Source organism: Octopus bimaculoides, chromosome 9 (assembly GCF_046866305.1).
Source record: "Octopus bimaculoides isolate indiv1 chromosome 9, ASM4686630v1, whole genome shotgun sequence".
In the NCBI taxonomy this organism is placed as follows: domain Eukaryota; kingdom Metazoa; phylum Mollusca; class Cephalopoda; order Octopoda; family Octopodidae; genus Octopus; species Octopus bimaculoides.
The window spans coordinates 35626667-35686068 of NC_142936.1; the positions used below are offsets into that span (position 1 = coordinate 35626667).

Genomic DNA, 59402 nt, shown 5'->3' on the forward strand with positions numbered 1-59402 from the left:
TCTGTCTTCCATGCTGGTATGGGCCGCATGGTTTGACAGAATCCGATGCAGTGGAGAACTGCATTGAGCTCCAATATCTGCTTTGGCATAGTTTCTATGGTTGGATGCCCTTATTAACACCAACCACTTTACAGAATGTACGGAATGCATTTTTGATGGCACTGGGATTAATGAGGTCATTGAATAACTTGCAAGGTAAAAGAAAAAAAAAAAACCTTCGCTGAGTAGGGGTGTAGCAGAGGGAGAGGTAACTTTATGCTATGTGTTAAGAGCCTAAAGTAAGACAGAAGAACAGGGACAAGTGGCTTACTGTAGAGGAGATAGATATAACTAAAAAAAAGAATACAAAATTTAAAAAAATAAATTTATTAAATTCGTATTTCATAACTTTATAACTTTTTGAGACTGTGTAGATAGAAAAGACAACCATAATAGGTATTTTGAAAATAGATTTGAACAATTATTAAAAATTTATTCCAAGAATTTCAAAGAATAATTATACATAAGATGTGTGCATGTCTGGTTGTTTGTGTGTGTGTGTGTGTGTGTGTGTGTGTATACACATACACACATATATATGCATACATACATATACATATATATATGTATACATACATACGTATACATACATGCATACATACATGTATACTTTCATACATACACACACACACACATACATATATGCATAAACACACAGACACACTAAATGTGACATAGTTTGTACATGTATATCGTTCAGGAATTTATAATTAATCAGCAATCATAGTAAACAGTTTATCAGTTTACAATTATAGCTGAGGATTTCAGTTTTCATTGATAGCTTTTTTTGATTTGTAATAAATATATCATCATATATAAACCAAGCACAAAAATTTCAGATTATTAAGTAATTAGCTTAATAAGATTTAGGAAATTCTAGACTTCTTTCAACACAACAATAAACTCAGTTGCAGAAATACTTCTAGGAATTCAAACTTCAAATTTTCTTGTTGTTTATTCTCCTATGTATTTTGGTGGCCGTTTTTCTCGGAATGCTTTCAAACCTTCTAGTCTGTCTTTTGTTGGAATTACCTGAAAGACAAAACAGAGAATATTAGCTTCACTTTCTCTTCTTTTCCTTCATTAAGGTAGTGCATTGGCCACTTTTCTTGTAGTTTTATGTATCAGATGGATGTTGTTATTAATACCAGGCCAGGTCTGATTGAGCATAGCCACTATGATCAAAGCCACTCCTGCTGTGACATTACTAACTTTCTTTGCCACAACATTGAACAATGCATTCTTTTTTTTATTTTTAAACACGGTAAGATGGAATTTGAGACAGATTTGGTGACTATTTCTAGCAGATTGAGCACCTGCATAAAGTCTCCCTCACTGATTTATATTGTGGATGGTAATAGCACTAACCAACATTGTTCAAGTGTATCTATAGGAGGAAATGAACTGATGAAATGATGTAGTCAGAGTTTGAAGTAGTAGGCATTATGCCTTCACTGTAAGCATATTTAATTAGGCTGAAAATAGTGAAGATGTTGTAAGTAAAAAGTATCAATCCACTCGACATATTCAACATAAAAAAATTTGAGATTAGCAGTCTGTGTGTGTATATATATATATATATATATATATATATATATATACAGGGTGCAATGGGAAAATTGTCGCCACTTTATATTTTTAATTTTGCGCATGCGCATTGTTTGTTTTTAATTTTGCTGACTACATGGTATAGTAGGGTTAGTTGGGCATCGACTGTAAGAAAAACAACACCACGATGCAATTCACTCTGCAGAAATTTGGAAACGACATGCTGTACTGCTTGGCATTCACACCAGAAGCTCCAATACGAACATTTCAGAGTGTTTGGGTGTCAATTTGAGGACAGTGCAATCTGAGGACATGTACCGAGAGTGATATAAAAATCAAACATCCAGTCAACATCATGGTGTTTGGAGTGATCACTAGTGATGGCGATGTTATGCCTCCATTCATCTTCGCACATGGCCTCAGACTCAACACAAAAGCCTACCTACATCAAGTGCCTGGAGGAGGTAGTGCTGCCCTAGGTCAAGAGGGTGGCTGCTGGAAGACCCTATGTGTGGCAACAGGACTCTGGACCATGCCACACAAGCAGGAGAACCCAGTTATAGCTGTCAGACAATTTCTGCGACCACATCACCCCTAACATCTGGTCCCTAATTCTTCATCAGTTATCAACCAGATGGTATTACTCAGTTCTGCACCTTCAATGATAAGACTAAGAACTTCCCAGTCTGGCGGTGCCTGTGAAAGTTGCAGAGAATATAGGGCCGAGAGCAAACAAAACAATACAGAGTGGACACACAAAAGTGAATAAATGTAATTTAGGGCGATGGACAAAGACAAAACAAGGAAACTAGCAAACTATAGCCTTAGGGCCAAAAAGACAAGAATGGTGGGTAACACTCAGAAGGCATTCTAAAGGATCAGAAAACAAAAACAATAGCAGTGGAACACAGAGAATTCAGGACTGGTCAACTATGCAACTGGTGTGAAAAAGGGAGAGAAAGAAAAGGGGCTGGCCACGGGTCATGTGTCAGCAGCAGGCAGAGGAAAAAGAGAGCAAGGGAGAGGGAGAGTGACAGAGAGAAAACAAAGGAAGGGATGAAGGGGAAAAAATGAGAAAGGCTAGAAATAGAAGTAAGATGGCGAGTGAGAGAGAGAGAGATAGAAAAGAAGGAGAAAGAGTGAAGGCTAGAAATAGAGTGGCACAGATATATATATATAAAACTTACTGTTAGTAAAAGCTGGTGTGCATTGCGTTCTGTTACTTAATAAATGATAAAATGTATTGTAAATAAACAATGACAGGGTAAAAAATGTACAATGTATACTGATTGTACAACTGGATGGGAGACAGACACAGAAGGTCCTTAATTCTTCATCAATTATCAACCAGATGGTATTACTCAGTTTTGCACCTTCAATGATGAGACTGAGAACTTCCCATGCTAGCAGCGCCCACGAAAGTTGCCAAGAGCAAACAAAACAATACAGAGTGGACATATGAAAGTGAATAAATGTAATTTAAGATGACAAGGCTATATTTTGCTTGTTTCTTGTTTGTTTTGTTGTTGTACATTGTCTTAAATTACATTTATTCACTTTCATGTGTCCACTCTGTATTGGTTTGTTTGCTCTTGGTTCTATATTCTCTGCAACTTTCGCAGGCACTGCCAGCATGGAATGTTCTCAGCCTTATCATTGGAGGTGTGAAACTGAGTAATACCTTCTGGTTGCTAACTGAAGAATTAGGGACCTTCTGTCTCTGTCACCCATCTGGTTGTACACTCAGTACATGTACGTTTTTCATCCCGTCGTTGTTTATTTACAATGCATTTTTTCATTTATTAAGTAACAGAACGCAATGCACACCAGCTTTTATTAACAGTAAGTTTTATATATTCGTGCAGCTCTGTTTCTAGCCTTCACTCTTTCTCCTTCTTTTCTCTCTCTCTCACCCTCTTCTATTTCTAGCCTTTCTCTTTCTCCTTTTATCCCCTTTCATCCCTTCCCTTGTTTTCTCTCTGTCTGTCTCTCCCTCTCTCTTTTTCCTCTGCCTGCTGCTGACACATGACCAGTGGCCAGCCCTTCTTCTTTCTCTCCCTTTTTCACACCAGTTGCATAGTTGACCAGTCCTGAATTCTCTGTCCCACTGTCTTGCTATTTGTTGTTTTCTAATCCTTTAGAATGCCTTCTAAGCATTACCCAAAATTCTTGTCTTTTTGGCCCTAAGGCTATATTTTGCTAGTTTCTTGTTTGTTTTGTCTTTGTCCATTATCTTAAATTACATTTATTCACTTTTGCATGTCCACTCTGTATTGTTTTGTTTGCTCTCGGCCCTATATTCTCTGCAACTTTTGCGGGTACTACCAGCCTGGGAAGTTCTTAGTCTTATCATTGAAGGTACAAAACTGAGTAATACCATCTGGTTGATAACTGTGTCTGTCTCCCATCTGGTTGTACACTCAGTATACGTTGTATGTTTTTTACCTCGTTGTTTATTTTCATTTATTAAGTAATGAAATGCAACACACCCTGGCTTTTACTAACAGTAATTTTTATATATATATAATCTATCAATCACTGCTATACTGACCAGTGTATACAAGTATATGCACACACAAACATTCAATAGGTTCCATGCAGTTACTTTCAAACTTCAATCACAGGATTTGGGTCAATCCAGACCTATGGTAGAAGACACTTGTCCAATATGACATGCAGTGAGATGGAACTTTGAACCACATAGTTCCATAGTGAACTTCTTAATCTTGTGGTCATACCAATGTTGTCAAGTGAAATCTGTTTTCTACCTATTTATATACTTTGCTATCCTGACTTTTCAGTAATAATGAAGTACTCTGCTCAAGGACACAGCAAGCTGCCCAGTTGGGGAATTGAACCCACAAACTTATGACTATAAGCATGAGCTAAACATCCTATTTACAGTATTACTGCAAGTTGTAAACTTATTCTGTTTATAATTTGAGAACTTTATCTCAGCATATATCAATGAATGGAAACTCAAAAGTCTGGTTTTACCTGTGCATAGTATGCCTCTTCGAATTTGCAGCCAGAAGCCAAGTCAACCTAAAGAAAAATGTAACGAAATAAGGAACTTAATTGCATATCAGAAACTAAACTCTTTGAACTAACAAGTACACTTTAGAGGGCATGATTTTGTTTGAGTATACTCCTGGGAGATGTAAAAGTGAGTGGCCACATAGTGTTGTGTTTATGGCTGAAAATAATGACATTTCTACCAATTAGTAAGCCAAAAGGACAAAGGAGCACATTCAGCATATTTTGCTTGATGAGTTCAATAAAAGCAACAATGCAACGGAGAGTGCAAGAAATATTAATGCAGTACATGGGGATCGGACAATAAGTGTAAGCCAGTGTCAACAGTGGTTCCAGAAATTCTGAGCCGGAAACTACAGCCTAGAAGACAAGCCTTGTCCTGGAAGATCTGTAGAGCTTGATGAGGATGTGCTGCAAACTCTGGTGGAACAAAATCCCATTGTAACTGTTGAGGAACTAGCAGAGAAGCTTGGATTTAGTCATTCAAGCCATTCATCAATACCCGTGTGCCATTGGAAAAGTCAGCAAATTGGGTCAATGGGTTCCTCACAAACTTTCTGAGTCTAATCGCACGCAGAGAGTAAATGTGTGCTCTTCTTTGCTGTCACGTCTCACAAATGAACCTTTTTTTGACTGAATAGTGACTGGTGATGAGAAATGAGTTCTCTATAAAAATGTCAAGCACCGAAAACAGTGGGTAGGGAAAGGAAAAATACCGGCACCCCAAGCTAAAGAAGTCCTTCACCCATGTAAAGTGTTGTTATCTGTTTGGTGGGGTATGACAGGTTTAGTCCACTTTGAACTTTTAAACCCAAACTGAATGATAACAAAGGAAATCTTCTGCTAGCAGCTTGAGTGGCTGAAGTCAGCACTAGAAGGAAAACGACCATCTTTGGTTTGAAGATGAAAGGTGTTCTTCCATCAGGATAATGCTTAGCCACATACAGTGAAGATGACATTCCAAAGGCTGGAGCAGTTTCAATGGGAAACGATGACCCCTGGACATTGTCCCATCTGATTATCATTTATTCCGCAGTCTTCAAAGTCATTTGGACGGAAAAAATATGAATTCTGTAGACGAGATCAGAACAGTACTGGAGGAGTATTTTTTGTCACAGACAAGTTAGTTTTGGAAGAGGGGCCTTGTAAGTCTACCAGATAGATGGAAGAGCATTGTAGAAAATGAAGGGGAGTATAATTTAGATTTAAAAAAAACTTTCTTATCTTAATTTTGAAAAATAAGAGAAGTATAAAAAAACTGCATTATTTATGGGATGAACCAATAATTAACTATAGCTTAGCAAAATAGTTGCAGCAGCAGCACCACTAATGCTGGCAGCATTGAAATTTTTCGATCACTTTTAGAAACAAGCTTAATCTTACCTCAACGCCATTGTTTATAGCTAGTTTAGCCATTCTTAATGCAAATGGACCCTGTAAAGAGACAAGAATAGGTGAAAGCAGATACATCAGAAATCAACAGGTTTTTTTGATGATCATGAAAGTGATGGTAATCGTGATGACTGCAAAAAGAAATGATAGTGAAGACAACAAATAAAATACTTAATTCTATTCATCATCATCATCATTGGTCTTCCATTTTCATAATGTGTTAACCATAATGTAAGAGATGTTGTGAACTCAATACTGGCCAATACATATTTTAACTTCTAAAAGATTAATTCTAATTAGACATGGTTTGATCAAATATACAGCACTGGTCACTCTTTTGAATTACAAATATCAGAGCCATGTTGTATTGGAAGAGTTTTAAAATACCTCCTACCTACACTAACATAAAAATATAGAAGGAATATTCAGAAGTTACATCTAAGTAGACTTTCTTTCAGTTAATCCTTTTGCTATCAACTTGCCTAAAACTGCAAAATTCCATGCTGGCTTAAACACCATCTAAATAAGAACAAAGTTATTTCACTAAATTCTTCGTTATTTTCAAAATTAATTGAAGCAAATACCTTCACCTTCCATTTAAATATACAAATATGTAGAGAATCAAATGTATTCTTTTATACTTTTACTTGTTTCAGTCACTTGACTGCAGCCATGCTGGAGCACCACCTTTAGTTGAACAAATCGACACCAGGACTTATTCTTTGTAAGCCTGGTACTTATTCTATAGGTCTCCTTTGGTGAATCGCTAAGTTTCGAGGACGTAAACACACCAACATCGGTTGTTAAGCGATGGTTGGGGGACAAACACAGACACACAAACATATACATATATATGTGTGTGTGTGTGTATATATATATATAGACACACACACACACATAAATATAGATATATATATATATAATCTAGCAAATACCAACGTCTTAGTAAGTAGGGGAGCAGACAAATCACAAATCCCTTCAGTTAGATGGCTCTGCCTGATCTGTAGAAAAGGCATAGAAACTCCATAAGATGTATCCAGGTCTTTCCACTGATAGTACACAGGACTATTCCATCAAGTACTCCTCATCCATTCATTTGCATCCATTACCAGAACAATAAGGGAGTTTCTTACATCATATGACATTTTTTACTGCTCAGATTTTACTGATTTGGTTGCTCTGGTACCTTGTTACAACCATCATTATCTTTCTTCCAACTACACTCAGCCACCCTTATAAAATGTGGGTTTGCCATGTATCTCCTCTACGGTAAGACATATATGCTTGTCCCTCTATCATACTTTAGCCTTTCAACATCTGGCATAAATCCATCTCCTTCTACTCTCAAATACATTGCCCACTCAGTTGAGGGGGCCTTCTATTTTTCTTTTCTTGTTTGACAAGTAACTTGCCAACCTCAGTAATGCTTGTGGCATGAAAAAAGCAGTAAGAACACATTGTAAAGTGGTGGGCATCTAGCCATAGAAATCAAGCCAAATCTCATTTTGGAACTTGATGCAGTCTTGCAGCTCACTGGATCCTGTCAAACTATCCAGCTCATGCCAACATGGAAAATGGATATGATGACGATGATAAATTCCATAGGATATAGCGGCTGATAAAGCAGGTACTTAACACCATGTAGCGTAAGGCAGTTTCCACCATCTACAGTGCTTGGTAGCTTTCATATTCTTTAGTGGTAGGCAGTTTCTTCTTTTCCTAACTAAGGTCTTTCTAATTTCACACATTGTTCTAATCACAAAATCACTTAATTGGTTTTCAATGAGGATTACAGTCTCTTCACTAAAGATAATAAATTTCAAAGGAACAAGCTGAAATTTTATGCTTCAATGGAAATTGAACCAAATTTCTTCATTTTACATATTATCATCAGTTACACAGGTGTAAGTATAGCTGTGTAGTTGTGGTTTCAAGTTCAGTTGCATTGCATGGTACCTTGGACAGATGTCTTCTACTATAGTCCTGGAATGACCAATGCCTTGTGACTATATTTGATAGCCAGAAGCTGAAAGAAGTTGTTTGTGTGTGGGAATTTTTGCATCTCTTTGTTTTGACATTGTGCAACAGTTGTGAGTGTGACTGTCATACAAGCAGTGTTGTTTGTTTCAATATTTTACGAAAACATATCTGGTCATGGGGAAATGTTAACTTGATTGGAAACAGGTGAGGGTTGATGACAGGAAGGGCATTCAGTCAGAGAAATTCTGCCTCAATAAATTCTGACCAACCCATGGGAAACATTAAAACAAGAATGATGATGATGATTACAACTAAATTATCTTCATTGCTCACACTAAATTTATTTTCAAAGTTAGAACTAAAGAAATGTTAAAATGCTGGAATTAACAAAAAGGAAAATGATCAAATATTTTATAAGAAAACTGTACAAACCTGCATAGCAATTTCTCGAGCAAGTTCTTCAGCTCTCAGATAAGCAGCATCTCCGGCATCATTTTGTTCAACAACATGATTTACCAAACCAATTGCAGCAGCTTGATTGCCATCAAGAACACGAGATGAGAAAATCAATTCTTTAGCAAGTGATGGTCCAACAACTCGAGCCAACCTCTGAGTACCACCTGAAAAAATATATTTTAAGTAATAAGCATTTATTTATTTCATCATCATCATCACTATTTAATGTCCGTTTTCCATGCTAGCATGGGTTGGATAGTTTGATAGGAGCTGGTCAGCTGGAGAGCTGCCTGGCTCCATGTCTGTTTTGGCATAGTTTCTATAGTTGGATGCCCTTCCTAATGCCAACCACTTTACAGAGCGTACAGTTTACAGAATGCTGCTTTTATGCAGCACCCACAAGCCCGCAAGATTAGGAATGCTCAGCTGAAGAAGGGAGCAGGGGACATGCCTGTATGCAAGGACAACCATGTATTTACTTAGCTTGACGTGCCTGCTCAAGCACAGCAAACCATCAGACGTCTTGGTCCCCAGTCATCCCCTCTATGAGACCCATTTATTTATTTATTATTATTATTGTTATTAAGGCACCAAACTGGCAGAATCATTACTGTGTCAGACAAAATGCTTAATAGCATTTCTTCCAGTTTTATTTTATGGGTTCAAATGCTTCCAAGGTCAACTTTGCCTTTCATCCTTTTGGAATCAATAAAATCAGTACCAGTCAAGCACTGGGGTTGATGTTATCAACTATCTCCCTATCCTAAAATTCCAGGCCTTGTGCCTATAGTAGAAAGGACCACTGTTAATATTACTATCACTACTGTGGCCTATAAACAATACTGACTCTGAAAGAAGTGTAACAGTTTTATGATTGCATAGATTCAAAGGTTGTGATAATCTTATACATTTAAATGACACAGAACAATGATATAGAATTGCTCTTTCTCAGTTTTTAGTCTGAACTTGTTGAAACACAGGCACCGTAACATCTTTACTTTCTTTCACAATACTGTTGTCCATTAAGTGACTCCATATAAGGAACTGATATTTCAGTTTAGTCACTGATGTCTACATTCTATGTTAATTAAAAATGGTGTAACACACACACACACACACACACACACACACACACACAATGATTGTGTGTGAGTGAGTGTGAACAATGTTTCACATGTGCTCATTAACACCATTCTGAGCAAAATCAGTGTCTTTGTTCACAATCTTTAGTAAACAAAATCCCCCATACTTTTATACTTTTCATGTGGAATGGAAAAATTCTATATTTGGTAAACAGGTAAGGGTTGGTGACAGGGAGAACATCCAACTGTAAAAAAATCAGTTTCATCTCAATTTCAGCTAAGTTATGCCAGCCTGAGTAAACAAAAACGGTGTTAGAAAGGGCATCCTGCCATAGAAACCATACCAAAGTAAAGATTGGTGCTCAAGTGAATATAAGAGAGAGAACAAGGATAGAGGATTGGAAAGAGTGGGTGAATAGGTAAGAGTGTGAAAGGAGAGTGACAGATGGCTAGAGATAGGTATACAAGTGAATGTAGTGAATGAGGCACCTGGGTAGAAACATAGTCAATAGTGAATATCAGTTGAGGTGAGAGGGAGAAAAAATATAAATGGGTTGGGGTGTTTATCTATAACTCAGTTACTCTACATTGTCACAATTAACCATAATTTATGCAGGGCACAAAATATATGAACTGACATTAACCTAAACAAGGGCATCATTGATATCATTCTGACCATGTTCTTGCTATCACAAAGTCCCTGGATGGAGGAACACATTGGGCAAACAAAACAATCCAAACTGTCAGCATGAAGATGTAAAGATATTGCAACAGGTAACAAACTTAGAAGTAATAACTTAATTACTTCAAAGAGGACAGTATCAAAAGGTTTCTTCCTGCAACTGTAGAATAAGGTCTGTGACATGTACTATCTTTAAGCTTCATTCAATAAGTCGTATGACATATTTGACATTACATGCTGAAGTCCCCAAATTAATAGCTCTATTGTTGGTCATATAGCTTAAGGTTCCAAGTCTAAATGTTTTAAGCATACACACAAACACATATCCTCCTCCTCATCATCATCATTTTAACATCCATTATTCCATACTTGTATGGGTCAGATGGAATTTGCTGAGGTAGATTTTACCCTTTGTGTTACCAACCCACACCTGTTTCCAAGTATGGTACTATTTTCCCAGACTTGTTTTCACAGGCTGAAGACAGTAGACAATGCTTGTATAACACTAATACTTGTTTACAATTATCATGCAATGTTGAGAAAAAGGGACACTAACATGCCCATATATATGTGTATATAATATATATATATATATATATATATACACATACAAACATTACAACATACCTAAGATATCACATAATATTAACTGGCAGTGTCAGCTATAGGCTAGTCACCTGTATAGTCAACCAGGTGATACATGAAGGAGTCACACCAAATGACTGGTGTAGCAGCACCATAGTCAACTGCTACAACGGTAAAGGTGACTCATTAGATACAAATAATTACAGAGGTATCAAGCTGTTGGATCAGGTAATGAAAGTCACTGAGAGGGTTGTAGTTCAACTAATTAGGGAGAGGGTCAGTCTAGACAAGATGCAGTTTGGGTCTGTGCCAGGTAAAAGCACCACTGATGCCATATTTCTGGTAAGACAGCTGCAGGAGAAATACCTAGCCAAAGATAAACCCCTGTACATGGCTTTCATTAACATGGAGAAAGCCTTCGACAGGGACCCCTGATCCCTTATCTGGTGGTCAATGCAGAAACTAGGGATAGATGAATGGTTAGTGAGAGCTGTGCAAGCTGTGTACAGGGATGCTGTCAGTAAGGTGAGGGTTGGCAATGAGTACAGTGAAGAATTCCGGGTAGAGGTAGGGGTTCACCAAGGTTCAGTCCTCAGCCCCCTCCTATTTATCATAGTCCTCCAGGCAATAACAGAGGAATTTGAGACAGGATGCCCCTGGGAGCACCTCTATGCTGATAACCTTGCTCTAATTGCTGAGTCACTATCAGAGCTAGAAGAGAAGTTTCAGGTGTGGAAGCAAGGATTAAAATTGAAAGGCCTTAGAGTCAACCTAGCTAAAACCAAAGTCCTAGTAAGTAGGAAGGCAGACAAACCACAAACCCCTTCAGGTAGATGGCCCTGCTCAATCTGTAGAAAAGGCGTAGGTCGAAACTCTATAAGATGTACCCAGTGTAAGCTATGGACACATAAGAGGTGCAGCATTAATAAAGGAAGGCTAACTGGGAAGATAGTTTTTCTATGTGGCAGATGCTCAGGAGCAATAAACACTGAAAATGTGCAGAGAACAACATCTGCCACATTCCAGGGAGAAAAACTACAAGTTGTTAATAGCTTCTGTTACCTAGGTGACCAAGTCAGTAGCCGGGGTGGATGCTCTGAAAGTATAGCTGCTAGAATAAGAATAACCTGGGCAAAGTTCAGAGAGCTCCCACTTCTGCTGGTGACAAAGGGCCTTTCGCCCAGAGTAAAAGGTAGACTGTATGACATATGTGTACGAACGACTATGCTACATGGCAGTGAAACATGGGCCGTGACTGCTGAGGACATGCGTAAGCTTGCAAGGAATGAAGCCAGTATGCTCCGCTGGATGTGTAATGTCAGTGTGCAGACACGACAGATTGCAAGTGCCTTGAGGGAAAAGTTGGACCTAAGAAGCATCAGATGTGGTGTGCAAGAGAGACGACTGCACTGATATGGTCATGTGGTGAGAATGGATGAGGATAGCTGTGTGAAAAAGTATCACACCCTAGCAGTTGAGGGAACCTTTGAAAGAGTAGATCCAGGAAGACCTGGGAAGAGGTGGTGAAGTACAACCTTTGAACATTAGGCCTCATTGAGGCAATGACTAGTGACCGAGGCCTTTGGAAATATGCTGTGCTTGAGAAGACCTGGCAAGCCAAGTGAGACCATAACCCGTGGCCTATGCCAGGGGTGTAATCAGCCCACTTATGTGTACCTTTCTTTCATTGGACACTAAACACTGCTTGTGAAGACCTGTTGAGGCAAGTGAAATCGAAATCAAATTCGCTGATGTGGCTGATGACAGCACTGCCTGGCTGGCATCCGTGCTAGTGGAATGTTAAGAGCACCATCCGAGCGTGATTGTTGCCAGGGCCGCTGACTGGCTCCCATGCCGGTGGCACATAAAAAGCACCATCCGAGTGTGATCGTTACCAGTGTCGCCTTACTGGCACTTGTGATGATGGCATGCAAAAAACAACATTTGAGTGAGGTCGTTGTCAGTGCCGCTGGACTGGCTCCTGTGCAGGTGACATGTGAAAAACACCATTTGAGCGTGGCCGTGGCCAGTATGGCCTGACTGGCCCTTGTGCCGGTGGCATGTAAAAGCATCCACTACACTCTTGAAGTGGTCTGCCAAATCAGATTGGAGCCTAGTGCAGCCATCTTGCTTGCCAGTCCTCAGTCAAACCGTCCAACCCATACTAGCATGGAAAGCAGATGTGAAACGATGATGATGATGATGATGATTCAGTATAATTTTTTCCAAAACCTAAACTCAAGGGAAGTAATCACCCAGAAGTTGCTACCCAACAGTCGTCCCCTTTGATTTCACCATCATCATTATTATTATTTAACATCCATTCTCCATGCTGGCATGGGTTGGACGGTTTGACTGAAAACTGGTAAGCTGGAGAGCTGCACCAGGTTCTGATCTGATTTGGCAAGGTTTCTACGACTGGATACCCTTCCTAATGCTAACCACTCTGAGAGTGTAATGGGTGTTTTTTACGTGCCACCGGCATGGGTGCCATTGCCCATGAGTATGGTCTCACTTGGCTTCACAGGTCTATACAGCATGGTACATTGCCAAAGGTCTTGGTCACCTGTCACTGCCTCCATGAGGCCCAACACTCGAGTAGTGAAGAGCAACCTTTTTTTCGTGTATCTTTGTGTTTGTTTTTTATTAACCTTTGAAATCGGAGCAACCTTTCTGCCGCACCCTGTATTAATCATAATTATTACAGAAATCATTATTTCTATATATTTCCATATATAAAAATGATAATAATGACAAACCTATTGAAGATACCATGTAATATGTACTAAAATGTCTGCTTTTCTTATGCACCAAGTTTTACAGTCATTAACTCTAATGTTTTATCCTGATTATTCTTTGTTTTACAACATTGAAGAGTTACATCATCACTTTTCGAAATGCAATTCATGGTGTCTGATTATAATGTGATTTTCTCTTGTAAAACAATTTTTGAGAACCTATGGATAGATAAAAAATTCATGTTGTTTATGAATATGAGTTCCGTTGTGGAACGAATGCATCCCAAACAGCTCGAAACATCAATGAGGTGTTTGGTGAAGATGTGGCGAATGAGCACACTGTACATCAATGGTTTAAGAAGTTCCGGTCTGGTGACTTTACTCTTGAAAATCAGCCCTGTGGTAGACCTGTGGCTAAAGTGGATAATGATGAGCTGGAAACTGTAGTGGAAGTGGATACATCTCAAACTATGTGTGAGTTAGCAGCAAGGTTTGATGTTTCGATTCCATCTGTATTAGACCATCTGAAACAAATCGGCAAGGTAAAGAAGCTGGACAAGTGGGTACCATATGAACTGAACGAGCATCAAATGACACGTCATCTTGAAACTTGCTATTCTTTGCTGTCATAGCATAAAAGCAAACTATTTTTGCATTGTATTGTTATGTGCGATGCTATTTAAACAATAGCAAGTGTTCTGCACAGTGGTTGGATAGAGACAAAGTGCCAAAACACAATCCAAAAATGAATATTCATCAAAAAAAGCTAATGGTGTCTATTTGGTAGTCCAGTGCTTGTGTCATTCACTACAGCTTCATGAGACCTGGTAAGTCAATTACAGCAGATGTATACATCAACCAATTGGATGAGATGATGAGTGAACTTGCAATTAAACAACCGAGATTGGTCAATAGAGACAGGCCAATTCTCTTACAAAGCAATGTTCAACCACATGTTGCACAAAGAGTGCTACTCAAGTTACAGGAACTGAACTAGGAAATCCTCTGTCATCCACCATATTCACCATACCTTGCACCAACTGACTGTCACATTTTCCAGGCATTAGACAACTTTTTGCAATGAAAAAACTTCAAATCTGAAGAAGATGCAAAAACTGCCTTTTGTGATTTCATCACTTCTTGCTTTCTAGAATTCTTTGCTGCTGGCATAAAGAAGCTACTGATAAAATGGCAAAATTGTGTTGATAATTTAGGTGCATACTATGATTAACTGTACTGCTTTTTGTTGAGATAAAATAAAATAAACTTCCATTTCAAAATCAGACATTGCATTCTTAATGACCTTATACATTACATTAAATTGCATTATCTTTTCTCAAGGCAATAAGTCCATAATATTTCATCTAAATGTTTTAAAAATAATTTTCAAACAAACATTGATATCAACATTTAAGAAAAAAACAATTTCACAAACCTCCACCAGGTATGATAGCCAACCTTGTTTCTACAAGACCCATTTTAGCAGAAGAGGCTGAAAAGGAGGTAAGAGGAGATAAGGATTAATTAATCGTTGGAGCCACACAACAAAGACAGTCTCAGTTTCTTCCCTTTAACAAGATCTAGTTACTTAAAATTTGATTATAATACTTTAAAAAAAAAGACACTTCTTATTTCTCCTAAGTTCTGTAGAGCAAGAATTAAATTTCTATCGTGTGTAGTCATGAACCAATTTCAGTTTTTAGTGAAAAAATTTCATTCCAGTGATAAGAAAATGTTCTTGGGAAAGACAAAAATATCACAAAACCAGTTTCTTTTGTCCATGTTTCAAATAGAAATGATACAGCGGTCAGTACTGCAGTGACCTTTAACTTAATTTAATTATTTAAAAAAAAAATTTATAATAGATATTGATTTTGAAATTAAATTATCATCCTTACTAGAATATAAATGACAAATCGTCAACATCATCATCAACATGTTTGAATGTCCTTTTTATTGTCAGGCCACTTTTCCAGCACAGACATTTAAGAGGTTATCTGTCAGGACTAAAAAGTCATCTCCATTTTGTGGTTTAATATGTCAGAAGAAAAATGTGCATAACTTATACATAAAAATCATTTTCCAATCATCATCGTTTTAATATCCACTTTTCCATGCTAGCATGAGTTGGATGGAATTCGTTGAGGCAAATATTTTTACTGGATACTTCCTGTCAACAACCTTCATCTGTCTTCAAGTAAGGTAATATTTCCTTATGACTAGACATATATTTTGAGAGAGGATTGGAAATAAAGGCTCCAGTGATGCTCATTTACATCTATAATGTCAAGACAAAATGACATCAATCTCTGTCCATCAAATTCATTCACAAGACTAGAGTAGAACTTCTCTGAGGGGCCATATAATAGGACTGAACTTGAAATCACATGGTTGCATTAATATTGTTAAAAAATTAAATTCCTTATTCTTATTACTTTGATAGTAACAATAACATAGTATAATAAAATTTATTTACCTGCAGTTCGCATATCACAGGCTAAAGCTAGTTCAAGACCTCCTCCAAGAGCTGGGCCATCAATTGCAGCAATTGTTGGCATCGGAAGATTATGAATTTCAGACACCATTCCACGTAGTTTTGACACAAATGGACCAACTTCTTCAGGTCTCATTGTTGCTCGCTCTTTAAGATCAGCTCCTAAATGGGATAAATGTAAGAATCATCATCATCAAATGTCTATCTTCCAGGCTGGTATGGGTTGGACAGCTTGATAAGATTTGACAAGCCAGACATTCTCCAATGTCTGCTATGGCATGATTTCTATGACTGAATGCCCTTCATTGCACCAACTAATTCACAGAGTGTACAGGGCACTAGTGAGGTCACTAAGTAACTCACAAGACAAAAACCCTCAACTGAGTGGGGGCTGTAGTATCGAAAGAGGTAGCTTTGTGCCAGATGATGAAAGGTTAAGGTATTATAGGACAGGAACTGGTGTCATGTAGAGGATATACATGGCTACCCCAGCTGGAAAGAGGATAAAAAATAGAGGTGATGAGGAGTCAGGATATACTTTCAGGGTACAAGAAGTGAATATAAGATAGAATAGGGACTGGTGGATATCACAGAAAACAGGGAGAGGTGAATATAAGAGAGAACAGGGAAACAAGGAGAGGTGGATATAAGAAAGAACAGGGACAGAGAATTGAGGATGGGGATAAAGGTGAATGTAGAACATGAGTGGAGACGTAGTCAATGGTGAGGGAGGAGGGGTGCTAAGTGGCAGTAATTATAGTGGGTTGGTGGAGAGCAACAGCATAATAAAACTGTAGATAGATACAAAATGAGGAGATGATGTGAAGGGTGAAGTTGAGAGGGGGAGGTCAAAAGGATGTAGGTGTGGATATAGTGAATGACAAACAAAGGTGGAGAGAATGTTGATGGCAGATATGAGAGTAATTCAGAGAAAATATAGTGGCAAGGAAAAATATTCAAGAATGTGGGATGGGTGGCAAGGGAAGTGGTTCCAAGGAGGGGGATTACTGGTAGCACAAAAAGGGGATGTGTAGTTTAGCTCTCATATAATTACAGCAGCTGAGTGAATAGCACTATAGTTAGAAGAATGATGGAAAGCTGGGTGTTAAGAAGATGAGTTGTGGAGAAGGCGTGACAGGGGAAAGCTTGGATGCATTTTTTACTGGGATATATGAGTCTTCTTGAGCACAGTGAACTGCCAATCTTAGCCCTTTGTCACTTCCTTCATGAGGATCGATTAATGAATAATACTTGACGAAATCATTAAATTGATTTCTTACAGTTTCAAAACCTTATGATGTCAAGACAAGGAGACAGTAACACATACATGAAGCAGCCCATAATGTGTGTATCCATAATACACACACACGATGAGGTTCTTTCAGTTTCCATCTATCAAGTCCACTCACAAGGCTTTGGTTGGCCCAGGGCTATAGAAGAAGGCACATGCTCAAAGTGCACACAGTGAGACTGAACTTGTAACTGTGTGGCTGAGAAGTAACTTCTTAACCACAGAGTGATGATTGTGTCTATATTAAACAAAATACATTATTTACATTTGACGGATATTTGTCCTTATCTTGTTTGTTGTTAACACGTTTTGGCAGATATACCCTCCAGCCTTCATCAGGTGCCTTGGGAAAATTTCGAACATGGGTTCTTATTCCTAAGGTATTTTTCGATGTTATTAATTATCATTATTCAGGTCACTGCCTAGAATCGAACTCAAAATCTTGAAGTTAGTAGCCCGTGTTCTTAACCACTATGCCATATGCCCGTGGGCATATGGCGTAGTGGTTAAGAGTGTGAGCTACTAACTCCAAGACTCTGAGTTCGATTCCAGGCAGTGACATGAATAACAACAACAATAATAATAATATCAAAAAATACCTTAGGAATGAGAACCCAGGTAATGACTGATCCCTTCTAAAAATTACTGGCTTTGTGCCAAAATTGGAAGCCATTATTATTGTAGAGGTACAATACTGAACCCTGGTAGACCCAGCTGTAGTGTGTTGATGAGTGTAGGCTTACCTATAAGCAGTGGTGGGCACAGCTAACCAAACTGACTGACATCAGTGCCAGTAGTTTAGGCAAACAGCTCACCCATGCTGGGATGGCATGCTTTCTTTGCACATGGCTGTGATGACTGGCTACTGGCACTGCTACCAGAAGATTGTCTGTGTTTCCCACAGGAAGAATTGGCCTTGATCCTCTCCTCAAGCTGAATGACATGTACTGGGTATTTCCTCTTGATATGCAACTTATCCCGTGATGGTGTCCCCTTGGGCTGGCACATGATGCACTGGAAGTACAGAATTTTGATGTTCCTCTTATCCTTTGATGTAAGGACAAAGTAGTCCTCCACATGGGGCCTTGGGTTCTGAGACTCTTGGCTCTCAACCTGAGTAACCTCTGCCTCACCCACAGCCATTGCAGACTCCTCAACAGGCCCTTCATCCTCAGGCTGAACAAAAATGTCTTCACCTTCCATAACGATAAGCAATAACTTGATAAGCCGATAATGTACCCTACAGTTGCTGGCATTGTAAGACTGTCTGTAATGTGGCAATGTTATAAGTGAACACAACTCAAAACTGCAGAATTACACAATGCTGCTCAGCTAGCTGCTACTGCGTTGATTAATCATGGCTTGTCATGATTGACTAAAACATAGTCAGCCAATAGCGTACCTGACAGACTCCTCAAGACACGCCCCCAACAGACAGGAACAAACATATGAATTTTCTTAGTGGACTTAAAGTTAGCGAAACTAAGTTTAGCAGAAGCTAATTGGTCCACTAACAGTTTCCACAGTTAGTGAACACGCTAAACAAAAAGTTAGCTTTGCTAATTAGCTGTTAGCGGATTAGTGGAACCATGCCCACTACTGCCTATAAGGTATATTAATCTTTCGAGGCAAAGCGACTGAATAAAGTGTTTAGTACAGGATCTATGAGATAGAAAACAATAGATTAAGAGTAAATACAATGATACGTAGAGTAATACCTTCACAATACAATACTACAACATCTAAAAATAAAAGATTTCAATGAATAGCAACTGAAGAATTACCTGCACAAAAGATCCCTGGAACACTGCTGCGAATGATTAATGTTCTGATAGACTTGTCAAATTTCACAGTTTCTATGGCAGTGGTTAACTGTAAAACAAATTGAAACTCCTTCCATAGATAACTTTGATTACACAATAAACAGTTTCTATTGACTTCTTACAATTTGTTGAGTAAGTTGACCATTTAAGTCTTAGAACAAAAATGAAACGCTCATGCTCTTGATGTAGCAGGTTGTGTAAAAGAATACTGAATGTAATCACTTCTCAAATGCACAAACATTACAAAATGGCTGTGTGATCATAAGACGATGAACTACAGATCAAATGAATATTGAGTTCAAACCTTACTACAACCACCATCAAGTGATTTCTGAATGAGTTGTATTATTCTTCTTGTGACAGTTTTACTGGTTGATATTTTAGAAATTTTTCTCTACATTTGGCTAATTAGCAATGTAGTAGGAAACACCTAACTGTAAAGACAATTGACCTAGCATATGCCCAAATTTGCAAAACTATTCCACTAGCATAGAAAATCTTTATATAATAATAATAATAGAGATAAAAGTTGGTTGTTTGATTTCTCCAGTCATGCTTTACACTTTACACCATATAGAGGGATGGGAAGAAAGCGTAAAAGAGATACAAAAAGAGGTAACATAAGAGGTGCAAGATGAGAGCATATACTAGGCTTGAAGGCAAGCAATGAGTAAAGGAATGCTACACACATGGAGTAAAGGAAGAAACATAGAGATAGAGAAGGAGGAGAGGGAATGCCAAAGTACTTATGGGAAGAGTTAAACCTGAATTCATTTCAACATTCTGTATAAGCACCAAGAAATTTGATAAAAGTTAAATTATAATTATTATATTAATACCATATTTCCTGATATTATCCATGGTGTCAAAAGCATACTTCTGAAGTTATCCATTATATGATGGGGATAGATTTAGATATATATAATATGTAAAAACTAACACTTCCTTTTTCTGAGCTGAGATTCGAAACCGAATCTAAGGATTCTCGCTTGTCTGATCCACCACTGGCCAAACAGGTGCGAAAGAAATTTCTTTGTCCTGTCAAAAATTGATGGATGGGTTTCCCTTCGACCTGAGCTGTGTCATTTAAGGTTCAAGTGGACAGGAGGTGACTTACATAGGTAGAAATTACTCCTGTGGTATGTCTGTCCTTCTAGCTGTCATGACCATTATAAATACAGTCAGACACACAACAGATGGGGAGGTAGCCATCACCAGGCAAACGGTCAAGAGACAAGCAGACAGCTAACAGTTAACTTGCGCCAGTCAAGCAGCCAACACAGAACCACATATTCTGCATGAACAATCCAACACAATTGCAGTCACAGAACATAAACAGACATGACCGAATGACCGACGCAAACACAGACACAAAACATGCCCAGTTCTATCTCATCAAATCGACGCAGTATTTCCTCTGTTTATTTTCTACTTCACCAACTCGAAGCAAGTTGGTAATGTCATGTAGCGGATTTTCTAGTGTATACAACACATAAATGCAAGTGTCGATTAAATAAATTATTTAACCCTTTAGCATTTAAACCGGCCATATCCGGCCAAAAGTATTCTGCCTATTCTATGTTCAAACTGGCCAGATCTGGTCTCTCACACCAACCCTACAATATCGTTTTAAAAATTAACAGCTACTTCATCAAAATCTCATAGCTACGAGATAATGCATGATTAGTTCAAAACAATGTGGATAAAAAAGCATTAATTATGGCAGAATAATATGAACACTAAAGGGTTAAAGCACAATCCAATACTTTCCTATTGTTTTACTTTGATGTCATCCGCATGCGTATTTCATCTGCTACCTCAACAACAACTTTTGCTACATCACCCCACTCCAAATATATAAAATATCCTTTTAGCAATCTCAATAGATTCTAATATGACTTTAAAGCTAAATGAATAAGTTAATAGCAGACTTATTGTGTTTAGGGATATTTGGGAGTACCTGGGGGATGGGGTCAAAGTTAATTTGGATCAAGGATAACTGTCAGGTAGGAAAAACAAGATATTTCCAAAAAGCAAAGCTATTTTAATGGATCTGGATAACAGATGGAAAATTTACCTCATTAATCATACTTTTACTGAAGGAATTTTTAGCTTTTGGTCGGTTCATTGAAAAAACAGCAATACCTGGAACAAAGAAATATGAAACAAAGAATTAACTGGAAAGTAATAGAGATATTTTCAATTGATTTAAAAACAGAAACTTTCTTAATTAGCTAAATTTAGAAACCTCATCATTACCATGATCCATCTGAATCTTCAACAAAATGGCAGAGCTTTGTGGAAATTCTATCAGCTGGACTGTAGATAGAAGAGTTAAAGAAAAAAAAGAAAAAACAAAAGCATTGGTAGTCGGAACTTTGAGCTTGAACTGTATCAATGCTGATTTTGATTTTCTATAAAGTTTTTATCAACTTAAATTCTATTTATTTCTTTTTCCATCATCCTTGTTTTAAATGTCCATTTTTCATGCTTGGAAGGATTGGATGGGATTTCTTGAGGTAGTTTTTCTATGGTTGAAAGCCCTTCCTGTCACCAACCCTCACCTGCTTCTAAATAAGGTAATATTTCCCATGACGAAACATGTTTTTCATAGAGGACTGGAAACAAACAACATCACTTGTATGAGAGTGATGCATCTTTGTGTCATGTAATGTTAAGAAGAGGGTGCACATTTACATGTACACCTACACACACGATAATGATAAGCTTTCTCCAATTTCAATCAAACAAGTCCACTTACAAGTCTTTGGTTGGTCTGGGGTGCCCTGAGTTCCATGCAGTGGGATTGAATTAAAAATCATTTGGTTCTCAATCATACTGCAGCATTATGCTTCAGAAATCTGTTAGGTAGATGACAATCCTAAAACTGTTGTTTTAAGTAGAATTGTGTTGAGGAAAGATTCCAACCACTCCCATGTGACTAAAAGTGGACTGACAGATTTCAATAAAATAAAGAACCACTGAGTTGACAGAAGCAATTGATCGTGAGCAGTTGGTAGAGTGTTGAGCCTTGTGTAAGAGTAATGGTTATTGTGTCGTATGAATATTTTCTTTCCCCCACCGCTTCGTTAAATTATGTGAGTGGGTGTTATCATTTTTTAGCAAAACGTGTGACAGTCAGTAATATGATGCAGTACAGGAAGTTATTAAACACCTTGTAAATCAATATGCAAAGGTTGCTACAATATACATTCAAATAACCATGCTAAATTCAATTGGTACAAACATTAGTTTCATTCAAGAATGTCATAATGAAGAAAGTCAACTGTGTGCAGAAAGAATCAGAAGGCAATAATTTCTTGTTATGTTCTAATAAAACAATTTATTTTACAGACTTTTAGAATGCTGGACAATTGTGTGCAACAAGGACTTTTACTGTATACAAACATTAAATTTTAGACCTCAGTCTGATGAGAATATAGTGGAAGATATGAATAGATTTGGTTTCACTTACTACATTTTTACATGAGCTCAACTGCCTTAAAGATGAAGCAGGATATAAATTCCATTGTACAGATGCTAGTACTGCTGAAGAGATCAAATGCCACAAGCCAGATAAATTGGTATAAATAAACTCATTGCAGCATAGAACTTGAATGTCAAGTGAAAAATTGGGTACGATGAGTCAGAGTTGCTCAGGATAACTTATCAACCCAGTGAACATAATAACCAGGAAAGCGAACAGGTTACTTTCCATGTTCTGGATGAGGCTGATAGAATGAGAAGCTTCAAATGACATGGTCGACTGTCCAACGTACTAGCAGCAACTGAATTAACATTCTGTTTGAAGGTGTGTTCTAGCCTAGGACAGAAGTTGTTGTCTGAATCCATACAATGCCAACCCTGTCTGGTTAGCATCTATCCAAACAACTAACTCATGCTCCAGTAAAAAAAAAATAGTTTGATCATGTCATACTACTGTATGGAAGCGTATCGACACCCACATTGTATTTTCTAGTTTCTGAAATTAAAAAAAAATAAATAAATGCGCCCTTTTAAAGCCTAGCCAGGCTCATGGGCCCGGTTTCTCGGTTTCAATGGCGTATGTGTTCCCCAGCTGGATGGGATGCCAGTCCATCACAGCGTTACTCATTATTTTTCCAGCTGAGTGAACTGGAGCAACATGAAATGAGGTGTTTTACTCAAGAACACAATGCGTCGCCCGGTCCACGAATCGAAACCACACTCTTACGATCATGGTGCTGACACCCTAACCACTAAGCCACGCGCCTCCACTTTCCAAATTTTTAAGTCAGTAATATTAAAGTTATCTCCCTTGCTTTTTTGGAAAAAAATTTTAAACGTGGTTTTATCGGATTGGCAACTCTCACCCTCTCTTCAGTATCATGTCGCACCACTACAAGAAATGTGTTCTGTTCTGGTCCTTTCTGTCATACCTTAACCTCTCATCTCCTGGCATAAAGTTGTCTTCCTCTCTACCGTAGGCCTACTTAGTTAAAGAGAGGGGGTGTTGGTCTTGCAAGCTGTCCTCACAGTGTTTGGTATTAGGAAGGGCATGAAACCATACTGGAGCACAAAGATGTACTCAGACCCACTAAGTGCAGTCAAACATAGCTACTCACATTTTAGAAGAGAGGATGGAGTGGTATCGGGGTCAAGCATGGGAGAGATAATAATAAAGATTATGAGGTGTCTGTGTGGATCCTCAAGTTATGAGGCGAGTAAGTGAATGGGAGAAGAACTGGGAAAGTGGGTGGATAGCGATTGCAAGTATGTATGGGAGAGTAAGAAATGGGTGAGAAGGTGAATACAGTGTTGAGTAGATAAGTAAGTGAGGTATTGAAGAGGTGACAACTGAACTGTAGAGATTGGACAGGGTTGAAGGGTGGATGGGGTAGAATGACCAATGATGCATGAGGGCGGATAGAAAGAATAGTTTCACTGTCTTCCCAAGACTGGAACTCCAATTACTTGAAGTTATCAAAAACACTTCTCAAATTTATAGACTACCATAAAGCAATATGGAGGCTGGTTTCACAACTCAGTTTTGGTTCCTATCTGTAATTATTTGATATCCAAAGGGATATCATAGAGACACACTTTTTTTCTCATTCCCTGAAATTCTGTCTCCATAAACTTGTGTTTCAGCAACTCACAGATAATGCAAGTCGAAGAGCTGAGTGAGAGAGTGAGGAGTAAAACCCAGGTCCACCATACTCTGATGCAAAATCACTAATGTTGGAACCTTTACATGGTCCTTTGATCTGCAAGTAACAACAGGCAGATTACTCTCAAACCATATACTATCATCTTGAAGGTAGGTGTCATATAATTTAGATAATAGTTCTGATGTAGTGTCTGAAAATAAGATGGGATGGTCATGGCTGGAATGTCTTTGATTATTGGTTTGCTCAATCAGAATAGAAAGAAACTGCTATAAAAAATAATCAATTTCCCTTAAATCACACTCTAACATAGAACAATATAGTTACAGATTACAAAGGCAGGATGGCTACTGTTGGTATACCTTCGATCATAGGTATGATCAATGGGAACTAATCTAGGGTTAAACAGCAACAAATAATCAGATACGAACAAATGATTCTCTACGTTGTTTAGCCAACCACAAGTCAAAACTTGATCGAGCAGAGATATGATCAAAGACGTTCCAACCATGATCATCATTGTCGGATGTGTACTTTTTTTTTTTAAAGAAAGATGGTCGGAAGTGATCTGAAGGACATTTTTGGTTGCAATACTGGATAAATTTTCAGATTAACACCCGCACGATTTTCACTAGGGTGTTAGGGTTAGGGTTTAGGGTTAGGGTTAGGGAATTCCGTCCCTAACCCTAACATCCTAGTGAAAATCGTGCGGGTGCTAATCTGAAAATTTACCCAATACTGTGACAGGTGAAGAGAACATGTGGCGGTTGCCGACACCCATCTAAATAACAAGAGTCAAAAGGTCAGAGGAGAAACTGATGCTAATAATAATTATCAAACGAATTAACCAAAGACAAACATCCAGACTTAAATATTGAGTAAATCAATAAAAACAACCCCAATCAAAACCTAAAACGACTTGCATAACTGATAAAACATCTGTAAATCGCCCTTGTATGTACAAACCTTCATTGTCGTGGGTCAAATATTGTAGGTCTAGTACTTTGCTGGGTTCAACGGCAGTACTTAAGCATCTTAGTGTTGTACGTCTATCAAAGCATCTCTGGAGCCGAAATTGTCTATTTCGATATAATATCGAACATAACAGTCGACAGTTATTCATGTTTCTTTTATATTTTGTTTTGATCACAGGTTACAATTAGAGAACAAACACATACACATGTTCAACAAGAATGAAAGAATCAAAGGTTATGGTTTGTAAGAAAAACCGGGCAGGATATCCGAGAAGCTATATGAGTGTAAATTAAATCGCTAATAACTTATTAATGTTCGATATTAATATGAATAGCTCATAAATATATAACCTATATATATATGGACATTTTAGTTTTACAAATGAGAAAATTTTTATCTAAAATAAAAATATTTTATTAATAAGCACGGGTTCTTTTCACTTTTGTAAATCCAATTTTCAACTATACTCGCTATAATGGCAGCTTCCAGGTTGGGGAGTTTATGTTCGCTGTATGTATTTGCCACTTTCTTTATTATTTGGTTTTAGGTTTAATCATTTTCAACTTTGAATCAAATCGATTGTTAATTAGTTATAATAATACCAATTGATTTCAAGATGTCGAAATGTAGGACGAATTCTAGACATGTATGTACATGTCGTATCCTAAATATTTAAAGCACAACCCTTTTATTATTGTCTCGATTGCTTTATTGTTTAGTTTTATACCCTGTGTTTAAAATTAATTGTATTTAATAGCAGCGCCTTGATCCATTAGAAGTTTCAAGAATCTAAGGCTACAGTTCGGTCTGGTTTCCTTCTAAACCCGTTTTACTTAACCTAAGCGCCCTTGGGAAGGTATGAATGTCATCACCTCCCCTAATCCTGTTGAAATCTCAGTATACATATATATGTATGTGTACACACACATTATTTTCTGATGTATGAAAATAATCTATAGCCACCATCCACTGTCAGTGATATCTGCAAATAGTTTTGTTTATGTAATCAATGACATTTAACGTTTCATTTTGTTTATATTTGTCTTTTGTATTAGTGTTCCATAGTTTTACCTTATTCCCTTTTATTGCATACACTTTCAAATGTTGCACAGTTAATGTAAACAACTAAAAACATCCATAGTCACCAATATTCTTATCAGTTTTCATATAAATAAGCTAAACCGCTCCATCTTGACGGCTCTTCAGGTTATTTTTGAGGTCTGAAAACAAATAATCTATGTTTCTAAAGCCTACTTTCTTGAGTAATTTCATTTCAAGTCGATTTGCATGTCTCGCGGACACCTTGCTGCTCCTCTTTTCGTCGTGAAACCCAACGAAATACCTACAGATCAGCAGATAATGAAAGGCATACAGTTATGACACTGGTTCGATCTTTGTCAGATTCAGCAACTTGTGTTGCTTGGTGTGTACGCCGTGGATTGTTGAAGAATTTTCACAGATGTCCAGGGCGAAACTCCATTCAAAATAAATCTAACATTTCCTCACTTTTTACTCGCTGATCGTAGTGTGTGTTTTATTGAAATGAATTGGACTGTCAAATTTTTTGCTGTTTGGACGAGAAGTTTGCTTCCCAACCCTATAGCTTTGAGTCTAGTTTCACTGTGTGATAACTTGGGCAAGTGTCTTTTACTATAGTCCTGGGCTGACCAAAGCCTTCATCATCACCATCATTTAGCATCTGTTTTCCATGCTGGCATGGGTTAGATGGTTTGACTGTAACTGGTAAGCCAGAGAGCTGCACAAGGCCCCAGTCTGATTTTGGCTTGGTTTCTACAGCTAGATGCCCTTCCTTAACGCCAACCATTCCAAGAGTGTAGTGGGTTCCTTTTACATGTCAGCCTTCCTTATAAGTGAATGTAGTAGATGGGAGCTGAAAGAAGTCTAATGTATGTATGCATGTGTGTGTGTGTATATATATATATATATATATATATATATATATATATATATATATATATGTATGTATGTATATTTATATATGCATGTTTGTGTCTCCTTGATTTCACATCATAACAACAGATGTAAAAAAAAAAGTACCATCATCATACAAATGGGGCTGTTTGTTTCCAATCTTTGAAAATATGTTTGGCCATATTATCTTGCTTGGAAAAAGATGAGGATTGGTGACAGGAAAGGCATCCAGCTGTTGAAAATATGCCTCAACAAATTTCATCCATGCAAGCATGGAAAAGTGGAAGTTAAAATGATAATAATGATGATGATGACAGTAAAGTCTGGCCTACTATCTTTAAGTTGATTTCAACTATTTCAAAAAAATCTTGTCCTCTTATCACATGAATTTCCTTTGAAAACATTACACACTTGTAGATAGATATACAATGGATTCATAATTAAGGATCAAAACCTCAGTCTTCATGTTTGTTTTCATTGTTCTCAGATTCTGCACTTAAAATCTGTTTAGCCTGCAAAATTCACCATCATCTTAGGCTGCAGAGAGGTGAATCTTGATAAACTCATTCAATTCTAATTTTAGTGACCTAGTTTGGCTTTAATACAGGTATATGGTTTCAACTTTTGGCCCAAGGCCAGCAATTTTAGGGGAAGAGTAAGCCAATTATATTGAACCCTGTGTTTTAATGACCCTGAAAGGATGAAAAAAGCTAAAGTCGACCCTGGTGGTATTTGAACTCAGAACATAAAACCAGAAGAATGTCTGGTTCTGTAAAACAACAACTAGTTTTTTCTGTGTCTATTAGACAATTCCTTCAGCGACTTTTACTTTATTCTGAACTGAACAAGAGATTTCTGTGCAAACTGTCATCCACAATACAAACTTTAATGGGCTTTTCCACTACGATTGAATAAAATCTGTATTAATTATAGACTATCTTTTGTTGATTCTTTTCAGTATATCCAGAAATTATTAACTTGTTAGGAAAAAAATTGGTGTTAGGAAGGGCATCCAGTGTAGAAACCATGTCAAAGCTGACACTAGAACTCAGTACAGCCCTGTGGCTTGCTGGATCCTGTCTAACCCATGCCAGCATGGAAAATTGACATTAAATGATGATAATGATGATGATCTCCATGTGTTACATCTTACATGTATCTCTATTGGGTTTTGAAACCTGTTTCTACTAGGTTAGAATCACAATGTCATGAATACATAAGCATACTAAAAATGATACTCTTATTGTATCTACTTAATTTATTACGAAAACTAGTTTCATGCATTAATTCAATTAATCAATTTTTTTAAAGGCTTAATTAGAGGATGATGAACAGTATCCACAATCTTTTTCAAGCTCCTGAAACTGATGGGAAGGAGTAGTAAAGTTATCTTCAGACCAAAGATTGGCCTAGATGTTTGCAAAACAGTGAACTCTGCTATAGGCTCCCAAGGGCTAGGTGATGGATTAAATTTAACTATTCAAGAAGAGGAACAATCTCTTTGTAAATTTATAATTTTAACCTACCACATTAGCATCATACATGAAAATAAACTTTTTGACCAAACAACCAGGCCTGCTGCAACTAAAGCTTTCTGGATGAAAGCCTTCACAAAAGTTTGAAATAAAATAACATTCTATTCTATTAAAGTGCTAATGACAGATTTTTGTGGTGTAAAATATGTTGTGCTGTGGAAAGGGGATGGTAAGAGAGAGAGAGAGAGATTCAAATGAATGCTATTTGCAAGTACACACACACATTAGCTGTTTGTGTGTGTGAGAGTGGTGAGTATGTGCACATGTCATTAGTGATCATGTGGGTGAGTGTATGTATTTTTCCAGCTATCTATTATATTAATAACTGTTCCTAACTTTCTTCATAAAATCTGTGTAATGCTAAATCCTGGATAAGGGTGCTACCAACTATACAGTGTCAAATGCTTCTTTATTGAAATGGAGTTTGGTGTGTTACAGTGGACAATGATCATAGAGGATGACAGCAAGAATTGAACCAAGAAAAACAGATTAGATACGGGGAAGAGGGGGAAAGGTAAAGAGAAAAAAATAAGAATTAGGAATAAAGAGAGGAAAATCAGGGATGATGAAAAACTTTAACTCAGGATGCAAGAAATCGAGCTAAAAAATGTTGTATAATGAATGACAAAGTTAAAACTAAAAGCAAAGAATGAAAACTGTTAACCAAGAAAGAAAGTAGAATATGAATAATGATGATAAGTAAGATTATTTTGCACAAGTCACAATGAGAAAACAGACTACAAAAGAAAATATGATTGAAAATAATGAATAAAATTTCTCAGAAATTAATCAAAAGTTTATGAAGGAAATGATAGGATATTATTACTGAAGGGGAGATGTTGATGGCTGACACTGCACCACAAAATGGACTATGGAATTTCCACGTATACTGCTAGTATGAAATTATTCTTAATTTATCTTTATTTTCAGCTTTTCCTCTGTTCTGATTCTTTGTCTTTGTTGTAAAAATTTTAACTTCTTTTTCTAGCAATCTGTTGAGAGTAAGTTGCTTTCAACAAGTTTGGCACAGTGCTCCTGTTTACAGAACTACGCTTACACATTTACCCAGAAAATCTCAATGGCGGACTCCTTTGCGAAAATTTCACCAAAGAAGCAGACGCCGAGATGATTTAATTGAAATAAAAAATGGATATCCTACCTACCGAGACCTTTTAAAACCATTAGGTTTTACTATTATGGTGGGTTATGAGCTTTATTTTTATTCATTTGTAATTAGTTCAACATTTTGTAAAACCACACATTAACACCAATAAATCTAACATTTGCATATATAGAGCAAATGTTAATAGTTTCTGAGTAATTTTTTTTAAAGAAAAGCGAGATAGTATAGCTATGTAGTATTAAATAGAACAACTATATAATACTACATAGCTATACTTTTTGTTCAACTGGCAACTTCGAAATGAATTATGTTGGTCAGATTAACTTTCTCTTTTTCTGGCAGAAATCGAACTGATGAGTGAAGTGACAACTCAGCTGATAACTGGGATTGAATCTACTTCTCCTGCTTTGAAATCCAACATCTTGCCTAGTCCAGGTTGACACCCCTTAGCGAACAAACCAGGTCAGATTAGTGTTTTCTTTTCTATAGCAACTATTTACTTCCCTTGTCTTCAGAAGTTAAAATAATTATTTTGTCTTGGCTGCTTCTTCACCAATAACTCTCAACTATTTGTTTACCAAGAAGCATCAAATGCCTCAGCAATTTCTTCAGTTGGCATTTTACTCAACTTGAAATTTCTCATCCAAATTTTAGTTCTACTTTCAATGCCTCTTGATATAGTAGATAATTAGTTACTTGATGTAACTTTATATTAGCTGTTTTTATAATTATCATTATAATAATAGGTATCTAGTTACTTTCCTCCTTTGGGATCATTTCTCCTCACATTAACCTTGATAACTATATTATGCAATAGGGTGTGTAAATCATTTGATTTATTACTAAGAAGGTCAGGCATATTAGATAATATAGTGTTAAATGGATGTCTTATTTAGAACACCTTTCATCATAGATTTATCTGCTCAATTAGAGCAATGACTAAGGAGATGATCTTGCTTGAGTTCTAGCATCAAAAGGTCCAAGCTTTAGAGTAAATTGTCTCTTTTATAACTGCATCAAATGAATCGTTAGCATTTCTGTTTATTGATTAGTTTAACACTTTTTTCCAATTCTTACAATACTGATTGCTGTAATATCTCTTTTTCTTAAATATGTACAACCTCTTATCTGTTCATTTAAACTTATTCTTACAAAGAGTTAGTTTTAATATTTTTCTCAGCTTTCAATAATCCACAAAATGAAAAAAATCCCTAGATTTATGTTGTGCATTATCTACCAGTTTAACAGTTTATGAACAATTCAGTATCTCTAGAAGAGTACAAGCTGCTTGTCTTTGATCAGAGGATGAAGTTCTCCCACCCACCAGTCATGGAGCCATAGGTACTGTCTGCTTTCCTCTCACCAAATCACGTTGAAAACAACAACAAAAACAAATAAACTCATTCATTTTCATCTGAAATGTTAATTTCAGCCAGTTTTAATCATGTTATGATGTCCAGGGTAAAATCCATATAATAGTTATAACTGCTTCATAGATGTTTGCAACCAAATTTAAACAGAAGTATTTTGATTTGTCATCATCATTATCATTATTATTTTCATTCTTTTTATTTTCTTAGTTCAGTGGAGCATGCTTTGCTGGCAGTATGGTATGGCAATATGAATTGACACGTTTGAAGGCAAAAAAAATCATTAGTAACTGGATTTCAAACGAAGGAAGAGATATATTCTACCCCAAATCCCACAGCTTTCGTTCACATGTAAGTTATATTGATTTCATTCAGAAGACATTTTTTCTTTTATTTTTATTTTAAAAATCATTTTCTGTCCTGTATGAAATAGTTCTGAAAGCTTGTATCATCATCATCATCATTTAATGTCTGTTTTCCTTGCTGGCTTGGGCTGGGTGGTTTGACAAGATCCAGTCAGCCGCAGAATTATGTTGAGTTCTAATGTCAGCTTTGATGTAGTTTCTATGGTTGGATGCCCTTCCTCACACCAACCATTTTACAGTTTGTACTGGGCGCCCTTTCATGACACTAGTACTAAGAAAAGTCACCAAGTAACTTGCAAGACAAAAGGAAAAGGAAAAGCCCTTTCAGCAGAGTCAAAGGAAAGGAGATAACTGTATGCCAGATATTGAAAGGCTTAGGTATGATAGAAGACAAGCACTGGTGTCTTGCTATAGAGGGGATACATGGCTACCCTGCATTATTTTTATAATGTTATTTCTGTATATATCTCCTTAGTGTCATGCACTAATACAGTGTGATATATAGTACCATGGAACGGGGTAGACACCAACTGTCTCCACTTGATGTATTCCCAAATACTCTGCCAACAACTGTAACCAATCCAAAACAACTTCTCAACGAACTATAACTACTTCTCAACAATTTTCTGTAACTCCACAAACTCACGAACGACACCTTTCAACTTCCTGTGATTTCTCATCTTTCACTCGCAGTCAAACACGCTGCTACTTATACGAGTTCGGCCAGTCCATTCTCACAGCAGGCGTCATGATTCTTGCCATAATAATTATATAAGGGTAGATGGGAGTAGCTGCAAAGAAGATAGAGATAGTAGTCATGAGGTATCAGAGCATATTCTCAAGATACAACAGGGCGAGTAAAAGAGAGAATACAGAGAATCAGAAGAAAGGGAGAGTACAGGGAATTTTATAAGCGTACAAGAGGAGGGTGACAGACAGTTAGAAATCGGGGTATAGGTTATTGTAATGAATAGTGAACAAGGATTGGATATTTGTATATATTGTCAGCAGATTCTCATTTTAGAATCAACATCACTTGTGTCATAGGGAAGTGATTCATATTTGAGTTAAGATGAATGAAGGTAAATTCAAGGTCTTAAGCACAAATGTCTAATATGTGATGACATAATAAGAAAGCACCAAACCTTCAGCTGCTCTATTTGGTAAATTAGATTTAATCAGATGTAGACACGGCAGTCATCATCATCATCATAATCATCGTTTAACGTCCGCTTTCCATGCTAGCATGGGTTGGACGATTTGACTGAGGACTGATGAAACTGGATGGCAACACCAGGCTCCAATCTAATTTGGCAGAGTTTCTACAGCTGGATGCCCTTCCTAACGCCAACCACTCAAAGAGTGTAGTGGGTGCTTTTACGTGTCACCCGCACGAAGGCCAGTCAGGCGGTACTGGCAACGGCCACGCTCAAATGGTGTCTTTTATGTGCCACCCGCACAAGAGCCAGTCCAGGGGCACTGGCAATGATCTCGCTCGAAAATCCTACGAAGGCCAGTCACGTGGTACTGACAACAGCCACGCTCAAAATGGTGCATCTTATATGCCACCCGCACAAGAGCCAGGGGCACTGGCAACGATCTCACTTGGTCTCACTTGGCTTACCGGGTCTTCTCACGCACAGCACATTTCCAAAGGTCTCGGTCAGTAGTCATCGCCTCGGTGAGGCCCAATGTTTGAAGGTCTTGCCTCACCACCTCAGCCCAGGTTTTCCTGGGCCCACCTCTTCCACGGGTTCCCTCAACTGTTAGGATGTGGCACTTTTTCACGCAGCTATCCCCATCCATTCTCACCACATGTCCATACCAGCACAATCATCTCTCTTGCACACCACAACTGATGCTTCTTATGTTCAGCTTTTCTCTCAAGATACTTACACTCTGTCGGGTCAGTCTATTTGCCATAAGTGATGATATTCCAGGAATGTAGCAAGCTCAAGTCTCTAGCAATGTGACATTGCTAATCATACATGATAATACATTATTAAGGGTTGGGAAATACAACCAAAGCAACAAAGGGCTACACTGTAGCTGACATTAGGCTACACTGATATTTTATGATCCCTTGGTTTTTTTGCATTCAAACTTTTCTGAAGTCAAATTTTTAAAATTTCATTTGAATGACCCCTCCCCTCACTTTCCACTATGAAAATTCTTGGGCTAATGCAGAATTGCACCTCTCCTTGAAAAATGCATTAAAAAAAAAAATTTTTTTGTGATTCCTATGTTTTAAATGTTGGCAATTATGAATATACGAAATTTTTTTTTTAAATCCCCCCCCCATTTAAAGGTTTGATTTTGTTTACTTTAAAGTGATTGCAGTGAATTGACGAACATATGCAAATTGAAATTAAATATAGACAAAAACATTAAAGTGAAAAGAATTTGCGCTTTACTTGTGTTTGCCTTAAATAATTGTAAATAATAATTGAATGTTAATTAAAGATACATCATTTTATGAGAAACAAATAATGTTTAATAATTAATGTTATAAAGTTTAATAAGGGGCTCAAATTTCAGCCCCTCCCCCAATTTTAAATTTTTTCATCCATTTATTCATTTGTCTGTCTATCTATTTATTCCTATCCATTTATTCACTAAATGTGACGGTCCTATAGAAGACAGTATTACTGCTGTTTTTAGCCTCAGTAAGACATTCATATCTCTATCTCTTTTTACACATATCTATATGCTTATTGAATTTAAAATTTTGAATGATGGCCTTATTTATATATTTTCTGAAATGTGGACAATCATTTAAAAAATATATTGTTTTATAAGGAAAGACAGATGAATTGCAAAGGTTGTGTAATTTCTGATATCAGAAAATCTAAGATAATGCATTATGCTCTTTTTCATTTAACAACAAACAGACTTGGTAACACATCATTTGTTACACTGAATGTGAATTGTGAATTTTAAAACATCTATTTGGTTCAGGATAACTCAGAACTGTGACCAAAGGTGTTCTAGCTGTTAACAAACTGTCTTTATTTCAGATATAATGTATTTGGGATTACATATTTGTAAAGTGGTAGATGTTAATTGAGGAAGATTTCATGGCCAGTACTAGCAGATTGAACAACCACAGAGTGGCTCAAGCTGTGTTAGTATGAAATATTTTTGTAGGCAGCTGGAGTGAAGATTATTAGTAAGCTTGTGGAATTTACTGTGTCTACATAAGTACTGTCCCTAGCATTTCCTTCAGGAAACTCTTTAAGGCAGTTACACCAACATCAGGAGTCTATGATATTTTGTATATTGACAATCTGATTTTCAGTAGAAAATTTGTTGAAGAACTGTAAAAAAAATTGAAACATGAAAAAGTGGGCCAAAGTCAAAAGTTTTAATGGTTAACAGTAGTAGCAAGGGACAATCTAGAAGCATGTGAGAAGTGGCCTTGCTCAGTTGCTAGGGAGTAGCTTAAAACTCAGTATCATGTACTAAGTGTAAGCAAAGGATTCCTTGATAAACTGACAGGGAACTAGAACTTCAGTTTTGCTGAAGACCAAGTCTATTCAACTGACGTGATGGATATTATTGATCATTTCTGCTCCTTCAACAATACAGTTAGTACTGTAGAGGATTCTAGGGAATAGGGAAGAAGAAGTTTTGTGAATTTTTAGCAACAGTATATTAGCTATATGAGATATGTATGGAAAGTTAGACAGTGCATCATCATCATTATCATTTAACATTCATGTTCCACACTGACAGTTTGACTGATGGGTCCAAATGCTACATTGTGCTTGAATGTCTGCTTTGACATGGTTTCTAGGCTGGATGCTCTTCCTAATACCAACCATTTTACAATGTGCACTGGGTGCTTTTTTTGTGGCACCAGCAGTAGTGAGGTCACCATGTAGCTTGAATTAAGATCTTCTTTGGCTAAGAGTTGCAGTTGAAGGTTTGATGCCTCCTTATTAGGTCATAAATTGGACTTTGTGCTTTTTAATAAGCTTTTCAATTTACCTTCACTTATTTTAACTACCTGGTAATGGAAAGTGGAAACATCTGCAGTAGTCGAAGAGAAAAAGTTGGTCTTTGGGTAACTTTATCAGAATTTCCTTTGTTGCAAGTATTTAAACCAGATCTTAGTTCACATTTTTTTGCTGTCAGTGTTCTGGTTGGTTATCAGTTACATCAATCTTATCAGTTTGCAAAGGTCTAGAAAGAAAAGAAGACAATGTAGACAGAATAAACATAAAGTATAAGACCAAAACAGTATGGAAAAATGTATTAAAACTTATTCAAACTATGTTAGGATAGAAAATCAAGCATTAATATAAAGATGATGCATTTAGCCACTAATAATAATTAATTCTTTTGTCTTTCTTTTCAGCTAAATATGTGGTGGAACAGTCTCAGTGATGGACAGAAGTATGTAGTTAGCATTATTGGAGCAAATGTTCTTGTGTTTCTAGCATGGCGATTGCCATCTGCACAACCTACCTTGATGAAATACTTCTGCAGTAATCCAAACTCTGGTGTGTGAGTTAGAAATTTATTACTGTTTTTCTGTTCAAATTCTTCAGATGCCTAGATATTTTTTGAAAGAGATAAGTACAAGCATGGTTGTATGGTTAAGAAGTTTGCTTTTCAAGCACATGATTTTGGGTTTAGTCCAACTGCATAGCACCTCAGGCAAATGTCTCCTACTATCACCCCAGGCTGATCAAAACCTTGTGAGTGGATTTGGTAGACAGAAACTGAAAGATGCTGTTTGTCTATGTGTGTGTGTATATATATATATATATATATATATATATATATATATATATATATATATATATATGCACACTGTCTTATATGTTTCCTTGCTCTCCACTTTTATTTTATTACCTCTGCCTTCGCTAAGGCAGAGGTATTGTTTTCAGTTGTGTTTGTTTGTTTGTCTGTAGACAAGATATCTCAAGAACTGCTGGATGAATTCAGATGACACTTTCAGTGATGTTTGGCCTCATGACTGGCACAAACTGATTAGATTTTGGAATTGATCTGGTACTGGAAAAGGATTCTGGATTATTTTTCCTTTTTTTTTTTTTACTGAAGTTTTGAGAGTGGTCTGGTTTATTTTTAGTATTCTTGTTTGTGAGAGCACTTGAGTTTATTTCAGACATTCACATTTTAAAAATCATCTCCAGCCAATTGTTGAGAGGATGTTGGTGTTGCCTTGGCCGAGATTTTCACTCTCTGAGTGCTCTTGTTCTGTCTAGATCTGTTTCTTAGCCTGTATGGCTCTGTGTACTGTATCATTACACCACCTTGTTAACTTCTGCTTGGCTGAGACATTGTGTTATGCTAGAATCTGTCTGTAGCTTTCAGCAACATTTGTCTCCCAGTTGTATTTCATTTGTTTTTATTTTTGTTTTTACCATGCTGCATGGGTTAGATGGATATATTTTTGAGGAGAGGGAAGGTTAGCTTCTAGGGGTATTCAGAGTGAAATCCTAAGGCTGGTGGAGATAAAGGTTGTCCCCATGTTCTCAGGGAAGGGCTGGCTAAAGCTAAGAAATAGGGTATGTGAGCATGGTGGTAATTTGATACAGCTAGGTATAAAAGTTGTTTAAATTATGTGGCTTAAAATAAGGGAAAGATGGGTTGCAGAGTTATCCTGTTAGTTGAGAATAAGATTATTTCCATGGTTCTATGTAGAAGAGAAAATGTTTAGCTACAAATTGTTATTGTTGATGAAAGAGGTGTGTGAGTGGAAGTACTTTATCACAGCAAATCACACAGATTTTTTACAATGCTCTTGATTTAATTATCGTTACCACATATAGTTTAAGAAATATCATTTTATCATCAACTTTTCTATGCTTGCATGAGTCAGATGGAATTCACTGAGGCAGATTTTCTACAGTCAGATGCTTTTCTTGTTTTCAAGCAACATAATATTTCCTCATGGTTGGATATGTTTTCACAGAAGACAGGACACAGGGGACTCTGCTTGTATGATGGTAACACTTATTTACAACAATCCTCTGATGACATGACAAAGAGACACGAACATATATATGCACATACACATATATATACACACACACACACACACACATATATATATATATATATATATATATACATATCATCATCATCGTTTAACGTCTGCTTTCCATGCTAGCATGGGTTGGATGATTTGACTGAGAACTGGTGATCCAGATGGCTACACCAGGCTCCAATCTAATTTGGCAGAGTTTCTACAGCTGGATGCCCTTCCTAATGCCAACCACTCTGAGAGTGTAGTGAGTGCTTTTACGTGCCACCGGCACGAAGGCTAGTCAGGCAGTACTGGCAACGGCCACGCTCAAAATGGTGTATTTTACGTGCCACCTCCACAGGAGCCAGTCCAGCAGCACTGGCAATGATCTCACTCAAATGACTTTTCACATGCCACCGGCACAAGTGCCAGGAAGGCGACGCTGGTAACGATCACGCTCGAAAAGTGGTGCCATCACGATTTCGCTTGCCCCAACAGGTCTTCGCAAGCAGAGTTTAGTGTCCAATGGAGGAGATGTTGGCATGGGGGCCTGTCGTTGAATTTAGTTCGACTTCGATTTCACTTGCCTCAACAGGTCTTTGCAAGCGGAGTATGCATAAGTGGGCTGGCTACATCCCTGGCAGAGGCCTTGGATTTTGGTCTCACTTGGCTTGCCAGGCACAGGGGTGACTGCGTGGTAAGTAGCTTGCTTGCCAACCACATGGTTCCGGGTTCAGTCCCACTGCATGGCACCTTGGGCAACTGTCTACTACTATAGCTTCAGGCTGACCAAAGCCTTGAGTAGATTTGGTAGACGGAAACTGAAAGAAGTCCATCACACACATGAATGTTTATGTTTGTGAGTGTATGTGTCTGCTTTGTTCCCCCACCATTGCTTGAAAACCAATGTTGGTGTGTTTACATCACTGTAACTTAGCAGTTTGGCAAAAGCCGACCGATAGAATAAGTACTAGGCTTAATGTTATTCAATAAAGCCACCTTCAGCTTCAACAACTGCTTCTTTATGAGATCTAAATCATCTACATGCTTGAATAAAATGGTTCTGGTTCAAAAAATCTTTGATGTTATGGGTGTGTTCATTGACCTCTCTCTCAACAACACTTCACATGTAAATAGTCCAATGGATTGAGATCTGAGAAATCAGGAGGCTTATGTAATCATGAAAATTTTCAGCTATCTATTCCTGTGTTACTAGAACCATGTGTGATAGTACAGAGTCTTACTAAAACACATATGGCCTTCCATTGCATACACTGTCTATCCAGGGTTTAACAATTGTTTCCTGAACCTCAATGTAGGTGGTAGAGTTAACTCTAAGGCCTTGTGGAAAGAAGTAAGGAGGCATCACATGTCCTTCATTGCTGACAACCCCTAAAACCATGACAGTTGCAGGAAATTGTGTATGCACAACACTTGGAACTTCAAAAGGGTCTGCACATAACCATCTGTCATTTCTTCTGTTAACTTTTTGATCTTGGTCGAAGTTTTTCAATTGACCTCATGGACTTTCTGGTATTGTAATCAATGATCTGTTGAACTTGCTGGATAAATTCAGGTGTTCTGATGATTTCAAAGTGTTTAGAATGCTTTTTATGCTTTGATATGTTTCCATCTTCAGTCTCTAGCTCCTTACAAACTTTATAGATGAAAGATCTGGTAACTTTTAAAAATCAAGATATTTCCAAATTGCTAATCTCAGCCTTTATAACCACATTAAGAGCATGCCTCTTCATTTCTTGAGTAAGTTGAGGGTCTGCCATTATTTTCTGAAACAACGATTATACAGAGTTAGCAAAAAATGCAGCAATGACCAGAAAATGGTATGTCTTCAGGCACCTTACGCACCCTGTATGGGTGTGTGTGTGTGGAGGGAAGGGGGTGAGTGTGTGTGTGCTTGCGTCTTCTTGTCTTGACATTATATGATAGCTATGAGTGTCATTGTCATACAAATAATGTTTTTACAATATTCTATGAAAACATGTCCAAGCAAGGATTGGTAACAAGAAGAGCATTCAGACAGAAAATCTGCTTTAATTAATCCGTCTGACCATGCAAGGATGGAAAGTGGATGTTAAAATGATGATAAAGATATATTTATCAAATCTTTCTCTAGTTTTGGTCTAGTGCTAGAAAATTCTGTACTTAAGCAATTATTTTTGTTAATTATATTAAATTTCCTTTTATTAAGTATTTCATATACAATTTTCTCCTTTTTCTTTTTCTAGCGGCACCATGCTGGTCAATGCTTCTGTCAGCATTTAGCCAATACAACTTTATGCATTTGTTTACTAATATGTATGTCCTCTGGTCATTTTCAAATGTAGCATTAAATTTATTTGGAAAAGAACAATTCCTTGCCTTTTATCTGAGTTCTGGTAAGTGTTTCTCCTTTCTTTCATTTCATATTTGTAGCATATTCACAACAGAAATTGTAGTAATCTTCTGTGGAGAGGTGGGGCTTTAAGTTGGACCTTTGTATGCTTCCACAACAGGATCTCTTCATTCTGCTACCCTCTCAACTATGAAGTATGATTGGGATTTGTTGTCAGATTGAAGTAAACTTGGCAGCATAGTCAACTGAAAAGCATATGGCCATTAGCCACTGGACCTAATATCTATATATTAATGTGCTCAGGCCAAATGTTGGTTAGTTGAAAGGAGAGGTGAAGAGAGAGAGAGAGGAGTGTGACCAGTGAAAGCTAGGAAAAGGTGATTGCTATTATGTTATGAGGATAAATAGTTGAAGGAAGAGAGAAAGAGAGAGAGAGAGAATGTGTTTAGCACAGGGGGTCGTGGTATAGTTGAAAGAAGAGGCAAAGAGAATGAGTGTGTTTACTGAAGGGAACATCCATTTGTCATGATGCATCAATATATCTTAAATAACATGTCTGTACAGTAACATGATTTTAAATGTCTTATAAAATATTGTGATAGACAATATCTTATGATTTTCAAAATAACTGTGGGTTTTCCTTGAGTACTACTAGTCTGAAATGACTCTTTAATTATCAGAGCTTCTTGGGTAAAAGGCTTGTAAGAAAATATAAGATTTTCTTGAACATTGAGAGCAGGTTAGCTTGTCATGGCTTATTTGTCTTTAAACCTGTACCATCCTATTATGTAGATGTTCAGTGGCAGCTCGTATATAGGCACTGTAGAACTGCATCACCCCCTATTTCCACTTGATATTATCGATAACATTCAATATAATGAGTCCTTTTTTCTTTAATTCTTTCTTTATACTTGTACATTATATAATTCTTACGCTTAATGTCAGTAGCCATTCCCTAGTTTATAAAAAAAAATACAAAAATTCTTGTATAGAACTGTGCGCTTCACAGTTCTAGTGATGAAGTGTTTGTTGTGCACATGCTTACATGTCCGAGATAGGAAGCTTCACGCTAGGGAGAGACAGTACTATCATTCACGCAGTGCTGGTGAAAAGTAGTGTTTCTTTTTGACTCTGCGTGTGTTGTGCTTAAAAACATGTTTATATTCTTGAATGTGATGAAGTGTAGAATTAGATTATTATCCTGCTTCCAGCTTCAGTGTTGTTGCTGGGATTTGAAAAATAGGGCAGATTCCCCACCCGGATTTTTGAAAAACAAGGAGGAAATTTGTGGCAGTGTTCAGTGAACAAATTAAACACCCTATCCAGCAGTGGCTAAAATATGAACTGATCAAGTTTATGTATAAATATTCTTTTTATATGTTTGTTTCCTTTTATACAATGTCAAAACAACAGCTAAAACTTTTCTGAAGCAGCACCCCAACTAATTTTATCTATGAGCTGCCACTGTAGCTGTTCATCCTATTATGTAGGAGTTTTCAGAATTTTATTCTGAGCTACTTGTATTAATATTCTTTTGCTAACACTTGTTTATTGAAGCTTCGTTATGTAGAAATAGACAGTCTGATATTGATGAGAATGTTGGGTTTTATAAATGAGATAATTAAGACACATGAAAAGATATTGTAATACAGATTAGTTTTGCAGAAGCCAATTTAGAAAATAGATGTAAGTTAAGAAATCCAAATGTTCAATTCTGTTTATTGTAGCTCTAAATCTTGAAAATTTCATCCCTTCATTTGTTTTGTTACCCACTCTGTTTTTATCCAAATGTTCTATTGTTTCCTCTACTGTAGCTCTAATTCTTGAAAACTTCATCTGTTTGTCTGTCTGTCTCTTCATTTGTTTTGTTACCCATTCTGTTTTCTCTTGTACATATTATGACTCTATCCTTGCTTTTCCCATGTTATAGGTTAATTAGCAGCTTTTGCTTTGTGGATATTTTACATTGCCTTTATCTAGGGAATAGGGCAACCATGGTGTTTGGTTGTCCATGGTCCAGCCATCTTGGCCTTGCCATGAGGGTATAACTTCTGTTCCATATAAATTAGCTCCCTTAAGTTTCTCTACCTCATATTTGTGATACTTGCCTCACTCAGTGGACATTACGAAGAAAAATGTTCAGATAAGCAACTCTGTCCGACCTAGCACACAACTAATCCTCACATTATACCACTCATATTATTATTATTAGGTTGTCAAGAAAGTTCTTGCAGTTTTTAACCTTTAAATTCAGATGCACATATCTCGGCTCAAACAAAACTTTATTAATTGAAATAAGCACCATCAGAATCAACACACTTTTGCCAACGCGAGACAAGTTTACTTATGCTAGTAGCGTAAAAATCCTGTGTTCTGGTGGCAATGAAGTCATTGAAGGTGTGTTTGGCACTATCTTGGTTTTTGAAGCATTTCTCATGCTGGAAGTTGTCGAGATACTTGAAAAAGTGGTAGTCGGTAGGCAAGAGGTCTGGTGAGTATGGTGGATGAGGCAGAGTTTTGTAGCCAAATTCATTCAATTTTTGCGGGGTCAGTTGTGTGACGGGTGATCAAGCATTGTCGTAGAGAAGAATTGGTCCTTTTCTATTGACCAATGCTGGCTGTTGTTGGAGTTTCTTATGCATTTCATCCATTTGCTGACAGTACTTCTCCGCCGTAATGGTTTCGCCTGGATCCCAAAAGCTGTGATGAATGAGACTGGCCACAGACCACCAAACATGCTACACTCTAATGGTGGAGGGAACCTGTGGAAGAGGTAGACCTAGGAAGACATAGGACTTGGTGGTGAAGCATGATCTTCGATTGTTGGGCCTCACAGCAGTAATGACAAGTGACAGAGACCTTTGGTGATATGCCATGCTTGAGAAGACCCATCAAGCCAAGTGAGATTGTAGTTATGTAACTGGCTTGAGAAGACCTGTGAAGCCAAATGAGATTGTAGTCGTGTAACTGGCATGTAAAAAGGCACCCTTTGAATGTTGGGCAATATGCTGTGCTTGAGGAAACCTGTCAATCCAAGTGAAATTGTAGTTGTGGCCAATACCAGTACCATGTAACTGGCACATAAAATCCACTGTTTGAATGTTGGGCCTCAACAGAGGCTGTGACAGGTGACTGAGACCTTTGGCGATATGCTGTGCTTGAGTAGACCTGTCAAACCGAGTGACATCGTAGTCATGGCTGATGCCAGTATCATGTAACTGGCACCCATGCCAATGGCACATAAAAAGCATTCACTACAGTCTTGCAGTGGTTGGAGTTAGGAAGGGCACCCAGCTGTAGAAACTATGCCAAATCAGATTGGAACCTGGTGCCACTCCCCAGCTTACTAGTTTTCAGTCAAACTGTCCAACCCATGCCAGCATGGAAAGTGGACGTTAAATGATGATGATGAATAGTTGTGGAATTTAATTTGAACTGGTTAAGGGAGATAAACCAAAACTAGTTTATTGTAACTCCTAGTACAAACTTGCACCAGATTTCACTGTCACTTCAAGGTCTGCAAAGTGAGAACTAGTAATATAATATGCTAATTAACTTTATCTCTACCCTTAAAAAAATAAAAGTATTTTGAAGTATAGGAAGAAACTGATATTGAATAAATCTTTTAAGAAAACAGGTGGCAAGCTAACAGAATCATTAGTGCAGTATTTCTTTTGATTCTTCATGTTCTGAGCTCAACTTTATTCTCTATCCTTTGGTAGGGAGGGTCATTGAAATATTGTACCAGTCAAGTATTAGGTGGATCTAATTGATTAACATCACCCACTCAAAATCAACTGAAGTAAAATTAGATGTATTTTCCATATAATATGCCATCTAATTATGGCACATTATATGGAAAATACATCTAATTTTACTTCAGATTATTTCATCTATGTCACAATGTTGTTTATTGTTTTGTTTTGTTAAAAAAAAAACCTAGCATAGAAAATGTGGTATTAATAATAATATTTATTTTCCAGCCACGGTTGCCTCTCTGCTCAGCTACTGTGTCAAGATTACCCGATGCCAATTTACACCTTCTGTTGGTGCTGTAAGTTTCAGTTTTTGTTCTAAGGCCCTAATTTTGACTCATTCTTTTCTATTTTTTCCCCTTAAACTTTTTAATTCTGTATTTACTATTTATTCTAAATACTATATTATTTGGTCATTTAATTATTGAGTGCAGCAAACATAATTGAAAAGAGGTAAAATCTTAGCAAGCCCACACTGTAACTTTGTTTTGATACCTGGTTGATCCTCCAGCTCAGCCTTGACGGAAGACATATTGTCAAAGGTATCCCACCAACCTTTATCTACATCAAGACACTTATTCCTGTTCCTCTATCATACTTTCAACACTTGGCATAATGCCACCTCCTCTTCTTTTAAATACACTTCCATTCAGCTGAGGCTTTTTCGTGTCTTGCCAGTTACTTGGCAACCTTACTAATGTTGGTGGCATGAAAAACAAATCACCCAGTACACACTGTTAAACAGTTGGGGTTAGGAAGAGTATTCAGGTATAGAAAACACTGATGCTGTCATTGGAGCTTGACTGTTGTGTGATCTGTAGGATCCTGTCAAACCATCCAACCCATGCTAGCATGGAAAACAGATGGTGGTGATGGTGATATATATATATATATATATATATATATATATGTGAAGGCACATTGCCTAGTGGTTAGGCTATCAATCATAAGGTCATGGATTCACTTTCTGGAGGTTGGCATGTTGTGTCCTTGAGCATGGCATGCTCTAGTCTCTCTCTCCCTCTTGCTGTTACATCCTCAGTGTTCTGTTGAGTCAAGGAGGTGGGAGGGATGAAAGAGTGTTATGTTTGCTCATCACCACACAGGCACCTAAAATAGCTAGTGAAAACCTGGTATATGCTACCAAGTCATGTTTGGTTGCAAGTGATAGCTATGGTTTCATATATATTATTTCATCATCATCATCATCATCGTTTAACGTCCGCTTTCCATGCTAGCATGGGTTGGACGATTTGACTGAGGACTGGTGAAACCGGATGGCAACACCAGGCTCCAGTCTAATTTGGCAGAGTTTCTACAGCTGGATGCCCTTCCTAACGCCAACCACTCAGAGAGTGTAGTGGGTGCTTTTACGTGTCACCCGCACGAAAACGGCCACGCTTGAAATGGTGTCTTTTATGTGCCACCCGCACAAGCCAGTCCAGGGGCACTGGCAACGATCTCGCTCGAAAATCCTACGGGAGCCAGTCAGGCGGTACTGGCAACGGCCACGCTCAAAATCGTGCATCTCATGTGCCACCCGCACAAGAACCAGTCCAGGGGCACTGGCAACGATCTTACTTGGCTTGCCGGGTCTTCTCACGCACAGCACATTTCCAAAGGTCTCGGTCAGTAGTCATCGCCTCGGTGAGGCCCAATGTACGAAGGTCTTGCCTCACCACCTCAGCCCAGGTCTTCCTGGGCCTACCTCTTCCACGGGTTCCCTCAACTGTTAGGGTGTGGCACTTTTTCACGCAGCTATCCTCATCCATTCTCACCACATGTCCATACCAGCGCAATCGTCTCTCTTGCACGCCACAACTGATGCTTCTAATGTTCAGCTTTTCTCTCAAGATACTTACACTCTGACGGGTATTCACATTGACATTACACATCCAACGGAGCATACTGGCTTCATTCCTTGCAAGCTTACGTATGTCCTCAGCAGTTACAGCCCATGTTTCACTGCCATGTAGCATGGCTGTTCGTACGCATGCGTCATACAGTCTGCCTTTTACTCTGAGTGAGAGTCCCTTTGTCGCCAGCAGGGGTAAGAGCTCTCTAAACTTTGCCCAGGCTATTCTTATTCTAGCAGCTACACTTTCAGCGCACCCACCCCCACTACTAACTTGGTCGCCCAGATAGCGGAAGCTATCGACTACCTCTAGTTTTATGTATATATATCTGTACATACATCATCTTCATCATTTAACATCCATCTTCCATGGGTCGGACAGTTTGAAATGATCCAATGAGTTGGAAGACTGTGCATATACACATACAAACAGGTTTCCATAATTTCTGCTTACCAATTCTACTCACAAAGTATTAGTTGGCTCTGCATTTGCTAGTAATAGTATATTTGTTTACCAAACCAAAGCATTATTGCATTCATATTTTACAGTTACTTTTTTAAAGACATTGATCTATGATATTAGTAATTCTTTCTTCTTTTTTATTTATTGTTAGTCTGGTGCCCTGATGGCTGTTCTTGGAGCTGTCTGCCTTACTTATCCTAATGCACAATTATCAATAGCATTCATTGGTGATATCATCCCTCATTCTTTTTCAGCTGGTGCAGTGAGTATCCTTATGAAATTTATTAACATTATGTAGATGTGTCCAGCATTGTTGTTGTTTAGTCCCATGTTAGCTCTGATAGAACCAGCTTATAATCAAAGGCTTTCAGAGTGTTCCCCCAAAGTACATTAACCAATGAGTCTACTTTATTTTTTTTTTAAGCTGATAGGTATGTAGTCTCGGGCAGGTTGGTATGAAAAAGGTTAAGCATTCTCTTTCTTGTTTTATTTTGGAGTTTTTGATTTCCTTGTTGGGTTACCTCTATTGTAGTGCGAGTTACATATACCTCTTTAATGAAGATACTAAGGAGAAAGTAAAAGAAGGTAGAGAACCATGTTGTTATATCTACATGTCTTGTATAAAACCATTTCATTGATTTGGGCTATGATTTTGGAAAAGAAAAGAAAACTATTCAGTTACAAAATGAAGAGAAAGTGTTTATGAAATTACCTAAATCAACAGAGATAGAAACATCAAGTTTTATCTTTGGAACACTAGTGTTTCTGTTTATTACTGAATTGAACTTAGTTTTATGTACCTAAGAATAGTAAAAAATTGCAGCAAGGAAGTATGTATATGTGTGGGTGGAAGTTTGATCTAATAAGCAGGGCACATAATTTTATGTTGTTTCACTTTACTCAGGTGAAAATTAGTACTACAGCTGACCTTGACCCTAACAGTCTCATCCTGGGTGATCTGCTGGGTCAGGGGTGGGAGAGTTGAGAGGGTGTTTATGTATGCTTGAAATTAGACACCTGAAACAAATAGCGAAAGCTTGGTACAAGCTACAAGATCATACTCTCTTGCATGTGATGGCTAAGCAGTAGTTGCAGTACTTCACTTTGATTGTTAATAGCCTTCAGAAAAGGACATCACAAAATATATATTAGACAGTTTAATAGGTTCTGATGGGCCCAAGGACTGTATTGTATTTAAGTGTCTGCTTTGACATAATTTCTATGACTGGTGTCCTTCTTGATACCAACCCCATTACAACATATTATGGGAGTTTTTTCATGGCATCAGTACCTGTGAGGGGTCACCATGCAGTTTGAAAGACTACAAATCCTGAGGGGAAAGCTTTATGCTAAGGGATGAAGGATAAATGTATGAAAGACGTGACCAGAGCAGAACAAGTTTCTATATAACTGGTGGAGCTGGAAAGAGACGCAATAGAGATGAGGTGTCTGGGTGGATCAAGGCACAAGATAAGTAGAAATGAGGAGTGGAACAGTGAGAACAGGAGTGTGGGGTGAGGGAGAGAGCCTGTAAAAGTTCAATCTATAAAAATAAACGTCATCAATAAATGGATTATCTATTATATAAATGCATTTTATTTTTAGGTAATGAAAGTAATCATTGTCTTTGACACAATTGGTGTATTAGCTGGCTGGAAATTCTTCGACCATGCAGCTCATCTTGGAGGCATGCTATTTGGACTGTAAGTGAGCATTACCAACATCATTTCTGAAGTATTTGCTATTTTTGTCTATCTCAAAGCATAACCCTTTTGATACCAATTCACTTTGTGACAGCAATCCACCCATTTTAACAACCAAAGGTGTTTGTCACTGAAGAGGCTAAATCCAAAACACTGGTGTGTAATGGCATTCTGAGCAAATTGTGTTTTTCAACACTCCAAAACTCTAAAGAGAAGTTTCTCTAAGATAGAATATTACAGCTAGCACCATTCTACATCTGTATATAAACACTACTTTAATCTAGGTGCATATGTTGATAAAATTACTTATAAAATTCCCACAAATTCTGGTCTAATTTCAAAATTAAGCCAAAGCACTTAAATAGTGTAAATGGCTGTGTGGTTAAGGTTGCTTCACAAGCACATGATTTTGGGTTCAGTCCCACTGTGCAGCACCTTGGGCAAGTGTCTTCTACTGTGGTCCTAGGCCTACCAATGTCTTATGAATTTGGTAAAATGGAACTGTGCAGAAGCATGTTGTGTGAGTCATTGTGTTTGTCTTTCACTGTCTGACATTGTTGATTTGTTTATTTTCTTGAAACTTAGTGGTTCAGCAAAAAGCAATCAATAGAATAGGTACTGAAACCATGAAAGAGTTTATTGTCATGAAAGTCTAAATGTAATATTTCTTAACTTTCACTGAAATCAAACTTGCATTGTTTTTTTATATCAATTCAGATTTTTCTAGGCCAGCTTCACTTGTCATCTTTCCAAGTTGGCTGAAAATAAGTTCCAGTAAGGTTGATTATATCCTTCTCTACTGGAAAACTAGGATTTTGGCTTCAGTGGTGGGGTAACATAGGCTAATTCTGAACTTCTGATACTGTGGTAAATTGAAACTTGTATTTCCATTTTTGATTTTCAGATGGTATGTGACATATGGTAAAAAACTGATCTGGGAACAGCGTGAATCAGTACAGAAATGGTGGCACCACATTAGAGGAGATCCTTGAAAATTACACATGTACACAAACTCAAATTGTGATATATTTGTCATTTTGTTGGAATTACGATAATCTTACACTATTACAATTTTTTAATATATAATTTATTCCAATAAAACATAAAAGTATTTCTCCACAAGATTTCTACCTTTAAAAAAGTTAAGATTGGTTTTTGTCAGTCTCTTCAAAGCATTCATCATGTGAATCAAAAGCTTATATAAATGCCTTCCTTACATATTGTTGTCCTAATAAATTTGTAAACACCTGTCAGTTCCTTGATGTGACTGCTGAGATGGCCATAAGGACAAAAGTACATGCCCAAAGTGAGGTGTGCACTAGTACCAGTGTCTTTAATAAATTTCTCTTGTGTCACTCCAAGATTGATGACTCTTATAACCGATTCTCAAGAGAATGTTTGGGCTTGCAGTAGGATAAATCTTCATGAAAAAAGCAGCTTGTCAAAGAAGTGTCAGTATCAATTATCTTTATTTGCAGTCAGCAGCAGTGCTATCTTACGGCACTGACAACATCCAGGACTGCATTAAAAGGCATTGACTACCTTTGAGGAAACTGTGCAGAGATGTTTGAAATAAAAGCCTTCAATCCTCAACAAAATCACCATTTAAGTGGCATCACCAACTTCCTTCATAGCTCTGAAGCTTGGATAGCATGAACACTTCCATATGAACTGCTTCCAGTGTATCCTGGGAGTTATCTGACAGGATCTATATACCTCACAATAAAATCCTTGTGAGGACCAATGATTACACTGGCCAAAAAATTCTAACTTTTTGTCAGTTGACCTAACTTTGAGATCTGTTTTGGGGTAATCTGGAGTCACTGAGTTTAAAAATGGCAATAGTTTTTTTTCTATGAGCTGGCCCATATTGGTCCCACCTGTAGCTCCATGTTTTAGAAATTTCTCAATGCATTTTTTGTAGGGTATGTTAGCAGTAAGAGTCTCAGTGAGTGAGGATGTGACGTTCTGTTGGCCAAGTATATGTTCCTGTGTAGAAGTGCATTTCCTAAAAACTGTGTGCTTGGTCATCTTAATCTGCGTTGTTAATCTCTTCTTACTATCAACAAATGTACAAAAGATATAGTTAAACATTTCTGCTGAATATTTATTTTATCTATGTATTTAAACAAACCTAGATATATAAATATGTTCCTCATCTCTCTTTACATATTTATTTCATGAAATAACACAAGGGTTCAGTAGCATGGTGTCATTGTGAAGGAAATGCTCGAATTGCCAACTCTTTTTGTTATATATGTGGGTGTTTTACAAAGAAGAATGAACATTAGTGACTTTGTGAAAAGATCCTACTTGACTTACTTTAAAGTTGGTGATCAGGATAAATTGTGAGCTTTGCACAATGTAAACCCTGTGTTGAAAATCTATGCCAATCGACAAAGGCCACAAGGAAACAACTAACATTTGGCATTCCTATGGTATGGTGGGAGCGAAAGAACCATGTAAACGATTGTTACTTTTGTCTCATGAAGACCTCTATTTATAGTAAGAAAACGCAACAGAAAATAAGTTACGCAAATCTGGATTTAGCAATTCATCCAGTGTTTCACTCAGATGAAATACCAGCACCTGTTTCCAAGGATCTACCTTCACTGGAAAATGAAATGATATAGGCACAGGAGTTGCTGTGTGGTAAGTAGCTTGCTTACCAACCACATGGTTCTGGGCAAGTGTCTTCTACTATAGCCTCGGGCCAACCAAAGCCTTGTGAGTGGATTTGGTAGACGGAAACTGAAAGAAGCCTGTCGTATATATGTATATGTTTGTCCCCCCCCCCCCAGCATTGCTTGACAACCTATGCTGGTGTGTTTACATCCCCGTAACTTAGTGGTTCGGCAAAAGGGACTGATAGAATAAGTACTTGGCTTACAAAGAATAAGTCCTGGGGTCGATTTGCTTGACTAAAGGTGGTGCTCCAGCATGGCTGCAGTCAAATGACTGAAACAAGTAAAAGAGTAATGTGAAGTAGATGTAAATCGTGAAAATGACATAGATATAGACATTGTAGAAATGTCAACCAATGAACGTGAAAACTTCAACCAGGCAGAACTTAATGATTTTATTTGAGACTTAGGACTATCAAAAGACTTATCAGAACTGTTAGCTTCTAGGCTTAAAGAGAAGAATTTGTTGCAGAAAGAAACAAACATAACTTTTTATCAGAATAGGAGAAAAAGGATATCTTGACATTCTTTACAGCTGGAAAAGATTTTGTTTACTCTTGTGACGTGGCGTAACTGTTAAATGTGATGGGTATTGAACAGTATGGTCCTAGTGAATGGAGACTCTTTATAGATAATTCAAAGAAGTCTAAAATGTGTATTACTCCATAATGGAAACTTGTTTGGTGCACTTCCTATTGGTTACTCTTTGCACTTAAAAGAGAATTACGATCACATAAAAGTTGTACTAGTTATACGAACACAAATGGGTCATGTGTGGATCTAAAAATGGTCAACACAGAGGGTATACAAAATATCCGTGTTACCTGTGTTTATGGGATAGCTGAGCAAGAGACAAACATTGGGAACAGAAACTTTTGATTGTTGGGGAGAAGAATATCATACACTAACTAACCACTTCTTGAAAGAGTAAAAATCATCTCCCCACCCCTTTATATTAAACAATTTATCAAAGCTGTTAATGTGGAGGGTAACTGTTTCAAATTCATACATACATTTCCTGGCCTAAGTTATGATAAAATGCCAGAATTTCTCAAGCTCAATAACTGATGTAGAAAAAAGAGCATGAGATTTATTTGTGGCTGTGGTGAAAAGATTTCGGGGGAGTGAAAAGGCTGCAAACTACACGGATATAGTGGAAACATTACTTGATAGATTTCCACTTTTTTAGGCTGCAACATGAGCATAAAGCTTCATTTCTTTTAAGAGTCATTTTGATGAATTTCCTGCTAACCCCAGAGACGTGAGTGATGAGTGCTTTCATCATGCAATCAAGATTATGAAGGAGAGATATCAAAACCAATGGAACACACTGGTGATGGCAGACTACTGTTGGTGTATTCAAAGAGACTGTGTAGACATGAAATACTCCCTCAAGTGGAAGTTTGTGTTTTATCCATCATATTAGAGAATCAACAGTATGTATTAAGTAAAAGGTGATGCTACCTTACATTTCATTTAATATTTTATTGACCTTATAACTTATGGTTTGAAGCTATAAGTCTTAGTAAACTATCCTCACCAAATAAATTATTTATACAGTGCATCATAAAATAGGGTTATGTTATAGAATGAAAAGGTGATGTATTAGAAAAAAATGGATGCATATTTGAAATCAGCATCTCAAAATTAACTAAAAATAACCCCAAAACGAAGCCAGCAAAAAGTGTTGACCAGTGTTTTATCTAACATCATATATAGTAACTGGGACACATGAAAACAATACACTTGTTGGCTGTTCCCAAGAATGGTTTAGTTAGTTGTTCTATGGTTAACATTCAACTGGAGGACTGAAATGCTTTGAGGAAATGCAAGATCAGACTGTTATTGCTGGTCATACCATTTGGTAATGGCTGTACGGGGATGGGGTCTTATACTGGAGAAGGAGAGCAGAAAAGAACCTTCATTACTATTACCACCACCAACACCTATACATTTCCCCTTGTGGGATCAAAGTAGGACTAAGGAGCCAGGATAACCATCAAGGAAGTCTATAACATCATTAAAAATTAACTAATTGATCTTCCATCTGACTGGGTAACTATGTATCTCCTCTACAACAACACACCTGTTTCTTCTCTCATTCTTGATTGCTCTTACCTTTGGCTAGGAAACCATGTATCTCCTTTACATCAGCACACTTGTTTTCTGTCCTCTTGTTAACTCTCTCTCCCTCTGGATAACCATGTATCTCCTCTAAAGCAAGACACCTGTTTCTTATTTCTTTACTGCCCACAAAAAGCTACACACAGAGGGGACAAATGGATTAAGTCGATTATACTGACCTCAGTGCGTAACTGGTACTTATTTAATCGACCCTGAAAGGATGAAGGGCAAAGTCGACCTTAGCAGCAGACGAAATACCGCTAAGCATTTTGCCTGGTGTGCTAATGTTTCTACCAGCTCACCGCAAGACATCTGTTTCTGTCACAGTCTTAACCATTCATCTAGCACGAGATCACCTCCTCCAATCTCAAAGATTCCTCGTCTTGCAAAGTTACTTGGTGACCCTGCCAGTGCAGGTGCCACTTAAAAGCATTGTCCACACTATAAAGTGGTTGGAATTTGGTAGGGCATCCAGCTGTAAAAACCATGCCAAAACTGACCTCGCCTATGCTGGTGCCACATAAAAAGCATTCCGTCCATTCTGCAGAGTGGTTATCCAGCTGTAAAAACCATGGCAAAACTGACCTCGCTTATGCTGGGGCCACATAAAAAGCACTCTGTCCATTCTGCAGAGTGGTTATCCAGCTGTAAAAACCATGGCAAAACAGAAGTATGGTGCAGCCTCTGCCTGGCCAGCTCCTGTCCAACCCATGCCAGCATGGAAAGAAGATGTTAAACAACGATGATGATGATAGTCTTCTTAGATCCCAGACAACTTGTCAATACCACTTATACCAAATTATTCAACCTGCTAGAAACAGCAGCTACCTTACCCTCATATATGTTAGTGTCATAAAAAAAAAGCACATTTGAAAAGAGTGGGTAAATTTTTACTATTACACTTGTAATAGTAAAAATTTACTAGAAAATGTCATGGAATTGGAGAACAAAAATGTAAAATATTAAATTTTTTGGACGAAAAATTCTTTCACAGAAGGAAACAATCACCCAATTGCTTCTCCACTAGTGATAGCTATTCTGAAATCCCATTGATCAGGGATTACTCCTGTCTCACGAGATCGATGTAATGGTGAAAATTTACCAAAAACTTAAATGTCTACTCATAGGTAAGTGTAATGACAGAGTTTTCTCATGGGAAATGTGACTTCAACAGTTTTCATAGCATTACATTTGTGTAGAAAGCTATCACTGCAAAATATGTGAACGGACAGTATTTTAGTTCTATGTCCTGGTCATTAAAGACGTTCCAACTGTCAACTCATTTTATTTTGCCAGCTTTCGTTTTATGTACATATAATAGTCTTTTAATGTTACATTTAGTGTTATGAGTAATGTTTCAATATCAAAACTGTATAAAAACTATTTTAGTACTGGGTTATAGATTTTCTTAGATTTATTTTTTTAATTAATAAACTGTAACACATTAATTAAATAGGATAATATCTAAAGCATTTGATAATGTGAATATCTGAACTTCCTATTTTCATTTAATGATTATTTATCAAACTTCCTTTCAATTTATTTCTTATTTGCCATTTTACAATTATCAAAAGATTACCTTGGTTTTTGCCAATTCAGCACTCTGGGGTAGATTTATTTAGGCTCTATTAACTTACAGGCAAAGACAACTCAGAAATTATGTGGGGTATTTCTCCAGTCATGCTTTACATAGCAGAGAGAAAAAGAGATGCAAAGAGAGTTAGGATTGGTGTAGCAGGCAATGAGTAAAGGAACACTACAGAGAAAGAAGCATAGAGTGCATGTATATATTATCAATCACATATACATGATGTGTGTGTGTGTATATATTCTTCTGTTTCAGCCATTTGACTGCAGCCATGCTGTAGCAATGCCTTTAGTCGAACAAATCGACCCCAGGACTTATTCTTTCTTAGCCTAGTGTTTATTCTATTGATCTCTTTTGCTGAACTGCTAAGTTACAGGGACATAAACACACCAACATTGGTTGTCAAGCGATAGTGGTGGGGGACACAAACATATATATATATACGACGGGCTTCTTTCAGTTTCTGTCTACCAGATCCACTCACAAGGGTTTGGTTGGTCTGAGGTAATAGTAGAAGACACTTGCCCAAGGTGCCATGCTGTGAGACTGAACCTGGAACCATATATATGCAGAGCATGTGTACGCGTGTAAACTTCTACAATATAAAATCAACTTGTAGAGCAATTTTCCTTTTTGAATAACTTTATTTAATTTTAAAATATTACAGAGATGTACTTGCTTGCATAGCAAGTGATTTGATCTGAGATCGTGTGTTGAAACAAAAGCAATTGCAGCATGGGAGATATTTGTAAGCCATTCAAGAACACACAAAAACTTTAATTTCACTTCAACATTTAATTTTCATCTGTGTCAAAATATTTTCGTCACTTTGAAACCGAACCTGTTCACTGACAAAACTTAGCACTACATCTGAGAGAGTAACAGTTAGTTCATCATATACGTGTCCATGCATGTATGGATATGTTTACGTGTGCACGCATGTATGTGAGCATTCATCTGCATACATGCACACGCAAGTTTATGTCCACGCACCATGTCTGTTCAAATTGCACATATAACTGTTACTCTGCTGAAGATTGTGCACATATGTTCCCTTATGCTTGAGCATAAGTATAGGTATGTTTATATTTGCATGTATGTATCTATGACATTGTCTTCACCCTTGGACGGTGGTGAAGGGAACATGTTTACAACCTTTGGTGGAGTAACAGTTGCAACTTGAACAGACACATGAAAATTATTGAAGAAAAGTTAAAAATTAAAAATTTGAGGGGGAATTTCAAATTTTGAAAACGTAGGTTCTTGCATATTCGGAATCTCCATCATAGAAAACAGGAATGCACTGGAAAAAAAAAGGCATTTTGGGTGGGGGATGACTGTGCCAGGTCCTCCGGAAAGTGTGTGTGAGGGGTGGGAGGTGAAATCTGAAAAATTAAAAGTTTGGGGGAAGGGTTGATTGAAAAAAAAATTCGAAAAAAGCTCAAAATTAAAAATTGGCGAGTGGGGAGAGAGGGTGAAATTTGAAAATGTCTTTTTTTGGAGGGGCATATTCGTAATCTTCGACATCTAAAACGTAGGAATCCGGGAAAAAAAAAAAAAAAAAAAAAAAAAACCATCATTCATGAAGAGGTGCGATTCTACATTAGCCCCGGAGAATGTTTCCAGCGTATTCGCGAAATGTTTGAGCTTTTCTTGTGTATAAATAACCTTCTGTATAGTTTAGAACCTCTTTGGTCAATATAAAGACCTTCATCCGGGAGAAAAAAAAAATAACCTGCCTGGGTGGGGTATTAAGAAGTGTGTCGAAAACGAATATGAAGAAAAAAAAAAAAAATGTGCGCTGACGACCCTGGGGGAGTGGGAGGGGACTTTCAGAAAATTCACAAGATCCGATGTTTTCGTCATAACTTCGGGTAAAATGGATATATATATATTGATTTTTTATTTTTACGGAATCTCATCACGTTTTTGGTTATGGAGGATACGATACAGAAGAAAAAAAAAAAATTTTTTTTCAAAAATCGCATCTTCAAAATTTCACCCCCACCCTTCATTTTTCCGGAATACGTAGAAAAATATGAAGATTACGATTTTGAAAACAATTTGTTTGTAAAATTTCAATTTTTCAACAAGAAAAAAAGAAAAAGAAAAAAGTGGCTGTGTGGTAAGTAGCTTGCTTACGAACCACATGGTTCCGGGTTCAGTCCTACTGCGTGGCACCTTGGGCAAGTGTCTTCTACTATAGCCTCGGGCCGACCAAAGCCTTGTGAGTGGATTTGGTAGACGGAAACTGAAAGAAGCCCGTCGCATATATGTATGTATGTATATATATATATATATATATATATATGTGTGTGTATATGTTTGTTCCCCCAACATCGCTTGACAACCGATGGTGGTATGTTTACGTCCCCGTAATTAGCGGTTCGGCAAAAGCGACCGATAGAATAAGTACTAGGCTTACAAAGAATAAGTCCTGGGCTCGATTTGCTCGACTAAAAGCGGTGCTCCAGCATGGCCACAGTCAAATGACTGAAACAAGTAAGAGTATACCCTCAGGCCTTCAAGCCGGCTAGAAATAACTGCCAAATCTCACAAAACTGTGGTAACATAATGAAATGTCGAAAATGCGATTTTTGAAAATTTTTTTTTTCCAGAATCGGATGCTCCATAACCAAAAACGTGGGATTCCGTCAAAAAAAAAAAAATCAATATATATCCACTTTACCCGAAGTTATGACGGAAAAATCGGATCTTGTGAATTTTCCGAAAGTCTCCATCCCCAGCACATTTTTTTTTTTCATATTCGTTTCAATGACTATATCAATGACTTATAAATGGAGTGCGTTGTACAGAAAAGAGCACTGGATAAGTTTGCGACTTTGTTTTCGTACACACAAAAAGCAAATACTTACCATGTGGGTAATATTCTAGCAAATTGCGACATCAGGTCGTAACAAGACAATGGATGAGAAGTAGAAAAGTCACAAAAAACGTACCGACGATGATTTAAATGAAGATGGTGATAATGCAGCAGAGAAATGATTGTGGGGCGAAATTCTAGTTTAAGCACTCTATATGATCCCCCATCATAAATCCTAAATTTTCCACATTTTCGACATACGTAGTCTGAAATTTTTTTGGTTTAAATCCCAGTAATGGATCACCATTGAGTGCATCATCATCCAACTAAATGTTTTTATGGGAGAAAAAATATTGAAAAACATCAATACATAAAGGAAAGTATCAGGTGGTCCTGGGATGTGCTAAAAACAACAGCTTAATCGCCCTTAAACACACAGAAAAAATATTTTCTTGTATATGAGTTCCCGTGTGTAAAGTTATGAGATGTTAATGGGGTGCTTAAACCATAATTCCGCCGACAAAACAATAGTATGAAGTGAAATACAATTCATTATGGAAATTAGAAAAAAACTATAATCCGAAGATGAAAAAAGTGATGGTCTGCGGAAGGATACAAACAGAAGTCAGATCCTGCTCGAAACATTACAACTCACCTCATCTCTTCAACTAGAACAGGTGATGAGTTTTAGAAATAAGGAGGAAGTTTGTGAGGATCAGAATTATATTCAGCTCATTCCCAACAGGCATGCCTCAACCAAAAAGGGAAGCAACATTCCTGAGAGGTTAGCTTATCCATTCTAAACTACATCATTTCCATTAAACTTCCCCTCAGTGTCTAAAACAGACTCGGGAAACGGGTCTCATCACTTCGACTGTTAAGTCGATCAAATAAGATCAAAATGTATCATAATTAAAAGAAGCAGAATAGAGAAGGAAAAGAAAAAAAAAATGGAGAAAAGAAATGAAGAGAAAGCAGAGGGGAAAAGGAAGAGAAGCGAGTGACGGGGGCTTTATAATACTATAACATATTGCATGCCGGGAAAGTTTACATTATATTAACTTATTTTATTATTATTATTATTATTATTATTTATTTTATATTCAAGTAGTGATTAAATATCATAAATAAATTAAAAATATCATCCTATATTGAAAGAATTTTATAACTTTCACATCGACAACCAATACAAATCTCATTTCCCGAGACGAGACTCAGTTTCTAGTTCCGGTTGCTGCTGTTTTGTTACAATCCTTGCAAATTATGTTTTTGAAATTCGTTCTTAACTTTCGCCAAATATCGTTTGTTGGGTAGTCAGCCAAGAATTTTGAAGAATGAGGAATATTTTGGCTTGCAATTAAGATGTTAACAGCGAACCTAAAATTTATATTTTTATGTATAACTAGTCTCAAATTTCACGAACTTGTCCGGTTATTTTGAATTGTAGAAAACCAGATAAATTTTTCTGTTGAATTCACATATAATCGGTCAGGAACTTGTAGTAATAAGCCGCTGAAATAACTACAAGTAGTTGGTTGAGTTAGTTGAGAACTAGTAGTCATTAGACAAATAGGTACTTTTTGGTTATCTCATCCCCATTAAAAACTGGGGTTATCTCGAATATATAAAAACTAAATTGTTTTTCAAGTGAGCTTTATATATGTCTTATTTTATTAATTTTTCTTGAGATTAATTTACATTTAGGGCATTTGTCAGAAGTGAAAGTAGAAAAATCTGACAAGGAACGTTACTGCTGGTTTGAGTTGATTCTTTGGCTACTGACAGCTAATACCATGACTGGCCGGAGCGAGCTATCTGTCTGTCTGTCTCTCTATCTATCTATCACTCGAAAGTTATTGGAACAAATTTGACACCTATATCCATGCGTTTGAAAACACAGAGTATAAGGGTACTACTAAAGCAGAGTGGTCCCGTCGCGCGTCCGCGCTAGCTAGTCGTGAGTGGTCGATCCTATTATTTTTAAACTTCAAACTTCATTTGTTTTCTATTTTGATAAATTCTCTCTGTTGAAAATTATATTTTTATATTTTAAATAATTTGCAATTTCAGGAAATATGTTTTTATATTAAATTTGTGTTTTCTACTCACGACTAGCTAGCGCGGACGCGCGAACTTTCGAGTAATAGATAGATAGAGAGACAGACAGACAGACATATAGCTCGCTCCGGCCAGTCATGGTATTAGCTGTCAGTAGCCAAAGAATCGACAGGCAGACAGACAGATACTTCACTAGCAGGCAGTGAGCACTTTCACTTCTGACAGCTAATAGCATGATAGTGCCATTTTGGCACTGTCAGAGATAGTGAGATAGACAGACAGATAGATAGCTCCGGCTAGTCAGTAGCCAAAGAATCAACTCAAACCAGCAGTAACGTTCCTTGTCAGTTCTACTTTCAATTCTGACAGCTAATACCATGACAGTGCCCATTTTAAGAACTAAT

The 59402-nt window shown here is 37.3% G+C and overlaps 2 protein-coding genes across 3 annotated transcripts; one reads left to right on the forward strand and one right to left on the reverse strand.

Annotated features, from left to right (window-relative positions):
• Positions 1–350: 350 nt before the first annotated feature.
• LOC106874290 (methylglutaconyl-CoA hydratase, mitochondrial) lies at positions 351–25522 on the reverse strand. The gene is made up of 9 exons (XM_014921966.3): positions 25260–25522; positions 21224–21291; positions 19108–19195; positions 16015–16194; positions 14974–15030; positions 8428–8615; positions 6007–6057; positions 4585–4632; positions 351–1071 (listed from the first exon to the last, which is right to left on the reverse strand). Exons 1-9 carry the CDS (start codon positions 25414–25416, stop codon positions 994–996), a joined length of 915 nt encoding a protein of 304 aa, XP_014777452.1. The 5' UTR covers positions 25417–25522; the 3' UTR covers positions 351–993.
• A 175-nt stretch (positions 25523–25697) lies between these two features.
• LOC106874295 (presenilin-associated rhomboid-like protein, mitochondrial) lies at positions 25698–48866 on the forward strand. 2 transcript variants are annotated; one of them, XM_014921975.3, is made up of 9 exons: positions 25698–25778; positions 29724–29934; positions 31439–31579; positions 35954–36098; positions 39838–39987; positions 43928–43998; positions 46169–46279; positions 47623–47720; positions 48625–48866. In XM_014921975.3, the coding sequence occupies exons 1-9, from the start codon at positions 25744–25746 to the stop codon at positions 48710–48712; spliced, it is 1050 nt and encodes a 349-aa protein (XP_014777461.1). In that variant the 5' UTR covers positions 25698–25743; the 3' UTR covers positions 48713–48866. The 2 variants fall into 2 exon arrangements, with proteins under 2 accessions (XP_014777461.1, XP_089213553.1); XM_089357427.1 differs by lacking the exon at positions 39838–39987.
• The last annotated feature ends 10536 nt before the right edge of the window (positions 48867–59402 follow it).

Excerpts from the sequence above, each read along its gene's own strand:
- LOC106874295 (XM_014921975.3), top strand. The coding sequence starts at position 25,744 with ATGGCAGCTTCCAGGTTGGGGAGTTTATGTTCGCT. Across the intron at positions 25,779-29,723 it reads TTGGGGAGTTTATGTTCGCT|CAATCTGTTGAGAGTAAGTT; the intron begins GTATGTATTTGC and ends TTCTTTTTCTAG. Across the intron at positions 36,099-39,837 it reads CTGCAGTAATCCAAACTCTG|CGGCACCATGCTGGTCAATG; the intron begins GTGTGTGAGTTA and ends TTCTTTTTCTAG.
- LOC106874290 (XM_014921966.3), bottom strand. The coding sequence starts at position 25,416 with ATGAATAACTGTCGACTGTTATGTTCGATATTATATCGAAATAGACAA. Across the intron at positions 16,195-19,107 it reads TCCAGGGATCTTTTGTGCAG|GAGCTGATCTTAAAGAGCGA; the intron begins GTAATTCTTCAG and ends TATCCCATTTAG. Across the intron at positions 6,058-8,427 it reads CTCGAGAAATTGCTATGCAG|GGTCCATTTGCATTAAGAAT; the intron begins GTTTGTACAGTT and ends GTCTCTTTACAG.